This window comes from Choloepus didactylus (assembly GCF_015220235.1).
Source record: "Choloepus didactylus isolate mChoDid1 chromosome 25 unlocalized genomic scaffold, mChoDid1.pri SUPER_25_unloc2, whole genome shotgun sequence".
Lineage (NCBI taxonomy): Eukaryota > Metazoa > Chordata > Mammalia > Pilosa > Megalonychidae > Choloepus > Choloepus didactylus.
In genome coordinates, this window is record NW_023637607.1 from 6,802,819 (window position 1) to 6,874,907 (window position 72,089).

The following is a 72,089-nucleotide window of genomic DNA, read 5'->3' on the forward strand; positions in this document are numbered from 1 at the left end:
ACAGGTGAAAAAGGGACTTCCATTTAACATATATTTCTATTTTATGTGAATTTTGTTTTATGAACATGTGTTACCTTTTTAATGTCTGTCTCCCCTACTGTGCTGCAAATTCAGTCATAACTTTCATTTTGATGCACACTTTATTGTCCCAGGGTCTGGTGCTCAGTACATGGTAGGCACTCCATAAACATTTGTTGAAGAATGAGTGAATGAATGAATGAATTAAGGCCAATTCATTGTCTATTGGGTCTATTGAGACCTGCTCTAAACTCTTTTTTTTATATCATGCTGCAGAGAACAAAGTATTGGCTCCAACTCATTCTGCAGGAAAGGAAAGGGGGGATCTCTATCTAAAAAGTCCAATTTCTCTGCAACCATGAAGACATTCCTTGTACAAGTTGTGCCACTTGCACACATAGCCTGATTGTCTCATCCTGTCCTGCCACCATAGCAGTGATATTTGCAGAGAAAGCACAAAGATCTGAGTTCCTGGTTGGGAACCATGGTGAAGAGTTTCTAAACAGAGCTGGGCTGCCACAAGCTGGAACCCCCAGGGTCAGCCTAGAGGCCTTGGTGCACTGACTGGCCACCTCCCAGCTGCTGGTGGTAAGTCTGCCTTGTCTCTGTGGGATTCAGGGTTAGCTCCTGGTGGGGTCTTATTTGTCTGGGACCACTTGCCCTGCCCCTTGGGAGCCTGGCCACTTGCCTCTTGAACCTGAATGGGAATCCATTTTCTTCCTTCTTCTGACCTGGAGGAAATCCAAATCTCTGCCCTCCTGTCCTTTTGCACATTCCCACCTCACACTGTGGACTCCACCTCCCAGTGAGTTGTAGTTAGTCACTTTCCCGCTGGTTAACTGGATTCTGGTCTACCAAGAATCGATGAGTTGCCCACCTGCCTCTCTCACAGACATTCATCCATCAGACCTGCTCGAATGCCACTTAGTTGCTGCTCACAGCCTTCCTGCTTTTCCTTATGTGTCTGAGTCTCTCTCTTTGAAATATGATCATGTTAATTTTTGTTGAAGCATGCATGATATACCCCAAAATAATACAAGTAAATATTCAAGCCAAAACCTCTCATGAATGGCAAAAAAAGAAGAGATGTAGAAAAAGTTGGATTTTTAGGAACAAACCCATGATGCAAATGTATATGGGAAAAAAAAAAATAAAACAGACAAGCAAACAAAAATACATCAAGAGAAAATGAAGAATTAGCTGCCTCTAACAAATGGAGACAGACCTTTGGGCTCTGCTCTAGGTGTGGTGATAGGCTTAAAACACAGCAAAGCCCTGGTGGCAGAACTCATTGAGTTATTCCACTAAATCAGAAGTGCACTTCAGATTAGTATGAGCAGAATAGTTGTTGCTTCAGGGGCACAGCACATGGAACCAAAGATAAAGATGCTAATCTGAGAGAGAATCTATAGTCTGATTGAAGGGTTTTGCCATGAATAAGTGTAAGAGAAAACCCTCAAGTAGCTAACTGCAGATGAAATCTTCTTTGCTTCATAAATTAAATTCACTTATGCAATGTTATGAAACTTAGTGATATATATTTATATATAGACTTTTAGAGCAATTGCCATAACAAGTCAGGCTAATGTCTTTTATTACAGCAAGAAGTCATTTTTACCAATCCAGGAAAAGTTATGCATTTTATAATTCTAGAGCTTGTTCATGGGCTAAAAATCATTGTAAGGTCATTCCTGAGGGAGCTGACTTACAAAGAATGGCCTCCCTTCAGGATGGGAAGACAGAGAAGTTTAGCTGTGGTTGCTACTTGAATCTGATTTACTGTTTATATGAGTCATTAATATGAGGAGCTAGTCTGGTTGCCACTAAAATGAATATTTTCCAACTTCTGGTCTTCTCTTTTTCCCTCATTTTAATTTTTTAATTACTAAAGTAATGCATGAATGTAAAATAGCCAAGCAGAAAAGATGTCTGCAGAGTAAAAATGAAATTGTCTTTTCAACACATGTGCTGAAGCCAAATCCATTCCCTTCCCTTTCCAGAAATAACCAGCATGAACTGGTATGTATCCCACAGATAACTCTTTTCTTAACATATGTATCAGTATACACACAGAGATTATACATAAAAATACACATAGCAATGTTGGATTCTTTTAAACTTGTAAATAGAGTCGCACTATATAATTTGGTCTTCAACTAGCTCTTTCACTTCAGAATATATGTGTCTTGGAGATCTTTTCCTGCCAATATGTACAGATAGACCTAATTCTTTTAAACTATTACATAATATTCCACTCTATAAATTCCCTTAGTTTTCTCCCATTGCTGGAATTTAGATTGTCTCCATTTCTTATGATAAGAAACGTGTCAAATGTACACACACACATGCACATATGTGTATGTGTGAGTATATATAATCTATCAATATATAAATCTTTATGCATATGTGTGAGCATTTCTATAAGATAAATACCGTAAAGAGGAGCTGAGCTAAACTGTATGTGTAATTTAAACTATGAAAGACACTGTCACATCAACCTCCATAAGTGCTCTGTTTTTGCTGCCACTAACGGTGCCCTTTTCCCCACACCTTCACCACCATTGGATATTATCCATCATTTTCATTTTTGTTAATCTGAGATGCAGAAAATTACATGCCATGGGTGATTTCACTCTCATTTCCCTGGTTGGGCTTGAGGTGGATCCAGCTTTATCTTTAGGTATTTTCCATAATGAATATTCAGTCTAAACCAAATACTGTGAGTGAGAATTGTGCCTAACACAAAATAAAAGAAATTGAGGTCCTGGAAGCACAGGAGCTCTTCACAATGGAAAGGAGCCCCAGGTCAGCTTCTTTAGTGAGGCAGTGTTAATGATGTTTACAGAGAGCAAGACAAACACAGAAAGAGCTCTGTTTAGCTTGTCACATACCCTGTAGAAAACAGATAAATAGCAAAAGAAACAAACAATCCTCCCCCCCCCCCCAAGAAAAACCTCTACCCACAGGCATACTGAAAGGAGAAAGAAAAGAAAACCCCCTTATCTATCGAGGAGGAAGTGGGGGTAAGAATCACGTGGGACATCTTATCAGAAGCCATGCAAACAAGAGAATGGAGTGACATTTTTAAAATGTTGAAAGGAAAAAGAAAGTCCATCAACCTAGAATTCTTTATCCAGGGAAGTTATGCTTTAAAAGAAAGAAAGATACCTTTTCAGAAGAACAAAATTATGGGAAAATTTTCACCAGGACATCACCCTTGCCAGAGCTGCAAAAAGAAGTTCTTCATGTAAAAAGAAAATGGCAGGCGTCAGACACTCAGATGTACATAAAGAAAGGAAGATCTCAGAGAAGGAAGAAAAGGTAAAATAAAATACTTTTTTTTTTTTTTACCTTTTTTAGTTTTTTCTTGATCAAGTAATAACAGTTTGTCTAAATAATGGCAGCAATGTACTGGGATTATACGGTACGGAAAAGTGGAATTAATCCCTGCAAGGTTGAAAGGCACGGGCGGGAGGGAGCCCGGCCGCAGCTGAAGCTGGTCCCGGCGGCGGGGTTGGCCCGGGCGGCGGGCGCTGGGGCCTGGGCGGGCCGGCGGCTGGGAACCGAGGCTGGGGGCGGGCGGCCTCGGCCCCTCGCGGTGGTCGGGGAGGGCTGTGCTCCCGCTCCGGGGCAGTCCCGGGGAGGATGCAGCCGGGGCCCCAGGGCGCGGTGGGCGGCGACAGCTGCAGCGGTAGCCACTCCCCCGGGGCGCCTGGGGCGGGCGGCGGCGGCGGGAGCTCCTCAGCGCCTCCTGCGGGAACCAGGCCCTGCCCGCGGCCGCGTCGCTCCCGCTGCAGCTGCTCGCGGGACTCGCCCGGCCCTGCCCGCGGGGTCCCGGCTACTCACGCCCTGGTCGCCGCCTGCGCCACCCCTGGTGACCATTCTCCGTGCAGCCCCGGAGGCTGCGCACGTGCCCTCCCCCAGGACACGCCCGCGGAGCTCAGGCCCTTTCTACCGGCACGCGGAGACCACGCTGCAAGCCCGGGGCGGCGAGGTCGGAAGATGGCCTGGGTGCTACAGATGGAGGAGGTGATCGAGTCCGAGCTGGTGCACGACCTCGCCGCCAGCCTCTCAGACAGAGTGCAGGATCTGGGCGCCGGCGCCTACAGCATGAGGGATGTGTTGGCATTGCCCATTTTCAAGCAGGAAGATTCCAGCCTCCCACTGGATGGTGAAGCTAAACACGCACCTTTCAGTGGGTGATGTGTGCTGCAACATCACCAGCAATAAAACTGCCTGATGAAACTCGCACTTACTTCAACCAAGGTTAGTCTTATGAAATTTGGATGCTGGATAATCAGAAAATGGTACAGTTCCCGGAAGCCTTTGCTGTCTTTTTACACTGTAAGCGGTGTGGAAATGAATGCAAAGACTTACTATGGGCACTTCCCCTTCTGTGCCAGTTTGGCTTTTATTAACTGAACTTCATGCTGACTTGGGGCAGGGGTTGGGACAGCGCTGCTGCGGAGCCCAATGTGATCTGTCTGTGGAGAGCAGCGCTGTGGTGAGGTAGCGCAGTGGTCAGGTCAGAGAGGCACTGCACCTTCTAGGAGGAACGCATGTCTACAGGTGCACAGCTGATAAGATCACACCAGATCGGGGAAGATCCAAGCCAGAAAGATGGGTGTGGAGGAAACTTGATTATCAGGAGTACCTTGGTTAGAGGGTCAGTGTAAATCCTAATAGGTACAAAGACTTCCGTGTTTTTGCTTTATCACAGATTTACTGAAAAACTTTCAAGGATTGTAGGAATGAAGCTGAGAGTGCTTCTACCTGCTGCCAACTTTGAATCTCTCTGTACTCAGTGACAGAACTGTGGGGAACATGTGCATCACTAGATAACCATGGTGATGGGTCATCATGGAATTTTCAAAGCTGACACATTCTCCATGTTGTAAGACTGAATGGCTGCTATGTAGAAGGTATGTTTTTACATGGACATCTGTGCCATTTGAGTAAAATTTTGTTTCTAAATTGGAATCCCAGATCCCTATACACCATCTTGTCCCCTCTCTGCTTCATGGCTCCTCACTCTCCATCACTTTCAATTTAATGTCCAAATCCAACCTGGTGTACAAGGTTGACCTTCCCTTTGTCCAAGCCACACCTGAATACCCTGGAGGTGTACCCCACTCAGCATCTCTTGTGATAGCATCAGTGGCAGGACTCCAGCTGAAAAACAGCCCATTTGAGTCATTGGGAAAGCTTTATTTAGAACATGTCTTAAAGCATTTGAGCATTTTCATAACCATCCTTGAACATATATACATTTGATTTGTAGTCTAACTTGGATTTCCTTTTTTGCTTTTGGATTCAGGAAGTAAATATGAACAAATCTGACCAATGGAAGTAAGGTTGCTAGTACAAGTGCAATTTAAAGTTTGAAAGTGGAAATGAGCAATACATATTACTACATATATTATAGAAGTTAAATACATAGTTGCTTCTAAACTAATAAATAGTATTTGTAAATATTTGAAATCCCTAAGTGTTTATATAATCAGGAAGTCAACAGATTTTTATTCTTTCACTGGGAAATATATTTTTTTATTACTGCATCATAAATTTGACTTACGAAAACTAAGATTTGGTGTCACCTTGTCTTTGGGCATATATACATACATTGTATGTGTGTGTGTATGTAGGGGTGTGTGTGTGTGTATTAAATTGGAGTATCCTGTACATACTTTTTGGTAATCTCTATTTTTTACTTAGTATATTGCAGATACACAAATATTTTTGTGCTTGTTTGTATTAAAAACTATCAATTCTTGCCTTTTTTTTTTTCATTTTCTGTTTTTCTTGTTATTGTCTTTATAAACTGCATGCTATGAAAAGCCTTAATGCAGTCTCCTGGGCCTAGAGTTCTAGCCATGGCCTAGCTCTGCAGTTGCCTGTCCAAACCATCCCTGGGTCCCGCATGGGCTGCCCCCATCTTCCCACAGGCTGTCACCTTTCCCACTCAGTGTCTCTGTCCTTTCTTTAGGGAACCCTCCCTCACCTTCACCTGCCCTACTCTTTTCTATCTCCTCCAGTTCCTGCTTCACCTCTAGGCTAGGAACTCCAGGGGGGAGGGGACACATCTGTCTTGTTCACCACTGTGTGCCCATTGCTTCCTTCAGAGCCTAACACCTTGTCAGGACTCCTTAAATGATTATTGAATGAATGCATGTGAGTGATGAGGCTGGAGAAAGAAAAACAGCCCCTGACATCAGGAAACAGATCTGACACTAATGTGCAGACCATGATATTCTCCATTTGGACAAAATCTCACAGAACATCAGCAGCTGACAATTCCACTCTGAGACCATGGTAAGGTGAGAAAAATCCTGGTCCTGTGCAGCCCACAACATGTCAAACATTTTTGTCTCTCAGCTGAAATAAGTGGCTGCTACTTCTTACCCAATTACATATAGCTTTACCCTTGCCCTAGTCTGCCCCGCCCCCCAGAATTGTCCCCACTTTTGGACAGCATCCAATCTAGAGCACTGTTAGACCCTCCACCAAATCTGCCAACTAAATCCCAGTCTAATAATTGTTTATTTCTCACACTGTCTTACAGAGAAACCATGCTTTTCCCCATGGTGCATGCTTTCCCACACTGCAATGAGTGATAACCCCAACTGTTCGACTGCAGGTGTGTCCTCGTGGTCTCTGGCTGAACAGTATAGGCCAGCCCCCTTGAGGGACTGCCTGGGCTGTGATCCTCTCTTGTCACATAATGATGATTATGATGACAAGGGTGATAATGATCATGAACTTGTTTATTGGTGTTACTTGGTGCCAGACCTATTCTGAGCTCTCCACCTACAATACCTTATAATTAATCCCCACAATAACTCTGCAAAGTAAGTCTTGGAATCCCTGCTGTTTGACAGCTGAGGGAGTGAGACATGCAGAGGTTTAGCACACTGGCACCCAGCTGGTCAGTTACTGGAGCAGGGTTTGAACCCACGTGTCTGGCTCCTACTCTGATCTGGGTCCTCAACAGTCTTCAAGGCCTGGGTAGGACTTGGGTTCCTGACCTGCCTTCACCTCTCATAGGCCTTAGAGCTCACTGGAGTGTGGTGGGGAGGAGGAGAAGGTGCTGGGGATTCTGCGCATAAGACCTGGGGGCAGGGGTGGCACCTGTCATCTCAGAAGGGCCCATGAGCCCAGGTAGCCATATTTGCTGTTCTAAAATGACCACTACTAGGCCCACTAGAGCCTTTCCCAGGGACTATGACTGACCTTCATGGATCTGGTCTGTCTGTGAGGGACACTTGGACTAAGGGTGTGTGCACTGGGGAGCTGAGAAGGGGCGTCTCTTGTGCTGGGCACTGGGGAGGGCATTTTGCAGAGACAAAATAAAGCATAGAGAGAAGCAGGAATGGCAGAGAGTGGGAGAGCACTGGAGACAGAGAAAGAGAAAGAGATACTGAGAGAAAGAGGGAAATTGGAGGGATGGATAAGAGAGACTGAGGGAAGAAAAGGAAGGAGAGGAAGAAGGAGGGAAATTTACAGACTTTGACAGAGACAGACAAACACAACACTCCTAGGGAGTCTTAGGTCAGCACAGGGCCTATTGTATCAGTGGACAGAGCTTTGAGAGCCTGGCCTAAGGTTTTGAGGGGCACTGGGTGTGGCTTGGAGGCCCCTCCTTTTGTATGTGGCCTCCTATCAGTCAGTTGTCAGGTGGGCGGTGCGTGCACTTGGGCACCCTGTTCCTCCAAGGCCAGCCTGCATTCCTGGGAGCGACCAGAGATGGAGCTAGGGAGCCTGAGCCTTGGGAAAGGATAAGAGCTGCCCCTTCAGGAAGTCCGTGAGGCCTCCCCAGGCACTTTGCTCTGCTGGGGCCTGAGGGTTTGGGGGCGGTGCCTACATGGGGTTGGGCAGAAGCTGCGGGTCTCTCCCTCCGGTGATGCTCAGTTCCTGGCCCAAGGCAATGGAGGTTGGAACCTGGCGGATCATGCAGGCAGGCTTTACTTAGGCAATGGCTTGTGGCTCCTCAGAATTTAGGCCTAGGTGAGCTCTGTGTGCCGGGTGATGTCTGTGGGAGGTGTTAGTGTTAGGGAACAGACCCTTCTGCTGAGTTTCTTACCCTTTAATATGCTGAACCTCCCCGCATTCTCCACTGGAGTCAGTCTTAGTGGATTTGTCTACAGTGGACCCTGAGGGGAACTCCAGATCACCGATTGTAGAAATTATTGTACTTCCATGAACTGCATTAGGATACAACAGATAAAAATGTTTGATTAGCACTGCAATGACTGTATGTTCCCCTTTGTCCAGGGCAGTCCTGGTTTATGTCTGTTTTCCTACCTATAAATGTCTCCCCCTTTCACTCCCAGGAGTATCCTGGTATGGGCTTTCTGTTATATGGTCACACCTATTAGGTCTAATAGAGGAATGTCTCTCAAAAAGTTTAATTTAGTTACTGAATAACAACAATTTAAGTTAAAAACTTAAAAATGCACAAAAAATAGGATATTTTTGTTTGGTCACAAGTTTTCATTTCTAAGTGATTAACCAGCAAGGTTGTGTGGTAAGTGTATATTTAGATTTACAAGAAACTACCAACTACTATCCATAATGACTGTACCATTTGACATTCCCTCAAGCAGTGTTTGAGAGATTCAGTTTCTCTGCATTCTCACTTTTTTTATGTTACTACTTTTAATAGTGTGTAGTTATAACTTACAGTGGCCTAATTTGCCTTTTATTCATGGATGTTTAATGATAGCAAACATCTCTTCATGTACTTATTTCCCATCTATTTATTTGTTTTGGTGAAATGTTTGTTCACATCAGGAAAATGAAGCCAAAACCTTACTGTGACACACTGAGAAAACTCTACAGGAGGAAGTGTCTCTCTAAACTGAACCCCAACCAAGGACACGGTTGTTTTGAATCACCCAAGACCTTCATCATAGTGCCATGGACATCAGGCCATCAACCCAGAGAAACACCACCAAACTTATCCACCAAATATGACATATCTGATCCTTTGTACCCATTTCTCATGATCAGATATGTCATATTTGATGGGATAAGTTTGGTGTTTCTCTGGGTGGATGGCCTGGTGTGCACGGCACTATTGGAGCAAGCAGAAGAATTTCAAAGCAGGCAGGCACTGTGATATGGGCCTAAAAATAATAACATTGTGTGAGCTAACATTGTTGAGCACTTACTATGTGCAGGCACAGTTACAAGACAATAACAGGTAGGTTTATGAGTCACTGAACGTAACTGTTGATACTTAGGATATGATATTGCTTCTGAGACTTAGTTTCATTAAAATTATGATGTAATAGTTGCCTCACATTACATTTCCATTTTTGCCGGTCAATAAAAGTAAAATATCAGATTTGAAGTTTAAATTCCTTTATTTAGGAGCAAGCATTCAGAGTAATAAGCACAAAAATAGTTCATATCACAGTTTGTTTCTCGAAAATCAGACCCTGTGATGGAGTTTGGAATGCAAGATGCTTATTTAGGATTAATAACTATGGAAAGGAGGAGGAGAAAGCAGGATTGGATGGGGAAGAAATCAAACTGCAAAATCAGGCCTGGCAAAGCCTTGGCCTACCCAGCTCAGATTTCTGGAGAGCATATTGTCTGCCAGAGTGTCCCACATCAAGCTGAAATGGCTAGGCATTTATATTCCTGCCTATCTCAGTCCACAATGTGGACTACAGAGGCAGATGTGGGGGAGCTGATAGCTGGAGTCTGTCTTGACTTCATTTCCCTCAGCCAGATAGAAAGTCCATCCTCAATGGGCAACTTGTGTAGCACATCTGCAAATCTACAATGCAGTGCTCTGTAATCATGTTTTCACTTTTTGTTTAGTCTTAATTGTCTATCTATGAGTTCACTAAGGAGGAAAATATATATTTTTCTATGATTTACCTAACACCAAGTATAATATCAATTATATATCATTTTTGAAACTACAATGCATAACCTTACATACATTTATCAAGAAAAAGAAAACTCATTGGGATTTTTGTTAATTTTTATAACATATTGGATTTTTCAAATCATTCTGAAACCATTTATAAAAAAATATGATTTAATTGAAATAGAATTCAAAATGTAAATGTCCTTAGGGGAAGATGAGTTATATTTCTCACTCTTTGGGATGTAACAATAATGATTTCCACCAAAGTCATTTTGTCTTTCATAAATTCAAGGAGATTATTTCCCAATGCCTTGTGAAGATGTAGAGTTCCTAGCAAATATATGTATATATATATATATATATATATATATATATATATATATATATATGAGCTTTTCCATAACTTGACAACAAAAAAATTAATTTATATACCCAACCTAACATTTTAAAGCATCAAGATGATAATCTCTTGTGAAACACCACATAGAGATGCACCATTTGGCCTGTGTTTAGTAAAATGATTCTGGACAGTTGCTGCCACTTGATTAACAAAGGCCTGATTGAGAAAGAAAGAGATTCACTAGTCATATAAAAAAATATAGATAGGTGAAACCTTAGAGAACAACACAATCTGTCTAAAAGAATGTTCTTTTACTAATGTAGGAAATTAATAATCCTTTTCTTATATTCATCTACACTAGATACACTAAAGTGTTCTGGACTAACATGTAATGCTTATTGAAAATCCTCAAACTTCAGTAAAATGGTAACAAAAAGGATGCCTTCATCAGAAGGAAAAAATGAAAATGATCCCTACACATCAGAACAAACTGCTGGATGCCTGCATGATCAAAGTTTAGAGAAAAGCTGTGAGTTTTCTATACAAGAAAAGGTCAAGTAAGACATAGCCCAAATAGATTTGCACCTCATATGTTTGAGGAATTCCCCAATTTCTTCAGTTTGAATATACGCATCCATGAGTAGAACCATGCTCTAGCTCAAGCAAGTAGCCTAGCCAGTGGATTCTGAGTGTGGAGAAGCCTACAGAGCTCCCTCTATTTCATACTTTAGGCAAAAAGAAAAACACCACATAGATTAAAATGTAAATTTTAAAAGGTAACTATAAATGTACTCAAAGTGAACACTTTCATATATTTTCACACCTTTGTACACACACAAGAAACCCTAAATGAAAATACTGATATGTCTAACTATACAAAGATATTAGGGATTATCATTAAAATAACTTAAATATAGTAAAAGATAAAATGATAAATGTGAAAGAATATTTGTTACATTTATGTCAAAGAAACAGTTAATAAGCTTTTTATGAAAAGCTCTGATAAATCAACAAAAACACAATGCTCTTCAAGAAAAAGAAGAAATGGCAAAATGCAATAACAGGTAATTCACACAGAAAAAAAGAAACACCAATGCATCAAAATCACATTTATAGATGCTCAAATTACTATTAATCACAGAAATATAAAGTTAAGTATAACAGTTTTCACCTATAATTATGGCAAAACTTTTCATAGATGTCATGGATTCAAACTTTTAGAAGAGTAATTTAGCAATAAGATTGCATTTGACCTAGCACTTCCAGTTCTAGTAACTTGAGTTTTTCTTGTTATATTTTATTAATATCATGCAATGGGCTCATATTACATTTATCATTATGAAAAACAAAAGCTTAATCAAAAATGAAGTATTAATTAAAATTAATCATATAGTTCAATTCCATTCTAAGACTTACCACAAGTCACTCTATAACCACACATTTTTCTACAGACCAAAATGGAAAGAATTAGTCAACCCAACTAAATTGGTCTTTCTTATAAATAACCAAATTAAATTCAAGGGGTTGATAATGAGAATATGCAAACTTCCTGTAAATCAAACTGTCTCCTAAATGACAAAGACTGTTTTTTTCTGTTTTCAAGTTCAAGATCAAGCAGTGCTAGACATAAAAAAAATATGGCAAAATGATCTCTTTTGAGAGACAGGCCAGTTGCTAATACCCAGCGGCATTTCAGATACATCCCATAAACCCTACTCAGACAAGGTTAGATCCTCTGGGAACTTGCAAAATAGCCCAACAATTGTGTGGCTACTTCTCTCAACCCAAGCAGAATACCTAATGGCAACATGGGATGGCCAGACTTTTTCTTTCTGTGGTTCTGAGGGAAGTATTGTCATGCCTACTGAAACTGGAAGGAGAACATGCAGGTCAAAAAATAAAGTAAAATAGACCCCCTAGGTGGCCATGTGAAATATTTGAAAATAGGAGTTTTGGGAAAAAGAGAAAATTATAGTCATATAGGCAGTTAGGCTCTACCTTTGTTGATGTGACATACACAACTACACCTTCATCACTCTCCTTCAAGACTTTCTCCACACAAGTAGGAAGCATAGGATTTTTCCTGAAGATGTTGTGGCAATAATTGATGCTGATTCATTATTATCCACAACATCAAGGAGCTCTCACTGCAGGTTCAGAGGACAATTTGTGTCAAGAAAGTGAGCATTATATTACCAAAATAGATTAAAATACTTTCAATATGGTTATCTGAACCTCAAATGGAATGATTGGGTGCTACTAACATATAGAGAGATTTATAGGAAAATGAGGACTTGTGTCATTCTCCCAGAGGAGATCATTTCATTCTACTAAATATCTAGAAGGTGAGTTTTCTGCCTAAAACACAGAGAGTGAAAAAAATGGAGAGTGAGACTAAAGAAAATACTATCTTTTTTATTGCAAAGTCATTTTTTCTCATTACTTTTCATTTAGTAAGTGTAGAATGACTGTGAGAAATTAAGTTCTAAGAAGTAGCTAATATATATCTGATGGTAAAAATGACAGGATAGAAAACATAAAGACTCATACTTTTACTATTTATTTCCTATTTTCTATAAAGAAAATGCCAAGTACTTATCTTGGAGGGCATGTGAAAGCTTCATGGGCTCTCATTCCATCAGCCTATGCTTTTATTGCAACAAAAAAATGACTAGTCAAAGAACCAAAAGCCTGTCTGATGGGCAGAATATGGAAAAAGACCCCACCCTATGCTCTGTGTTCAATCTAGGTCCACACCTGGTCATGACTCAGAGCAAAGTGGGCCTCAGAAAAATTACAGTGAGCAGGGCAGTCATGGGGACTACTAGGCTGCCTTGTGCCCTACATTGAATTGAGAAAATGATCCTCCAGCTCTAGAAAGGAGGCATGAATTCTTAAAGATATTCCACCATCATCAACATAAGAAAGATCAAGTCAGACTCTGCATGGGAAATTCAATTAGACTGAATCTATCAAATCACATTTTATGTTCAATTTATCAGCAATTTTATACAGTTCAATATGTATAGGAAGACACTTTTTCAAATTTTTATCAGTCAATACTGATTTTATATACCTTGGTAGAATAGCTACTACAGTGACATGTGATGTGTGAAACATTTAAACAACTGTCCTATTGTTTACACTACTCAAATTTCTCTGCAAACATTTATTATTTGCATATGAATTCCTATTGTCACACCCAAAACCTGGAGGTTGCTCCCTAATGATATGTCTGGATGTCACATCAAAAACATATATGTGGGAGGATCTAAGATGGCAGCATAGAGAGGAGTGGAAGCTAAGTAGTCCCCCAGGAACAACTTGTTAATAATCTGGGATAACTGTGGGGATACAAACATGACCGTCCACTGTCATACACCAACCTGAATTGGGAGGAATGCTCAAAATCACAGCATAAAATCTGTAAGTAAAAACTGCAGAACCAAATCAGGAGACCCCTCCCCCACAGTCCAAGCTACAAAGCCTCATGGTGCCAGAGAGAAGCTTTCTCCCAGCAAGTGAATATAGCTTAGCTGAGCTCCAACTGACGTTTTAATTAGTGAGTGTGAACTGCTCCCTATGAGGAATGGATCCCCAACAAGCAGACAGAGGCTTTGGGTGATGACTGACCTTGGAGAGCCAGAGGGTTGCCTCAGACTACCTCTGAAGGGGACTCTCTGTTCCTTTTTTGACTCAGTGGAGAAAGCTTCAGTCATTTTCAGTTCCCAAGTTCTGTGACGCAGACAAGGGTATAGCACAGGCAGAGAGAGACCATTGAAATGCTAATGACCTCCATGTAGGGGGTCTATCTTCTCTAAGAGGAAAGGGGTGGGGCCCAGCTCTACTATCTGCCTTTCATTCAGAACTTGGGGAAAAAGAGCCACACCTCCTTACACCAGTAAAGAATTATAGGCTAACAGGTGCCACCTGTGGGGCAGAAAACCACAGTGACCGGAGACATCAGAGGGTGTACCAATTTTCTAAGACACACCCTCAGGGAAACCAGATACTGAATATTTCTTCCTTCTGGGACCTCAGCCCATTCTGGTCTGGGGAGGCCTGATGGGGGTAACCAAGGAAACCATGCCTACACAACAGAAAACTACAACCTACACCAAAAAAAATGAGGTTATGGCCCAGTCAGGGGAACAAACTTGTACTTCAGCTGTGATTCAGGAATTGAAACAACTAATAATAACTGAATTCAATAAGTTTAGGGAAGATATGGCAAAAGAGCTGACCCACATAATGAAAACACAGGATGTACATAGGTAGAAATTGAAAGTTCAAAAAACCAACCGGTGGAATCTATGGAAATGAAAGGCAAAACACAAGAGATGAAGGACACAATGGAAACATAAAAGACCAGATCTCCAGAGGTGGAAGAAAACACTCAGAAACTGGAGAACAAGGCATATGAAAGCCTACACACAAAAGAACAGATAGAGAAAAGAATGGAAAAATATGAGCAATGTCTCCAGGAACTTAAAGATAAAATGAAAAGCAAGAATTTACATGTCATTGGTGTCCCAGAAGGAGAAGAGAAGGGAAAAGGGGCAGAAACAATAATAGAGGAAATAATCAATGAAAATTTCCCATCTCTTATGAAAGACACAAAATTATAGATCCAAGAAGTGCAGCATACTCCAAACAGAATAGATCTGAATAGGCCTATGCCAAGACATTTGAAAGAGATTTTAAGTATACTATTTAAATAATCAGATTATCAAACATCAAAGATAAAGAGAGAATCCTGAAAGCAGCAAGAGAGAAGCGATCTACCACATACAAAGGAAGCTTGATAAGACTATGTGTGGATTTCTCAATAGAAACCATGGAGGCAAGAAGGAAGTGGGGTAATATACTGAAGATACTGAAAGAGAAAAACCACCAACCAAGAATCCTATATCCAGCAAAACTGTCCTTCAGATATGAGGGAAAGCTTAAAATAATCTCTGACAAACAGACAATGACAGAGTTTGTGAACAAGATACCTGCTCTACAGGAAACACTAAAGGAAGCACTGCAAACAGAAAGGAAAATACAGGAATGAGAGGTTTGGAAAACAATTTTGGGAGATAGCACAGCACTGTAAGTACACTGAACAAAGATGACTGTGAATATGTTTAAAAGAGGAAGGCTGGGATCATGTGGGACACCAGAACAAAAGATGAACAATAAAGACTGGGACTGTGTAACTCAGGGAAACCCAGGGTGCCCAACGATTGTAATAAAAGGTACAAATATGTTTTTACATGAGGTAGAACAAATGAATGTCAACACTGCAAGGTGTGAAAAATATATACGTGAATCCATCAAGAGATCTCCAACAGAATGGTCTATATATAAAAATTTCAATTTGTTTAAATGGAAAAAGTCTACATTTCACATTCTCAATGATAGAATGATTTTAAATGACAGTGTCATGATGCAATACTAAGAAGTTCATGTGAAATATAATAGGTGGAGACACAATCATGAGAAACTCTTGAGATCACAATTAAAACGAAAACACCAGAATGTTAGTTTCACTTCACATCATTATCTGTCAAGTGTCAGGAATAAAATCCAGGACTCAGGGATCTGGATTTTTTCTCTCAACTCATACAAAATGATGATCCATGAATTGTAGTTGAAACAGAACTGAACCAATGCCAGTTGAATATTTATTCTTTCTCTTCTCCTTTATGTCTTCTCCTACAATCTTTATTATTTATTTTGAAAGAGATTTTAAGTATAAAATTTAAATAATTATATTTTACTGACTACTTCCTATGGGAGAAGCATTTTTAACACATTGTAAACTGTCATTTTTATTGAAGAATTTCTTTGCCACTGAAATCACCTTTACTATGAATAAATTAGCAGACACCAAGATCTTCAAACATGTCATTGTATTTATAGCCTCAACCAAATATGTTTAAAGACTGTTGAATAATCACACTATAGGTTTGAGATATTTTGCTAGAATTAAGGATAGGGTTTATTTTAAGTGTCTCCAGAGATTAACTGGCATTTAATCTGTTTTTCCAGGTAAACATTTATACAAACTTCCTAATTCTTGATTGCATCAAGTTTGGTTAGCTTGATTACTAATAATGACTATGAACAAAATATTTTCAGTTAAAAAAATGGAGCATTGATGACTATTTACAAGACACTAAGTATATGCAAAAATTACTCTAGTATATTAAAATGGAGCTATTTTAAACAGATGTACCTTGTTTGGATAAAGAACTTGTCAATTCATCAAATCCTAAATACTTAAGACATCTGGCTATAAGTTGATGATCTGCTTCTTGCAAAAGTTCTGGATACTTTTCCATTAAGGAGTGGATCCATTTCATCATTTGAAAAGCTATACTTAGATCCTTTGAGGTTTTGCCTTTGTAGAGAGTAAAAAATAAAATTGCTTTATAAAGATGATCAGAACTAACAAATGTTTCATTACCTAAAATTAATCATTCAGTCTATCAATTAATTGATAGACTATTTAAACTCACTATCTTACTTGATATTTATGAAGATTTATTTAGAGGAGAGAGGACTGAACTTAATGACTAATATAACTTTAAAATGCAACTATCCTCACTTCATCACCTCCATGGATAATGGAAAGTAGCAGAGCAAGTATTTAGATAAAAAAGAAAACCTTCATAGTTCATGATAGAAATAAGATCATTAAAGCTCAGGTTTGTATAAGTTTCTAGGATACAATCTTCCCTCCACTATTATTTTCATATTACTTCTCTAGTATGCTCAAATAAAAATATGTATATGACTTTAAATATCAGGTCAAAATCTTAACATTTTTTGAATCCTACTCTTGTCTATAGATAACTATTTGCAGTAATCACTTCAACCTTCCCAGTCAGTCAGTCAATTTGAACCTCCAAATACAGACACTGTTAATCCTCTCCATTACTGTATGTTGAGTTGTGCCATGTGTATCCTCTTCATTCCACTGCCACTGCCATTGCTTTCATACTCAGTAGGTTGGGGCTGTTTTGGTGCCCCATTTCTTATAACAACCCCATGTTTCATTTGGTTAACAAACCTTACTGAACTCCTAATGAATGCCATAAGAGGGTACAAAAGGAACGTATTGCTGAGCTCTTCCACTCCAGTTCCATATAGAGACAATGCATAGCCCTTGACCTCCCCAAATAAAGCATTAGAGGCAATAGAAATTTATGCTAAATGGAATATTTTAGGAAGAATTTATGGAAAGATGTCCTATGTAATGGACTTGGAAGATAGGTAGAATTTAGGAAGATGAAAGACAAGGAGGAGAATATCTGTAGAAAATACTGCTAGCTGTCTACTCAATATATATCACCCAATGTTCCTTACATATCCGTATAGCATCACAATCTGCAATGTTTCCATGTTAAAAAAAACTACATTTTCCAATACATCTTACAGTTAGATGTAGACCTGGACTAGGTTCTGGTTAATAATATCTAAGTAAAAGTTGTTTCATGAAATTTCTAGGAAAGCTCCTTAAAGGGAAACATACAGCTGGAATGAAAAAATTTTGTCTTCTTCCCTGTCTTCTAAAATCTTCTAGAATGGAGCCATCCAGGAATATGAGGCATTTTGAAGAATGGAAGTCAAGTACCAAGGATAATGGAATATAAAGATAGAAGAAACTGGTCACTGATGCCCCCGTGGAGCTGCCATAGCAGCCCAGGAATGGTTGCCTCTGGACTTCTTCTAAATGTGAGTGAAATAAACATAAATATTCTTTTGGCCACTGTCAATTCAGATCTCTCTGCAAATCCTAACATCCTGGATGGGGAAAAATACATAAGCTAAATCTTATTCCTCTCACTGTCATGCTATGCTGAGGGCAGAATTCAGGATACAGTGACAGTTGGGATAAAAAATGAAAACTAAGAGCTTGGTGACCATGTGTAAAATGGATTTGAGTGTGGAGATGCTCCAGACTGAGAGATCAATGAGGTTTACTTAGAAGACTTGCCAGTTTGGGTGTGTTCTGACACCCAATCATTTCAACTGTTATCAATTTACCCATCTCTACCCAGCCTTATTTCCACCTTATCTTTCTCTTGCTGTGTCTTCTTTTCTTTTCTACTCCCTGCTATAGGGATTGATAAAGCACAGCAAATGGAAAGCCACAGCAGCCTTCAGAAGAATTCTATGTGCTAGGCAGGCATGATCCTAGTTTTACACAGGGGGGAAATTTATGGTTTGGATCTCCCAAGGGTGAGTGACAGATTCTACCTGAGTGTCTCACCATCTTTTTTGGTCCCTTTAGCGATGCTTATATTTGTAAATAGTTCTTTTTAAAACACTATCATTGATTTTGTTTTTGAATATGCAAAATATTTTCTGCTAAGACCCTCTCTGAGATTTCATTACTCATTGGTAAAATAGAAACAATAATACTTGTCTTGGAGGTTGTTCAAGTTTGCTAATGCTGCCAGAATGCAAAACACCAGGGATGGATTGGCTGTTATAAAAGGGGGTTTATTTTGTTACACAGTTACAATCTTAAGGCCAGAAAGTGTCCAAGGTAACACAGCAGCAAATCAGGTATCTTCACTGGAGGATGGCCAATGGTGTCCAGAAAACTGTTAGCTGGGAAGGCATGTGGCTGGCATCTGCTCCAAAGTTCTGGTTTCAAATTGGCATTCACTCAGGACATTCCTCTCTAGGCTGCAACTCTTCAAAAATGTCACTGTTCATTGCACTTGGGATATTTGTCCTCTCTCAGCTTCTCCAGAGCAAGAGTCTGCTTTCAATGGCCATCTTCAAACTGTCTCCCAACTGCAGCTCCTGTGCTTTCTTCAAAGTGTCCCTCTTGGCTATAGCAAGCTCACTCCTTCTGTCTGATCTTATACAGTGCTCTAGTAACTCAATTCAGACCCACTCTGAATGGGCAGGCCAACACCTCCATGGAAATTATCCAATTAGAGACATCACCCACAGTTGGGTGGTGTGCATATCCATGGAAAATTCAAAGAATTACAATCTAATTAACACTGATAGGTCTGCCCACACAAGATTTCATCAAAGTATATGACTTTTTGGGGGGACATAATACATTCAAACTGGCACAGAGGTTTTTGTAAAGATAAAATCAGATTATGTATGCAAAGCTCCCATGAAAATTTCCAGTTAATAAATGCCAGCTATCGTCATTATATTTTTATTAATTTTCCAATTCACTGAAGCAAGAAAAATAGAACTGCATACCTTTATCTTGGCAATATTCTTTCCATGCTTTCAAGCACACAGCTAACCCTACCATTTCAACTTGAAATGTCACTGAATTACTTTTACATGGTTTCAAAAAATCTTCCAATTTCCTTATTCCAGAGTTTAAATTCTCTTTCCTTTTCTGTTCAATAGAAAATGAGAGAGCATTCCATTTTTGTTCTTTCTGTTCTTCTTTGCCAAATAACCTCTTCTTATTCTCTCTAGCAATTATTTCAGCTTTGGTCTCCTGCCCAAAATGGAAAGAAACATATCATGAAACATGATGGAAGTATGCCAAATGACATTTCATTAATGAGACAGTATTTTTAATCTTGTATTGATGACTTCTACCATCATCATATTCTTGAATAGGCACAATTTCAGTTTCCATATCTGTTTCTTATAATCAATGCCTCTGTTATTTCAAACCTTAGGAAAATTCAATTTAGTAAGTATTAAGGCTCTGTTAAGATAATGTTCTAGATTTCCAATGCCATAGATGATTTATAAAGGAGTAAATGTTATAAAATCAATGAGACACTAGATGGAGGTTCTTTCACATCTCCATGCACTGGTACCTGTTTGCTTTCTTGGAATCCCCTTTCCTCTTTCATTCCTCCCCAGTCTCCTCTCCCACCTCTCTTCACCTTTGAAGACCTTCTTTCCTAAACCCCTCCTGACTCTCCCTAGCCTGCTTTTCTGTTATAACCCAAGCATCTCTCTATTGAAGTACTCACCAACATGTCCTGTAGTCATGACTTACTTACCATTCTTCCTTTCTACACTGAGATTCTCAAGTTGAGAATGTACCATGTTCATCTGAATGTCCCAATTACAAAGCAGTTCATCCATAATGTTTGATGACTGAATGAGGAAAGGGAGGGGAATGAAGAAAAGGTGCTGATAGAACAATATAAATCCAACTGATTTTTCAGGAAACTAGAAATGCATTAAAGATTGACTTAAAGTGCCCATTGGAACCCCTTTTACTATGTTGAACAAATTGATTTATTAGTCCACCAATTAAAACTGTTCTAATAGCAAAAGAATTTCAAGTCACCATTATACCACTTAGTCATATTATATGTAAATGTTTCCTAGAATGAAGTCAATTACAGTTAACATCACTTAACTAGTTAATTCTGATCAATTTTACTTTACTTTCATTTCTGATGACTTTACTATGCTGACTTGGCAGGGCAGATGTGTAGCCAATGTCTCTGTTCATGATTGGATTAGTTAAGTGGGTGTTCTAAAACCTTTGACCTTAAGGAAAGCTTTTAGTGTAAAGAGTGCAGATGTCTTTACCAATTTTGAGGCAAGCAGAAATATACAGCAGCCTAATGAGAGGTCCATTTTAATTAAAAAGACAGCAAAATCATTACCCTAAAAACAAAATCACAAAATATCATTTTAACATAAAAATTTCTTTACTCATATATTAATACTATCAGGACTATTAGCTGATCATTTTTTACATCACAAGTTATTAGTATCACTATTTCAAGAATACATTTAAGCTTTCCTTATTTACTCCCAGTACAATCCAAAACTAGGAAAGGGGTTGAAGAAGGACATCCTAAGAAGGAAGATCAGATGGTAAGAAATTGGGAGTTCTTACTTTCCACTTATACCAAGGTGGTAGACTGATTAATTATTTAAATATTTGGAGAAGTGTAGACAAACTTTACAATTTAAGCCAAAAAGAGCAGAAAAGTATTTTATATCCATTTTATCCACCGATATATAAAAAGATTTTCTTTGTCACTAATTAGTAAACATCTATATTTTAACCTTATTTCAACATTTCTAAATCCATGTCTTTATTCATTTAATGCTTTCTAATCTTTTTTAAATAAACATATTTTTATTATGCATAGGACCCATACATAACCTTTTATATGCAGGTTTAATTTCTTAACATGTAAGTAAAGTATTAATCAATCATATATAAAAGGAAAAAGCATAGCATTACAAGAAACACTGATGGGTGAACAAACATCAGCTTAAGAAACAGCAAAGCACAGTGAAAACACCTGATAGAATTTGCTAAGCCTATAAAACTACATGTGCCTTTGTGCTCTTGGGTTGACTGAAACCCTTTGGTTCCATAGCCTGAGTTACAGTGAGTTTTGATAAGACTGATTCTAGTGAATTCCCATTAAATCATTGGAAAACATGAAACTTTTGCACAGATTTAAGAATACTAGGACCCTTAGATTTTTCTGAAGAAAAGGAAAGACGTCAGTGTAACATTCCCAAATAATTCCTGGTCTTATTATAATACAGAAGTGACAAAAAAATCTTTCATGGTCCACCTCCAAAAGCAATATAAGGGTGCTACCAAAAAATGACAGATTCTGGACTTTACCTCTGCATGTGCCCTGAAAACTGTATTGAGAAGAAAGTAGAGGCAGAGGTGAGAAGGTATCATACAGGACATTCTGGCTTCTTGCATCCCCATGTAGGAAAATCTCTGCTGGGGAAAATAGCCTTAGAGTCAGGAGGCTGGCACATGAGAAAAGCAAAAACCTCATTCACTATTGTAAAATCCAGTGACAGGAAATCCCAGCAATCCAGGTATGATTAACTCTCATACCAAAAGAAAACTCACTTAAAGGGAAAAAATCTAGTTGATTAAAATTTTCTTTGCCTGAATCTACACGTCAAATCAAGCCACATTACAGGTTGTTAATGGCTAATCCACAGTGTCACCTCACATCTTGCACAGTATTGGTAGCTGGTTATGTTATATTAGCAAGAATGGTAAGTATGCCATAAAAGCATGCTTACTGTGCACACTTTTACACTCATCTGAAATTGTCAGCGCAAAGGGTAGGGTGAATATGGGAGTAGAAAAAGATGGGATGAAAACAAGGAATTAGCCAGAGAGACAAACCCCCTATTTCAATCTCTGGTGACCCACTCTGAGTGGTTCCAAAGACCTCCTGTTGCAGTTTCAACCTCCCTGAGCATGAACACAGGTCAAATGCTTGCACTTGTTACCTGCCATCAATGGTACCGAGTGAAAGCAGCTGAAACTATTTGAAAGTCTATGGTTCTTCAATATGCTTGATTTCAAAGAATACTCAGATTTTTTAAACTACCATCCTTCCTTTAAACAGTTTTGACATTTGAGGAGACAGATGTCATATTTGTGCACTTCCTCCTAAGACACCTGCATACCTAACTATATGTACACATCAGTAAACAAAGTGGGAAAGTTTCATTAACTTCCTTCCTGATAATACAATAAGTTTTTGGTATACAATAAAAAGCAGAAAGTGAAATTGATTTAAATGTATTTAATCAAGAGTCACAAAGCTTACCATCAAACTGACATTTTGTCCTTTCATAATCATCACTGTTTGTGAGAATGCCAGTGTACAAGTTCATCAAATTCCTTTTGTTTAATCAGTGAAGTAACGATGGGATCATCACTGTGAGACAAAAGGAAATACATGCATATTATAAATTGCATGCTTCCAGATACAACACAAAGATTTCAATTTTATAGTATTTTAAAAATTTAAAGCTCACTTTTCTCTTTCTCTGATATTATGTGAATGACAGAGTCCAAAGTTTAGTTGATTAGAGGTTTAAGAGTCCAGAATCCTCTCCATTTCTCTAAGTGTACCATGAACTTCAACAAATATTCATTAAAAACATGTGGCTGGAATGATTTTGCTCTAAGATTAAGACCACATAGATTTTTATCCAGCAATGACTAAAGGACATTGATGAATTTAATATTAAATGTATTTTGTGTTAAACACATATTCCAGTTAATATATTGATTTAATATATTGATTTTAAATATTCTTTGATTAAAGATTAACAAATTCCACAAGTATCTAATGAGGCACACTTCTGGTTCTATACCCCTTTCAAAAAGGCAAACCTTTCAAAATATCTCCCACAAATGTATTAGCCATGCTAGATGACCTTGCAATAAAGCCCAATTAGGCATACTTTCCTTGGAGCTTTCTGTAAGCAAATAAAAAATTAAGACAAAGTCAAATGTAAAACTCTCATATAGAAATATTACACATTATTTTCTAAAATTCACATTAGAAAACATTTTGTATTATTCTTATTTACATAGATCAATTTCAGCCCTTCCCATAAAACTAGTTCTCACATTAAAACATTTTGGCACAAAGTGGAGTATAAAGATATAGATGACATTTAAGCATTCAGGTAGCTGGGTAGAGAGGTAGAAAAGAAGGAAAGGGAGAAACAAAGTTACATAAGTTTTCTATTTAGTGTTTATTCCTTTTGTAATTCCCTATATAAGATAAGATTCTCAAAGATGGAAGTCTCATTCAGAGATCTCCTATGTACACACACACACACACACTTTTATGAAAATGAAATTTAAATAGTAGGGAAAAATGCATATATTAACAAAATTACTTGATTCCATTACAGTATTCTCTTGGGCAATCCTTGATTTCATATATGTATGTGTGTGTGTGTACATAAATGTGTATGTGTATACACTGCATTCCAAATGCATGTCTATGTTAATATTTTTGAATATTACATGTAAAATAAATATATCATATATATATATCCTATTATATAAAGATACATGTATATAAAAATCCAAATACCACAATGGGCTGATGAATAACTTTTTACCTGGTTTCTGTTTTGTATTCTAGTTAAATATAGAAGCTGCTACCTTCCTGCCTGCTATCCCCTTCCTGCTCATGTTCCTGTTTGCCCTGATGCCTACCCACTGTGAGCCCCTGCAGCTCTCAGCTCTCTGTCTTGCACCTTTTCTTCTTACAACACATGTGAAGTCTGCCAGAAGTGCTGAGGATTTAATGTTCCCATGGATAGCCCTCAGCTAAAGACTGGGCAGGTTTCAGAGGACCAATACCACAGCTATCTACTAATCCCAGAGATTCAACCTGAAATTTACCTCAGTTTGCCAACAGTGCTAACCTACTCATTAACACATCCTGCATTCATTTTCTTCCCTTCCTAATCTTACCTCCCCACTCTGTTACTGGGGCTCCTTGGGATCAATAAAGGGCTTGCACTCCAGGGTCTTTGTCTGATGGAACCTATCCTAACAAAGGGGAAAGTGGTGTATGTTCTTCCCCCATATTCTGAAAAATATCCTATGTCAAAGCATCCTAAGTTCCTATGAGCTTTCCTTCTTATATCCTTCCAGGATCATTTCCTGCTACCTGAAATTAATCATATAGAAATATCTTCAGTGATGTGTTGATGGATAAATAAATTTTTGTTTTTTTCTGAAATTGTCCACAATTACTTCTTCACTCTTAAATTATATTTTAAGAATCATATGTAATTCCACTGTATTCTATGTTTTTTGTTGGGAATTTGTTATTAGATTAATTTTTGTTCCTTTGTAGTTAACTCTGGCTCTTTTAAGATTTTTTTTTTTTTTTTTTTTTTTTTTTGGGTATTCTGCAATTTCAATATGTCATGTCTAGCTTGTCTGTTTGTGAGTGTATATTGGCATGTGTTTAATTTATTCCATTTATGGTATAAATCTGCACATCCTGTGGAATATCCATTCCATTTGTAGAATAAATTCCATTTGTGGAATAAATCTGCACATCTGTGGAATAAATTTGCACATCCTGAATGTGCAAATTCTTGTCTCTCATTAATTCAAGAAAGTAATCAGCTATTATCTTTTCAAATATTGCCCAACCCACACAAGTCCTTTCTCTCCTTCTGAACCTCCAAATGGTTAAGATTGAGCTTTCTCTTACTATCCTCCAAGTTTCTTAACATCTCTTTCATATGTTTCATCTCTGCTTTTAACTACTGTAATGGTTAATTTTACATATCAAATTGACCAAGTTATGGTGTCCAGTTATTGGGTCAAACACTGGCCTAGATGAAACTGTGGAGGTGTTCTGTAAATGGGGTTAGCATCTACCATCAGCTGACTTTAAATGAAGGACAATACCCTCAATAATGTGCAACTCATCCAATCAGTAGGAGACCTTAAATGAAAAGAACTGAGAGTTTCAGAAATAAGAAATTCTGTCTGAAGACTACACACTTTACTTCTCTCTGAGTTTCTTCCTCTATGGATTTTAGACCCAAGATTCCAACATCAACTCTTACTAGAATTTCTGGCCTCTGACCAGCCCTATGGAATTTGGACATGCCAATCATACAGTTGCAAGTCAATTCCTTAAAATAAATCTCTTTATATATACATTTTACATATATACACATATATACATATCCTGTTGATTCTGTTTCTCTGGAGAACCCTGAGTGATAAAACTAAATAAATCTTTTGATCTTTCCCCAGTTCATGAATTCTCCAAGCAACTTTGGTTTTTTTTTTGTTTTACATTTTATTTAGAAATAAATTCGAAGTTATAGGAACAGTTACAAAAACAATACAAACCCCATACACAGAACTCCAGCATTCCCTGACCCCCCTCCCCGATACCCTGATCCACTAACTTTAACATGTTACAAGCAACTTTTGAACCCGCGTGTTGGCAATATTTTTCACTTTAAAGTTCTATTTTGTTATTTTAAACTGTGGTTATTTTTTTATGTTTCTTCTTTTCCCATATTTCAAATTCCATATTGTATTTCTTTAAACACTTTTAAACACATGCATAATATACCCTGCTTGTGATAATTCTAAAATTTGAAGTACTTGGATTTCTAGTTCTGTGGCTTACTGTTTCTTTTAGTGGCTGATTTCCTCTAGTGTTTTATAATTTTGTATTTGAGCTCACATTTGGTAGTGTCTTATCTCTGGAAATCGTCTATAGAGAAGTCTGTTCTGCTATAGAGAATTTGCCAGATTCCTTTGATCACTTTATTTTTATTTTCTAGCTAATGGTTGTCTTGTGCCTATCAGTAGTGTAAATTTAATCCCCAGATTCTTGGGGAGGTGGGTCTATGGTTACAAATATTCAGACTGATTTATTTGTTCTACCCAGAGACCAGACCTGGTGAAGGCTTGTGGAACTCCTTTGCTGAAAAGCAGTCTTGGGGCATCTACCCTTTTCAGTATACTCCTGAGATCATGGCTTTGTGCAGGGTCCTCAGTTCTACTGCAAGCCTCTGGATCACTGTGCTCAGCAAATGTTCCCAAGGCCAGCGATGGCTTCAGGGTTGAGTTTCCACAACAGTTTCAAGCACACACACCTCTTTCATTTTTGCTCCCCTAGGATTTTTCTTACATTTTTTAGCTCAACTATAATTATACAAAAATTGTTTGGTATCTTTTATTCAGCATTTCAACTGTTTTGTATAAAGAGATTTTTCAGTTTATCTATACTGCACTCCTGCTGGAAATGGAAGTCACATATATTTGGCTTTTCTTTAACTGACAAAAACATAATTACAAATAAAACATATAAATCTTCAAAATCAGAGTCATCACATACTATCCCCAAGATATGACAGCAAAGATAATTTATTTTTGTTATTAAAATGCAAAGTGCCAGGAAATGGTTTATACTTGTAGAATTGTTAATCGTGTTTTCAAAACATATTCAGGGGAATGATGCTTTAACTCCAAATTAATTTAAGGATTTATTACCTTTACTGGTGATGGACTGTTTGTAAGAAAATGAAGTTCTATTGTTTGGAGAGGAAATGGCTTTCCAACATCAAACTCTGACCAAGTTTGACACGGTTTCCAGAGATGTTTATATTCCTTCATAATGACTTTGCTCAAATTCAAATGTAGGCCTATATAACAATTAAAAACACTAACTATTGAAAATTCTTCATATATTTACAGAAAAATATATTTTAACCAAATCATAGAGCTCCAAGATACTTGTCAGTGAAATTTTCAGTGACTGCCCCATTGCACCTAAATGAAAATAGCCACTAGTATTGACCATGTGATTGCAGATTTTAAAAGTGTATCTTCTCATATTTGATAACTAAGTATTAAAATTATAACTATCTTAATTAACAAGTACAGATGCTGAATATTTAATTATGCTTTAAGGTAACAAAAAATGTTATACCACATATAAGTTTGCTATCAATAAAACTGAATAAAAACCATGGTTTTTGAGAGGCCAGAAAATTTGTAGAATATTGCTAAATATTTGTGTAGCTGTTTAATTCCAATGCTTTCTATTGGAAGGAACCAGTTCTTAGAGGTCAATAAAGCTCAATCAGTAACAGTCCTTTTAGTAGCATGTGTATGTGTGTCACTATTAAGAAACACTAGAAAATATATTCTTAGGAAATAACTGAAAAAAGAAAACCAAATTACATACAACAAATTCTAAAGGAGCTTTATCTCTGGAAAAGAAATTAAATGATTGTAACTAGAGCATACTAGCAGAATGACTACTTTAGACCAAAAGTTATGAAGAAATATTATGCATGCATTTAAATGAAAAATTCAGCTGTTAAAATTATGCATAAATGCCAAAGAACCAAATTTCATATTTTTCCAAAACTTCTTATGGAATAATATTAAATGAAAATAAATTCATGATTTAAAAATTAAGTGATTTCAATTAAATAAAAATTATACACATATATAAACAAATATTGGAAGAAAGGAAATTGAATGGCTTTTTTATTTGCTGGAAGTATGGGGAAATATTTTTGAAGTATTTAATCCTTTTGTCCTTTAGTATGTTTATCTCTGGGTGAAATTTTTATTGTAATATGTATAAAGGTGGTACCTTGAACACTTTCATTTTCATAGTAAAAGGTAATATTCTTCAACAAAGGTTCATCACCTAAGTTGGAAAGATGAACTAAATTCAGATTCCCAAATTCAAAATTGTTTATATAACTTAGGATGAAATAGTCACACGTCTTATTCTGAAAACTGAAAACAAGACAAAGTTATTGTCATTCTTTATATCAGCAATAAACTATAGAAATGCTGCATCCCTTATGGTAATCCAGTTGAATGGCAGAGTGGCGGGGCTATCCCGTTATTTAACAGAAGGCCATTCTGGCTGGGTTATAATGAAGGCTTTTACCTTAAAAGATTAAAGTATAAAATAAAATAAAAACTGGCAAGTGGATTCAGTATAGTCCCTTTTTCTGCATTGGGGAAATCAGTATTCAAATTTTAGTATGATTTATTTTCTCACACTGTAATCTACAGGTATAGTCTCAAGGCCACAGGAAGATTTCTGCTTTCCAATGTGCCTCTGATTTTTATTTAGGCTTTAATGTTTTCCAATTTTGCTTTCATATTAAAAAAAACATTTTTTAAAGGGCATTTTGATTATTAGGAATTTAAAAGATGCTGAATCCTTCAAACTGAAAGAATCCTTTCCACCTACAATGGTGTGCAGCTATCAGTTTTAAGACAATGAGGCTATATTCCCATTAGCAGATGGTCCTCACGAACCCACTTGCTTAGTTCATAGTAGACATAAATGCATAACATTGGTGAGTGAACATCTGGTCAACCTTTTAGTCACAATAGTGTACAAGAGTTAAGCTGTGAGGGGAAGAACTGGGACTTATCTGCTCCATATTCCCTTGATGATGAAAAACAAATGACTTTCCACATGTGAACTATTTATTTATCTGTATTGATATGGAATTTTAATCCTGCACTGTCCAGGGGAAATGTAATAAGGGCAAGCTCCATAAGTTATTTTAAATTTTCCAGATGCCACATTTAAAAAAATAAGAAGAGCTGAAATCAATCTTAATAATTTATTTAACCTACTGTACCCAAAATATTATCAATTGAGCATGTAATCAATATGAAAATATTAACAAGACACTTTATATTCCTTCATATTTATTTTTCAAAGTTTGGTGTTTTTTTCTGTTGCAGCATATTTCAATTCAGATTACCCACATTTCAAGTGCTCATTAGCCACTTTTGGCTGGCTGCTGGCTACTGCATTGGACAGCCTAGCTCTAACCAGGTGTGTCAGGGAGGCCACCTAAAGTTCACAACAAAGTCAAAAATGTCAAAGAAGCAGGAATCTCTGAATTATAGTATAGTTTTATCTACAAAGTAAACAATAAAGAGAGCTGCCCAGAGCCATGTAGCTGTGGTTCTCACATTTCAGCATGCATTAGCCTTACATAGAAAGGGTGTAAAAAGAGATTGGGTGGCCTCACCCCCAGAGTTTCTGGCTGAGTGTGCTTGGGGTGGGGTTGAAGAATTCACATGGCTAATGTGGGTTGAATTGTGTCTACCCAAAAGACAGATTTTAGTCCTCATCCTTGGTATCTGTGAATGTGACGTATTTGGAAATAGGGCCTTTGTAGATGTAATCAAGTTAAAATGAGGTTGTACTAGATTAGGGTGGGGCCTAAATCCAATGACTAGGTCTTTATAAGGAAAGAGATTTGAAGAAAGAGAGAGACACACAGAGGGCAGACAGCCATGTAAAGATGGAAGTGGAAACTTGAGTGATGCACTATAGAAGCTGGGGAATGCCAAGGACTGTGACAACCACCAGGAGCCAGGAAGAGGCAAGAAAGGATCCTCCCTATAGGTTTCAGGTGGAGCATATACCACATATATAATCTAACATTTCCCCTTTAAATCACATTCAGATATATATTTTGGTACCATTAATAATGTTCACAAAATTGTGCTACCATCACCACCATCCATTACCAAAATATTTCAATCATTCTGGAACCTCATACATTTTAAGCTGTAACTTCCCATTCTCTATCCTTACCTGTTCCCTAGTAACCTATATTACAGATTTTGATATTATAAGTTTGCTTATTCTAATTATTTCAAATCAGTGAGATCATATAATATATAACCCCTTGTGTCTGGCTTATTTCACTCAAAATGATGGTTCAAGGTACATCCATGTTGTTGCAGATATCAGGATTTCATTCCTTTCTATGACTGAATAATATTCCATTTTATGTATTGAACACATTTTATCTATCCACTCATTGGATGATGGACACTTTTGGCAATAGTGAATAAAGCTGCTATTAACAGCAATTTGCAAATCTCACTGCAATTCCCTGCTTTCAGTTATTTTCAGTATATACCTTTTAGTGGGATTGCCAGGCCATATGGTAGTTCCATACTGAACTTTTGGAGGATCTGTCTTTCACAGCAGCTGCACCATTTTACATTGCCACAAGCAATGAATGAGTGTTCTTATTTCTCCACATCCTCTCCAACATGTTATTTTTCATTTTTTTTAGCAGCCATTCTAATGTGTGAGATTTGGTATCATATTGTGGTTGTGTTTTGCATTTTCCTGATGGTTAATGAAGTTGAGCATCCTTTAAAGAGCTTTCTGGTCATTTGTACAGCTTTCTTGGGGAGACATCTAGTCACATCTTTTGCCCATTTTTTAAATGGGTTGTTTGTCTTTTTGTGGTTAAGTTGAAGGATTTCTTTACATATTCTGGATAATAAACGTTTACTGGATATATGGTTTCCAAATATTCTCTCCCACTGTGTAGGCTGATGTTTTACTTTCATGATAAAATCCTTAGAAGCATAAAAGTTTTCAACTTAGATGAGGTCTATTTTCTTATTATGTTGCTTGTGCTTTGGGTACAAAGTCTAAGAACCATTGCCTAAAACAATGTCTAGAAGGTGCTCCCCTATATTTTTTTTCTAGGAATTTGATAGTTCTTGCTCTTCTATTTAGGTTTTTGATCCTTTTTTTAATTTTTATTGGGATTGTTCAGATACCATACAATGATCTAATGATCCAAAGTGTATAATCAGTTGCCCCTGGTGCCCTCATACAGCGGTGCATCCATCACCACACTTAATTTTTGTTCAATTTTTAAAAACTTTTCATTACTCCAGACAAGAAGTAAAGTGAAAGATGCAAAAAAAAAAAAAAAAAAAAAAAAGCAGAAAAAGAAAGAAAAAGAAAAGGAAACTCGAATCTTCCCATATCCCTAACCAACCCCCCTCATTTGTTGACTCATAGTGTTGGTATAGTACATTTGTTACTGTTTATGAAAGAATGCTGAACTACTACTAACTGTAGTATATAGTTTGCAATAGGTATATATTTCTTCCCTATATGCCCCTCTATTATTAACTTCTAGTTGTATTGTCATACATTTGTTCTGGTTCATGGAAGAGTTTTCTAATATTTGTACAGTTAATCATGGACATTGCCCACCATAGGATTCAGTTTTATACATTCCCATCTTTTGACCTCCAATTTTCCTTCTATTGACATATATGACTCCGAGCTTCCCATTTCCACCTCATTCACATGCCATTCAGCACTGTTAGTTATTCTCACATCTTGCTACTGACACCTCTGTTCATTTCCAAACATTTAAGTTCATCCTAGTTGAACATTCTGCTCATACAAAGCAACCACTCCCCATTCTTAAGCCTCATCCTATATCTTGGTACCTTATATTTCATGTCTATGAGTTTACATATTTTAATTAGTTCTTATCAGTGAGACCCTGTAATATTTGTCCTCATGTGTCTGGCTTATTTCACTCAGTATATTGCCCTTGAGGTTTTGACATCAACCCATTTTTTTAAAGATGGTTTTGTTCACACACCATACATTCCATCCTAAGTAAACAATTGATGGTTCTCTGTATGGTCATATATTTATGTGTTCACCACCTTCACCACTATCTATATAAGGGCATCTACATTTCTTCCACAAGGCAGGAGGGAGCATCAAAGAAGGTAGAGAGGGAAAAGAAAGCAGAGAAAAATGAGAACTAGGAAGTAGCAAAAGGAAAAGTAACCTTAAATCAAAGTAGGGTAAAGAGTCAGACAACACCACCAATGTCAAGTGTCTAACATGCCTTCCCTATCCCCCCCTCTTATCTTCCTTTACCTTGGTACATCACCTTTGTTACATTAAAGGAAGCATAATACAATGGTTCTGTTAGTTACAGTCTCTAGTTTACATTGATTGCATCCCTCCTCCAATGCATCCCCATTTTTAACACCTTGCAAATTTGACATTTGCTTGTCCTCCCTCGTAAAAGAACATATTTGTACATTTTATCACAATTGTTGAACGCTCTAGATTTTACCAAGTTACACAATCCCAGTCTTTATCTTTCCTCCTTTCTTCTGGTGTCTCACATGCTCCCAACCTTTCTCTCTCAACTGTATTCATAGTTATCTTTGTTCAGCATACTTACATTGCTGTGCTACCATCTCCCAAAATTGTGTTCCAAATCATGCACTCCTGTCTTCTCCTATCACTCTGTAGTGCTCCTTTAGTATCTCCCATAGGGTGGGTGTCTTGTTCACAAAGTCTCTCATCTGTTGGAAAATATTTTGAGGTCTCCCTCATATTTGAAGGACAGCTTTCCTGGATATAGAATTCTTGGTTGGCAGTTTTTCTCTTTCAGTATCTTAAATAAATCACACCACTTACTTCTTGCCTCCATGGTTTCTGCTGAGAGATCCACACATAGTCTTATGATGCTTCCCTTGTATGTGATGGATTGCTTTTCTCTTGCTGCTTTCAGGATTCTCTTTTTATCTTTGACATTTGATAATCTGATTATTAATTGTCTTGGCATAGGCCTATTCAGGTCTATTGTGTTTGGAGTATGCTGTGCTTCTTGGATCTATAATTTTATGTCTTTCATAAGAGATGGGAAATTTTCATTGATTATTTCCTCTATTATTGCCTCTGCCCCTTTTCCCTTCTCTTCTCCTTCTGGGACACCAACGATACACAGATTCTTGTATTTAATTTCATCTTTAACTTCCCAGAGATGTTGCTCATATTTTTTATTCTTTTCTCCATCTGCTCCTTTGCATGTAGGCTTTCAGGTGTTTTGTTCTCCAGTTCTTGACTGTTTTTTTCTGCCTCTTGAGATCTGCTGTTGTATGTTTCCATTGTGTCTTTCATCTCATGTTGTGCCTTTCATTTCCATATATTCTACCAGTTGTATTTTTGAACTTTCAATTTCTGCCTTATATATGCCCAGTGTTTTCTTTACAGCCTGTTTTGTGAAATATTCTCTAAACTTTTTGAATTGATTTAACATTAGTTGTTTAAATTCTTGTATCTCAGTTGAAGTGTACATTTGTTCCTTTGACTGGGTCATAGCTTCATTTTTCTTAGTGTAGGTTGTGGTTTTCTGTTGTCTAGGCATCTGACCTCTCAGGCCACCCCAATCAGGTTTTCCCAGATGAGAAGAGGCTCAGGTCACAGAAGGAGGTAATATTTCATATCTGGTTTCCCTGATGACTTTTCTTAGAGGATTGAGACACCTGTGCTTTTCTGCCTGGCAGATGCACCTGTCAGCCTGTCACTGCCTGTGTAAGAGGGTGTGGCCTGTGGCTCTCCTCCCCCAGGCTTTGGGGTCTGGTTCTGGAAACACTGAAAGAAGGGCAGTAGAGCTGGGCCCCTCTCTTTCCTCTTGGGAAGCTCTGCCCCCTCCAGAGATGTCATTTGAATATCAATAAGGTCTTTGTTTCTGTGACTCTGCTGATCAAAGTGTTTTGATTTTAAAATGGTTGAGGCTGTCTTTACTGCAAAGTGCTGCAGGCAGAGCACAGCTGAGGTTTTCTCCACAGAGAGAGAAAGGGACAGAAAAACTCCCAGGTTCACCCATCAGCCAGAGAGAGCACCCAATTCTCTGGGCTCCCTATCCTGAGACAGATATGTTCCCTGACTTTCTCAAGGTCAGTTGTCACCAAAAGCCTCTGCCTGCTTGTTGAGGATTCACTGTCTGTAATGAGCAGTTAACAATAAAACCCCACTTGGAGCTGGGCTGAGAGAGTGCACCATGCAGCTTCTGTGAGGGAGGGGCTCCCGGCTCTCAGCTCTCAGCTCTCAGCAGGGGTCGGCAGTTTTACTTACAGATTTTATGCTGTAATCTCCGGCATTCCTTCCCAATTCAGGTTGGTGGATGATGAGTGGACAGTCATATTTGTCTCCCCGCTGTTATTCCAGGTTATTTACTAGTTTTTTGGTCATTTATAAATTGTTCTGGGGGGACTAACAGTCTTCCACTCCTCCTTATGCCACCATCTTAGCTCCTCCCTCTAGGTTTTTGATCCATTTTGAGTTGATTTTTGTATATGGTGTGAAGTGTTCTTTTTATGAAAATGGAGACCTAGTTTTTCCAGCACTATTTGTTGAAGAAACTATTCTTTCCCAACTGAACAGTCTCAGTCACCTTTTCAAAAATCAGTTGGCCATAAAAAAAGAGGGCTGAGTTTTGGGCTCTTAATTCTAATTCCATTGGTCTCTAAATCTGTCCTTGTGCCAGTACCATTCATTTTGATTACCATGGCTTTGTAATAAGTCTTAAGATAGGTAAGTGTGGGACCGCCAACTTAATTCTTCTTTTCCAAGATGGCTCATATTATTCAGGACTCCTTACACTTTTATATAAATTTGATGGTTGACTTTCCCATTTCTGCAAAGAAGGTTGTTAGAATTTTGATTGGGATTGCACTGAATTTATAAATTGCTTTGGATAGGATTGATATCTTCCAGTCCATGAACACAATATGCTTCCATTTATTTAGGACTTCCTTAATTTATTATAGCATTGTTTTGTAGTTTTCTGTGTACATTCTTGGTTAGAGTTATTCTTAGATATTTGATTCTTTTACTTGCTATTGGGAATGGAATTTTTTTCTTGATTTCTTCTTCCTATTGATCATTACCTGTGTATAGAAGTATTACTGGTTTTAGGGTATTGATCTTGTATCCCACCACATTGCTGAATTCATTTATTAGCATTAAGATTTTGTTGTGGATTTGTCTGAATTTTCTGTATATAGGATCATGCCATCTGCAAATAAGGAAAGATTTACTTCTTCCTTTTAATTTGGATGCTTTTCATTCTTGCCTAATTGCTCTGACTAGAACTTCCAGTAAAATGCTGAATAACAGTGGTGAAAGTGGGCATCCTTGTCTCATGCTGATCTTGGAGGGAAAGTTTCAGTCTTTCAACATTAAATATGACATTAGCTGTGTGTTTTCATATACTCCCTTTAACATGTTGAGGAAGTTTCCTTCTATTCCTAGTGTTCTAAGTGTTTTTATCAAGCAGGGGTGCTGGATTTTGTCAAATGCCTTTTATGCATCAACTGAGATGATCATGTGATTTTGTTCCATCGTTCTATTAATGTGGTGATTATATTAATTGATATTCTTATCTTGAACCAACCTTTCATAGCAGAGATAAATTCTTCTGGGTCAAGGTGTATAATTAAAATGTTGTTGGATTTGTTTTTTTTGTTGTGAAAAGCAGTAAAATGAAACTTTTAGAAGATAATATCTGAAGAGAATATCTTCATGATTTTGAAGTAGATAAAGACTTCGTAAGACATAAAAAGCACAACCTGGGAAGAATAGATTAACAAATTTAACTATTTTAAAATTAAGAACTTGCAGTCATCAAAAGATAATATTAAGCAAAGAAAAAGACAAGCCACTTAGTGGTAAGTATTTGAAACTTTATAATGGATAAAGAGCATCCATATAAAAATATGAAGGTTTACTTTAAATTGACAAGAAAAATCCACTCACAAAGTGAATATCCAAATGCCCAATATACCCCTGAAAATTAAAATTACAATGAAACCCACTCAACTAGATCAGCAAAAATAAGAATCTAACAATAAAAAGTGTTGCAGAGGAGATAGTGCAACAGGTGGGCTCATACTCCGCTGGTGGGTACTGCTTTGGAAATTGTTTGGACAAAATATAACAAAAATGACAATATTTCATGAACAAGGAATTCTACTCCTGATGATACATCCTAGGGCTAGAAAAATAATCTGTAAGGTTTTAGAAATAAGACTGAATTTTCAGAACTCTTACATACATGGATCACAAGATGTGTGTACAAATATTCATAGCAGAAATATTAATGGAAGCACCAAATTAAAAACAACTCAAATGTCCACAAAAGTAGATATTATAACCAAAATATGTAATTTCACACAATATAATACAGAGAGCAATAGAAATGAATGCTACAGAGATTAATCTTAAAACCATAACGTGCAAAGTTAGCTAGGCATGTAAGAACACATGCTATGTTTTTCCATTTATAACATTAGAAGATTGGAAAAACCAACTTATATTGCTTATGAATGAGCATACTGACCCACACACATATAATGAAAAACATGCTAAGCAAATCTTAATAAAAATAGCAACACAGTAACCTCCAGTGGAAGGGACTGTTATAATCTGCACTGCTACCTGGATTTCTGAAGTGATGGCAACATTATTTATCTTAATTTAGAGGGAAAGTTACACAGATGTTTGCTTTATCATGCTTTGTTAATCTGAATATTTGTTTTATATAACATGGACTGATACATTTACCAATAAAATAAAGGTAGAAAAAGAATGCAAAGTTTGATTTAGATATAAATAATTATATTACACATATTGCTATACAGAGAGTGATAATAGCTAACATCATTTTAAAGTTTATTATGGACATTTGTACAATTTCCAACTCTAACATTATGTACTTTTCAGAGAAACCCTATGAAGTAACTAAGACATTATTATTATGGCTACTAAATTGAAGCAGAGAGAGATTAACTTTCTCAAGTTCACACTTTTAAGTGGCAGAGCAAGACTAGAATGAAGGCAGCCTGCTTCCATTTTCTGTACTTTTAATGGTTAAGTCACATTCTAGCACAGAGTTATCTCCATGTGCAAAATGACAAGATTTAATGTTCTCAAACATAACACTGAATTTAAACGTTGTGAAATGTCTATGTCAAATTATTTTGATGCTTATCTTTTGAGTCTGGTTAAAATACTAGTAAGGCCCAGAAATGACTATGGTCTGTTAATTTCTGATGGATGTAGTAGGAACAAGTTCGCTGAAATGTTGCTATATTATGTAACTTTCTTGGGGTAAAGTAGGAACATGTTGGAAGTTAAGCAGTTATCTTAGGTTAGTTGTCTTTTTCTTACTCCCTTGTTATGGTCTCTTTGAAATGTTCTTTTATTGTATGTTTGTTTTCTTTTTAACTTTTTTTTTCATACAGTTGATTTAAAAAAGAAGGGAAAGTTGAAAAAAAAAAAAAAAGAAAAAAGACAAACAAGGAAAAAAAAAAAAAGATGTAGTGCCCCCTTGAGGAGCCTGTGGAGAATGCAGGGGTATTCGCCTACCCCACCTCCATGGTTGCTAACATGACCACAGACATAGGGGACTGGTGGTTTGATGGGTTGAGCCCTCTACCATAAGTTTTACCCTTGGGAAGACGGTTGCTGCAAAGGAGAGGCTAGGCCTCCCTATATTTGTGCCTAAGAGTCTCCTCCTGAATGCCTCTTTGTTGCTCAGATGTGGCCCTCTCTCTCTGGCTAAGCCAACTTGAAAGGTGAAATCACTGCCCTCCCCCCTACGTGGGATCAGACACCCAGGGAAGTGAATCTCCCTGGCAACGTGGAATATGACTCCCGGGGAGGAATGTAGACCCGGCATCGTGGGATGGAGAACATCTTCTTGACCAAAAGGGGGATGTGAAAGGAAATGAAATAAGCTTCAGTGGCAGAGAGATTCCAAAACGAGCCGAGAGATCACTCTGGTGGGCACTCTTACGCACACTTTAGACAACCTTTTTTAGGTTCTAAAGAATTGGGGTAGCTGGTGGTGGATACCTGAAACTATTAAACTACAACCCAGAACCCATGAATCTCGAAGACAGTTGTATAAAAATGTAGCTTATGAGGGGTGACAGTGGGATTGGGAATGCCATAAGGACCAAACTCCACTTTGTCTAGTTTATGGATGGATGTGTAGAAAAGTAGGGGAAGCAAACAAACAGACAAAGGTACCCAGTGTTCTTTTTTACTTCAATAGCTCTTTTTCACTCTAATTATTATTCTTGTTATTTTTGTGTGTGTGCTAATGAAGGTGTCAGGGATTGATTTAGGTGATGAATGTACAACTATGTAATGGTACTGTAAACAATCGAAAGTACAATTTGTTTTGTATGACTGCGTGGTATGTGAATATATCTCAATAAAATGATGATAAAAAAAAAAAAATACTAGTAAGAGTGATTCTCATCAAGTTCTCATGTCATCATTAAAAATTCCATGCCCATCTCTGATTTATTGACTATTCTTTGACAGGTCAAACACACACTCATAAATGTTGCAGTTTATTAAAATGACTGTTACCAACATGTTTCTGGTGTCTATATCTGTTTTTCTTTTTTTTCCTATTTTGACTAAAAGCTCTTTGACATCTTCTGTTACCTCTCCACAGTGCCTGTTTCAAATCTGTAAAGGATAAATACTTTAGTAAAATCAGAAATGAAGCATAAACATAGGCCTTTTGAAACAGGTTTTTTAAAATTCTTTTTCTTGTTCTATTAAAATTAGTGTGTAATATACAGAAGGATCTAATTTTAGGAAATATAGGCTTATTAGTTGAGAATTTTACAGAAATTATTCATAATCAAGTCTAATGAAGTTGTTCTTGCTTTTATGTATTAATAATTACACATATTTTGCCAAACTAATAATTGTACTAATCACTGCACTCATCTTGCCTCCAGTAACAGTCAGGGAACTCAGACTTTTGCTTGATTTCTCACTACTGTAGAATAGGTGCTTTTATAAAACCTGTAGACCAAAGACTGAAAAAGTTGTTTCAAATTAGTTTATTTCATCAAAAATTTTTAACTGTATTTCAGTGATGAGTTTAGAGACACATGAATAAATATTTTATTTTTACAGAGATTTTTCTTCACCTTACTATCTTTTTATGGCAATCTCTATAATTTAACCAATATTTAATTCATAAATAAGACTTATAAAACCTTTTCTTTCATTCACCTTTGTTTTTTATGAGTTTTTACTGACATGGCAATAAAATATATATAGTTCAGCTATCATACGCAAGATGGATCAAGACTTCTCTTGATATATTATTGGTAAAAGTCTCAAATCCACTTTAATTCTGTTTAAAAGATTGTTAGAATCATTGACCAACTTTGTCAGTGGGAGAATGAACAACACTGAATGGTGGAGAAGGGACTAATAGATTTTGGTGGCATAATCTATTAAAATTTTGGAAAAATTGTAACTAATTTTTACTTCAGACTATTTTTTTACATTGAAAGGTGTACTGTCTTGGGGCAGAATTGGAGCAGAAGTTTGGGATTACCTTCTTCTTCAGATCCAATGTCCCTCTTTGGCACTATCTACTATCAGTAATCCTGAAGCTCTCACTAAGAATGAATTTTGAATTCATTATTGTTGCTATTAATGGATAAGTAATTTTATCTCATTTTTGATTCAGTTAATTTCTAAAACAAAATGAAATAAAACCTCAAGTTAAGATTTATTTTCTTTGAGTTTGGTTATATTTAACTGGAAAGCATCTCCTCTCACCACTTGACATAATATAATTATACATCCTTACATGACACCTCATGAATTTTGTGTTAGAGTGATTTAATTTTTCCATTTATTGTTTGATATTTAGATTCTCAGAGAGAAGTGAGAGACAGTTTGGAATGATCCTTCTTTTGTACTATGCACATCCCCAACTTCCCCATACAAAAAAGCTAGAAATGTTTCCAAAATTGGTCAAAACTTCATAACTGAAATGGATATAATTACTATATTTGGTCAGTGAAATTCAAAGTTTCAGCCTTTGGTGATTGTTTAAAATTAACCACAGATTATTTTATTACACATACATTTTTAATATATTCAGGATTTAGAGAATATTTTTATTCTCTTAAAATGTCTTTTTAGCTTTTTATTTTCTTCAAAAACAAGCCACATGAGTTTGTTTATTGTGACAATACTTTTCTTTCTTTCTAGATGGTTGGTGTTAATTTAAAGATACTGGCAACAGTTTGAGAGCAAAATGGAAAATTCTGGTCTATCACAAAATACCTTGAAATGTTCAAAAAAACAACAAAACAAAAAGACAGAAAAACCATCATACAGAATTACATTGGGTATGGGTATCTTAATATAGGAGAATGGGAGCTCAAAATTATTATAACACTCTGTGCTTGCATCGTATTTTGGCATCTTCTATATGCAAAACAATTTATCCTTAATAAAACCTTGAAAGGTACTTGATTTCACTTTTATTTACAGACTATACAACTAGTCTCTAGGGGGTTAAATGACCTGCTTATTCCACACAGCTAAATGATGGTGGATCTATCAACCTCTAAGATCAGGCTCTCCCATGTTTATCTATTTCAGTCTATGTGAATTCCCTATGTAATTTTAGTGTGATTAAGGAACGAATAATAGCAATGATAATTTTTCACTCCACATTTTTGTAAGAAAAAAGTAAAAACATATCCACAGGCAATTTTAGTCCATTGTGAAATGATTGCCTCAAAATATTCTATTTACATGGTTCAGTTCCATATTATCATTCTTGTTTCATACCTCAGAAGTCTTCCCTTTCATGAATTTTCTTGATATTTGCATTATTCATTGTTACCCAATGCTTGACTGACTTTGCTTTAATTCTTTTTGGTGAAATGACTAACATTTAATTTTTATCTTACCTTTACACTTGATGAAGCAAAGCCCTATCCATTATCTAAAAAATACTCTGTTGAGGCATAGCTCAACTACTATCTTGATTCCTCAGTTTCAAGTCCTATATTATTTCCTATATTATGAGATTTTTTACAGTCTATTTTAGTTATTTTTGTGTACGCCTTAATTTCCTTTGAAAACACTAGACATTCACATAGAGACCATACCTTTTGATATTTTTATCCATATTTTAACATCTTATACTTTATATGCACTCAGTATGTTATTATTGAATTAATCAATGTTGCTATAGTTTATTTATGACTATTTTCATAATTTTCTGTGGTAATATAAAAACATATTTTTCTGGCTACATTCAACCAAAATCTGCAGGTCCCCTTATGTGACATTCATACTTTCACTGAACAAATATTAAAGTGCCTAGTATGTACTTTGTCCCATTCTAGTTCCTAGAAGTACAAGAGAAAACAGAAGTCTTTGTTTCATAGAGCTTACATTAAATTTTAATGTGAATAAAGGAAATAAACAAGATACTTAAGTAAAACAAACAGCAGTTAGATGATAACCCTATGAAAAAATAAAGCCAAGTATAATATTAATAGACATAATGGAATATCAAATATTTAGATTTGAAAAAAATGGACAAGGAACAAAAGCTCATAACATCTTGTGACTTGTTATTCTCAATGATAGAGACATAATACAATAACAATAATAAATAATAATTAAAGCTACAAACTAAATAATCATATAACTATATAACTAGTTATTCATCCCATGCTCCTTTACACAAAGGCATACTTCACAATATATACAAAAATAAAGTAGAAAAATCATAATTAAAAACCAAGACCTGAAAGGCAATTATAGATTATAACAGAAGATAAAGACAGGAGGAAAAGTAAAGCACAGTTATGTTTTATAGTTAAACTGACTCCTGTTCAAGGTTCTTCTCACTATTCAGCACTATTTCTAGAGCTGTATTGAGAATGAGCTCACGTACAGCTCTCCCTAGACTTGCTTGTATTCATAAAATCAAAGTTACATGATAGCTTTGAAAACACAAAGAGAATGCAGTTACCATTTCAATCCTGTAATTACAGTATGGTACAAAGAGCGGTACAATGATCTAGTAAAGTACGTGTGCTCTCTGAAGGACAATGACTTTGTTATTGAACACTATCACCACTTGCTGCACTTACAGTCAATCATGCAAGTATAAACCACTTTGGAAAGCGAGTAACTCTCCAGATTGTTATACATCTGCATAAAGGATGTGAAATCAGTATTTTTGCATTTTATGGCTTTTAGATAAAGACATATGGAATCTCTTTGGATCTTGGATTTTCTCCTCAGGAAAGCCTACTGCTTTATGATGCTATGGTTCACATTTGCCCAGAATGGTCAGGAAGGCAGGTGTGCGTGTGTATATGCTGTGGCTGGCATCTAAGGTCCCTTGGCTACAGCAGCACATCAATAATAAGCAGATTGTCCAAAAGCATTTATTCTGGTAATAGGTCAAGGCAGCCTAGCTCATTGTTAAGAGCATAAACTCTGGAGACATTTTTCTCCAGAACTGGGAAATTAAAATCTCTATATAGCATTTTGCCAAAAGGAAAGAATAATACCTACAATACGTATTTTTTAAATAAGCACTACACAGTTTTCCTTTTTTTAAATATTTCTAAAGTTAACCATAATATCTTTTAAAAATGACATATTATATGTCTTGGTAGTTAGTAATGAGAAAAAAAAGCAACAATAATCTAGAGAACAGAACTGTCATCATATATGCAATTGAGGCTGTAACTGAACATTGGGGATGGGAGAATTAAGCAGTTTGATAAGTTTACCTGATAGTGGTGTATGTGGAAAATTTGGAAAGCATGATGACTACAATTTCCTTGGTATCTATGGTTTTCCATTTTCTAGGAGTTAGAACCTGAAGAACTCATTTGCTTCAAAAATAAAGTAGTCATCAAGAGGACAGATGCAAAGAAATATGAAGAGGAACTGAAAAAGAAAATGATTCGGTGGACTCAACTGGACCCAGGCAAGGTAGTTAAATCTTTTTAGGATTTACATAAATAGAAGATTACTGTGAAATGAATCTGTGTTCTTCACTGACGTTCAAGAGAATCACCCATAAAGCTATTCAAGATTTGATGGTGGATATCTGTTGCCATACTGTGATATTCTACCTTCAGTTTAACTCAATAGCTGTAGGAAAATGTGAAGGGTCATTGCTTGAGTTCCAACTTGAAAAACCTCCACAAAGCTTGTATGTATCCTTCTTTTGAATCTTCATTTTAAACAATAAAACTCAAGTTCAGCTATTGCTTCTCATAGAGGGTAGGTCTTCTCTGATTTCTAATGTGACTGTCACTACTCTCTCTTCTTCAATATTTCCCCAAGTAGAAACTTCTATTTATTTATTTGAATCAGTGAATTCCCAGTTTCTCCTTGGCCTCAACAGACTCCACAGATGGGATAAAATTTTTTTAATTTACTGTACTTTAAGTTATATTTTTTGAAATTTCTCTTTTCTAATGATCAGAAATCCCAAAGAGGCCTTATTTCCTGAAAATGAGTACAATATCTCAGTGGCATGAGCAGCATAAAGATTATTTCTTCATAAAGTCTATTTCACACTGTTGAGGGGAACTTTCATGGTGAGTCTCATGATTCAAAATTTCTCCTTCTCTTTGTTCTTTGCATTTGTTCTTACTCTTCAAGTTTACTTTCTTATCCATGTTCTCTTCTCTTTCTGCCCTCTTTACACTGAATCTATTCATTTTCCCCCAGGGCTTATTTTTCTAGGATTATTGTTCTGCTTCCAAATTCTTATCAGCTAATTTCATCATTTTGGAAATCTTCATATTGGTCTCTGTTGCTTTTTCCTCCTTGAGAACAGGTCATATCTCCCTCATTCCTCATGTGTTGATTAATCTTGGATTTTATTCTGTGTATTATGATGTTATGTTGTGGGGATTCAAGATTCCCTTATAGTATTTTGAAGAGTGTTTTATTTTATTTTAGGAGGCAATTAACTTTTAAATTCAAATTGCAAACTCTGCTTTCTGAGTGACAGATAAAATCTTTATTTATGTATCCACAGTTGGGTTTGGGTTGCATAAATTTTGCCCTGCTCAAGTGTTGTTCAGTAGTTAGTTACACTTGGGAATGGCTTAAATACAGACTAAAGAGATCTCCTTTTAAGTTCTCTCCTTTCTGGGATCCCACTCTCCCTTTCTAGTAAATACAGTTTCTCTGATGCAGTCTTCCGTTTCTTCATCCAAAAGCACTGTAGACATGTTGTTTGTGTAAGGGGAGGTTATAAGAATTTTAGCCTCTACATGTCTCCAAGCTAAAAGCCAAGAAACTAGATACTTCACTCATGCTGTCCTTTTTTTCTTGAAAACTTTACTCAAGATTCTCTCTGATTTTGTTCAGTCTTCTATGACTTCAGGTCACAGTGTTTTTTATCTTCCCTGAGGTCACAGTTGTTAACAACAGGAGGGTCGAATCCCATAAGACCTCCTTCAGCCATTAGAGAAGCAAAACTCCTGGTCCTCACTTATTGCTCTCAGATAACTCCTCTCACATTCCTGAGGACACAGACACACATTTAAAAGAATTACCATAGTTTTCAGGAAATTTTTATTGCCATTTTTCTTACATAATAACTTATCTTTCTTTAGCATTTTGTCTATAGACTATCAACTTATGAAAGTACCTAATTTTTCTCAAAATACTGGATAAAATTACCATAAAAACCAACCCTCCTTATCTAATGGTGGAGTTTCCTTAACCTCATTATTGTTCTTTAGCATCCTGCCTTTCTACTGAAGCTAGAAATAATGAGGCCTGATGGCATGCCTCTCCTCACAGTTCCCAGGCCCCATCCAGGCCAGATTGAATCACCAAACTCTGGTGGATGGATTGACATCTACCTCCTAAGACTCACATGGGGCTCTGAGAGATGCTTCTTTAGCCTGAGTCTGGGAGTGGAGTGGAGGGCCTGAGCTGATGGGACAGAGCTTGTCTGAATATTGTATAAAGTGTTTATTAATGATGTATAACTTGAGTTATTAAACATAAACCAAAGGGTAAGGAAACATGGTAGTGTAATACCAGAACAGTTCCCATAATGTCTTATTCCTCCTTGGTCTCAGGTTGAAAGGCAAACTGCTCTAATCCACACATTTTTAGATGATCACAATTGATGTTTAGCTGATTGTAGTTCTCAGTGATGGGTTTCTAGCCCCTTAGGAACTTAGATGAATTCAAGTTTTCTGAGATTCTAGTTTTATTTCAAAACATTTAGTGTGTCATTTAGGTTAAATCCCCAACTTCCTCCATAAATTATGTACTATATATCCATAGGTTATAAATGCACTATTAATCCATGTCAATTTGATTTTCAGTCTTATCAGCTGACTTTATTACCTTTCCTTCACCATCACAAAGATGTTATGTTCCACATTTTATTTATGATAATTTCATTCAGGTGAACCAGTTACTGAATTATCTAAAGCCCCTGAGACTCCCTGGACTGGTCACCCCAAGAGTTTCCCCTGAAAGCAGCAGCAGGTCAAATGGGAGCTCTGCCTCCAGGCTGGACTCCAGGACCCTGACCTAGTCTTTGACTCAAACAGCACATATATGATTTGGTTATTGAGAGGAACTGAAGGTGACTGAGTGTTGACCCAACACATCTACATGTTGGAGCACAGCAAAGCTCCACCTCCTAGAACATTCCAGGATCTAATTATTCAAGGAGAGCAATTTTCCACCTGAAAAAGAGGTGGGGGAGTCTTGGGAATAAGAAGCATAAAATTTAACAGTATGGGGTGTATATAATATCAACCATTCCATATCTTCTTAAAACACACTCAACATTAACTACCTCTTCCATAGGGAGCCACACATGGCAATGAAAATGGGCTGTAAACCCCTGCATCAGTGAATCTGATGGTGTGTTCAACAGATGTGTCCTGTGTGGTCACACACTGACTGTGGGGACTACAATCACCCCCAGAGCTCTAAGTCTCCCATGATTGAAAACACATGTATACACACAGACTCAATACATTCAGAGGCCAAAACATACATGCACAAACATGCGCATTCCAGTACACCCTCACACTCATGCACATACACACCATCATACTCACCCACTCTGAAACTCATACATGAACACACCTTCACAAATACACACACTGCATTCACACCCTTACACTCACAAGCATGAGCAGCCTTAATCACATGTGTGTGTGCACATGTGTTCCTATTCTCTCACTCACAAATGCATGCATACTCATACTCACATTTGGGTACACACTTCTACACATACATGAGCACACCTTCACATGTGCACTCCCATGTGTGTACACTCTCATACTCCATGTGTGCACACCCTCACGTTCATGTACACTAGTGTACATACCCTCACATGCATGCAAACCCCCATATACTTGAACACACCCTCATGTGTCCTTCTGGATACTTGCATACAGGCATGCTCACACCTACATGTGACCACACCCTCATAAACACACACACTTACACACTCACATGCTCACACATTTAAACACATGCACAGCTGGCCTTTGTAGATATCTCCAGGCAACCCAGACTTGCTGAGTGGAATCTTCTGGACTTTATGTCCAGATCAGAGCAGATCATCTGACCCCACAGAATACATAGTTTTCCAGGGATGGCTTCTGAGGTCAGCACCATTCTGAAAGCCTGAGAGCTCCAGAAGGCTGGGCTAGGGACAGCCAGAATTTCACTGTGTATTCAAAGCCACGGTCACCAAGTGGTATGGGGGTATGTGTGTGCACACATGTGCATGTGTGTTGATGCCTCCCAGATGGAAGGAGACTGTTCACTGGAGGGCAAGAAGAGCAGAAAACAAGAGTGTATTATATCCTACTAATATCTAATATATACCTTCACTACATAATGTGTATATAGTTTCTAAATTATATGTATAGCTATATGTTTAAAATATTTTTACTGATAGGAAATTATCAAAAAGTTAAGAGATGATTAAAACCATTTAAGCTAAAATGATTTACATATATATGCTGGCAAACAGAAGCTATATTATTAAATCAAATTTAAAAATGCTTAAGTCATGAAGAACTCAATTAAAAACACCAATTGCATCTATATTTTTCTCAATTTTCTAGATGGTTCATATCCCAATACCTTTTATAAAAAGCTGTCTCCACCATGTTTTCACATACAAAATATTTTATGAAAATTGGCTTTCTGTAAAAAAGACTAATGAAATTCCTCTCTTACTCAACATACATGCAATCAACTTTTAATCCAAAGATTTAATGACATGTAAGCCTATAACTTCACATATATTTATATATATATATATAAAATGATAAAATATCCAAAAATAATCACATAACCATGAAAAAAAATTAATTTCACAATAAGGAAATAACTGAAACTATGGTGACTCATAACTTTGGAAATTTCCTATATAATTACTTGTTGGATCCTGCTTTCAAAGATACTAGCTTTTTGTATATATGTTGTGTTTCACATTAAGGAAATAGCTGAAAATGTGGAACTGTAACCTACAATATTCTTTGAAATTTGTTCTCTAACTACTTGGTAAATTGCAGTTGAAAAGCTGTCACATGTATGTATATATGTTTTATTCTACAATAAAGAAATAAAAAAGAAAACAAATAAGTCAATTTCATTTTTAAAATCATTTACACTCAGCTTTGCTTCTACTGTGTTCTCTTCAAGTAAAATTCTTTTTAAATATTTTAAGAAAAAGTATTTCAAAGAAACTAAGTAGTTGTTCCTACTGCTGTTATGCAAAAGACCTGACATGAATTAACTTTTCTAAAGGGGATTTATTAAATTACAAATTTACAGTTCTAAGGCCATAAAAGTGCCCAAACAAAGGCATCAAGAAGAAGGTATTTCCACTGAAGAATGGCTAATGGAGTCCAACAACCTCTGTCAGCTGGGAAGGCACATGGCTGGCATCTGCTTGTCCTGCATCATGTTTCAACCCCTGCATTTCAAAATGGTGTCCTTCAAAATGTCTCTGGGTTTATCTCTCTTGGCTTCTCCAGAACAAACTCTGGCAAGCATCTCAGTGTCAGCTCCCAAGCATCTCTCCAAAAGTCTCTCTCATCTGCAGCACTGAGTTCTATCTGTCTGTGAGCTCTTATTGGACTCCAGTGATTTAATTAAGACCCACACTGAATGGTAGGGTAACACCTCCCTGGAAATAATCTAATCAAAGGTATTACCCACAGTTGGGTGAGTCACATCTCCATGGAAACACTCAATCAAATTTCCACCCAACAATATTGGGTTAAAAGATTATGGCTCTTTTTGGGGAACATAATATATCCAAACCAGCAGAGTAGTCAAACCCAAATATGGAAAAATTTACATCTAATTAAAGGTGATTTTAAGTCCTCAGGGCAACTTCAGTGGTGCAAATTATATCTCCATGTAAATAGCACTTTGGCTGCAGTTTCTTGCCCACATTTTATGGGATGTATAACTAAGAAGAAATGTTTTTAAAGACAAAAAATACAAATGAATGGGTAAATAAGATGACAGAGGGAATAGCACACTTAACTCTGAGAGCTGTGAATTCCACAAGCACCTCTTTTCATAACTCCTGGCTTCCCAACATGTACAGGAACAAATGAACAGCAGAACATCAATAGTCTACACAAATTCCCAAGTGTGTAGCACATAAACTATGTTCTGACAAACAATTATGAAATAAGCAAAAAAGCTAAGTGTTAAAGAGCAAAACCTCTGAAGCTCTATAAATGTTGAAAGAGAGACTGTGAAGAGGAAGAAAGGAGAGAAACTACTAACAGACACTGGATTTCAAAACGCCAACATGAATTCAAAATAGCCAAATTTCCCCTTCGATAATGCAACTTTTTTTTTCATTCACTTCAGTCTGTAAAGGGGCAGACTGCCTCTCTATTTTGGTGGAAAAACACTGAAAATTGCAGCATATCCCTTCAAAGAGACTAACTTTTAAAACTGTAGGAGATATAGGGAGGGAGAAAGTCATGCTAACATTTTTTGCTTTGGGGGAAAGAGAATTTATAGCATCTTAAAGCAAATAAATGCCAAACCCATTTAAACAGAAACTACTGATAACTAAAATTCAATTAACTGTTTTCAGTTGCTATAGACAACTAGAATAAGTGTTTCACTCCAAAAGAATTTTTCAGTGATAAAGTGCAGTGTCAGTTTTTGACACTTGCATCTGTTAATTAACATTTAATTATGGAACTAAAACTTCTAATTATTCCATATGAATTGACTTAACTAAGATCAGTTTTCAAAATATAATCAAGAAATAAAATATATCTGCTACTAACTTATTTATTTCATATAATTTGTGCTGGATTTCCAGTTCTTGATCCAAAATCTCCTATATCACCACTGCCTTATACTGACACTTGCTGGGAGTACTGGAATTGTCTATTCCTCATTTCATTATATGGGCAGTTGTTAATTTTGCATATGTGGAAGAGAACATTTCAATTGCAATCATGCAAATGCAAACTTTCTAAAAGAGAAAAAATAACATTTATTCTAAACATTTAAACATTTATTTTGAAAGATTCACTAGGAAATTATAAAACCTCGAGATGTCTGCCCTAAGATTACTTCAGACAACAGTTAACTTAACCAGTGAGTTCAGTAACTTAATTTCTGCTTATTTTGGGGTATAATTAAGGAACCAGTTAAGCAACTTCCTCTACACTGGGCTTTTACTCTTCACCTCAGACTAACTTAATACCTGGGCAGCTTGACTTGAGATAAAAATCTGGCTTTATGGAAAAAAAAAGATGCTTTATATATTCTTAGTTGTAGTGAAAAACAATTTTTTTAAAAAGATTCCTTAAAGTTTTCTTCTATATTAACAAAACTGCCTTTTCGTGGACAAAAATGTTTTACCAGCACATTGAAATAATAATTCAGCTTATGAATTGTTACAAACAGATCAATTATTAAATTAGATTAAGTTTTAATTAACATCTTGCACAGGTGAAAACACTTCTAAGCATTCCTGCAAAGAATGTCTCACTACCTTAATCTAACTTCTAATACTTCTCAAAATAAAAAGTTTCCAGATATAAATACATGTAATTGCCCAATCAGTGAGAAATAACAATATGATATCATCAAGTTAATAGAATGATCCTCCCCAAATCTGCTGCCATGAAAGCATATTTTAGGTGCTTGGTCATGTCACATTTTATATCATCAGAAAAATAATATTGCCTGGCAGAGTCAGTCCCATTATAAATGAGTCTGGGCAGCTAACAAGGCACCAGGGTACCTTCATGGGCATATGAAGATAATGGCTCTAAGAATATGAAATAAAAGAAGAACTGGCACTGGGGAGCTGTATAAATTGCTTTAATATTCCTCTTATAATCCCTTTCTCCCTTTTATATCAAATCCCTTCCTTGTTTTGCAACAAGTAATGACATAGTACAATCATATTTAAATAAAACAAAATTATGAACTAAACTATAATTGCTACCTTTTTTTAAAATTGCAGAGGTTGATTCAATGATTCCTGTTTTGGATGATATATTATTTGAAATTTGCACCTGTTAAACAACTTGCCTTCTGGAAGTGTACTGGATTGACCTGTTCAGTAAAACAAGTTCAAAGAATTTCTTGAAGAACACATATTAAGTTCTTTAAGTTTATATCATGGAGATTCATGAATACAGAGGATGTTTTATGATAATGAGAGTAAGAATGCTAGTTTCAAAAAGATGCTTCAATATCTTTAAAGAAAAACAATGACCTTACAAAAACATGGGTAGCTTTTAAGTAATCTACTGAAAGATTAAACTCCTCTTTTAAATTTATTGAAATTTGCATAGGATTATTTTGGCATTTTCTATGGAGAAGCTGGAAAGAACCCAGAGGTTAATAGGTCCCAATGGAGAGCTGCTCACATATTTTTCTCCCAACAGTTCACTAGCTCATCTCCAAAGGCAAGGTTTTGTCCATTGCAAAATAAAATATGCACTAAAGCAATACTTACTGCAGATTCTTAAATCAAATTGCACCAAGCAATTCCGTGTAACAGCTTTTACAGTTACTGAGAAAGGTGGTATATCTCTACAAACTAGGTAAGATTAACTTTGAGACTGAAAAACAGATTTGCCAGACCACCAAGATCCCGGCTCCAACCACAGTTACCTTACAGAGCTTCTGATATCAAGGAGAGGAGACTCCATCCTCTTCAAACAATGCAACAAAACAACTTTCTGCAGAGATGTCCACACCACAGTCATCACCTTAAACTTACCACACTTCTGGGGACACCACAGGATTTGCATTATAAAGAAGAGTCAGGATCATTTCCTCAGGGTTGTTGGACCACAGTCTGCCCATTACCAGGGATGCATTTGAAAGATACAGGGTTTAGGTTCTAGGGTAAAGGAGGCTGGTATTCCTCCAACTTCTTCCCAGTCAAAAACAAACAAACAAACAAAAAAGCAAGACACAAACACAGCACGGAAAGGCCCCAGCAGATGTTGCTAGCCAGCCCTTGCTCAGCCAGGCAGGGAGGGAATTTGAAGCAAGCTGTTCAGCAATGGAATGCTGTTTGCCTGCCTCTGGGGAGCAGTGTGCTCCACAGCAAAAAAGGGCAGGAAGTGAAACATTACAGCTGCAGCTTCAAAGCAGGCATCTCCCAGGAACCCAGACCCAGCATGTCTGCACAGTGCCAGCCTTGCAGGAGTTTATATGAAGGAATGGAGGGGCTAGTGGCTTGCTACCCTGGCAAGGAGGGTGTGCTCACCCCTGGCTAGCTGCAGCTCAGGCAGGGCTGGGTGGATGCATGGAGAACAGACACTGCCTGTGATCAGTCTCCAGAGGAGCAGGAGGGGACCTGCTCCCAACAATATCAGACCAGACATTAGGGGCCAATAAATCACAGCCAGGCAGCTCTGAGAGCAAGATGGTCTGAAACAACACAGTGTAATGCAACACAACACAACACACCTGTGGGGTATGTGGCTTTACCAAAAGAAGGGTCAGAGCTAACCCAGGGTTCTTGTGCCTACCTAGCAGGAAAGCTGTTAGGACTGGAGTGGTGAGCACACCTCAATGAAAAGCAAACTTAATAATAACAGTAATAATAATGTCTGTAAGCAATGAACAAGCAGCCCAAAATGCCACAAAACCCTCTGGACAGCATCTCCCTGATCTCCTTTTATTTGCATAAAGCTACTTTAATTTTATGGTAAGAGGCAGAAGACTGTGATGATATGTAAGGATGAACACATATTGGGATGCTTTGGGTTTTGGGGAAATGATGCAGCATTGTCTTGGATGGCAGCCATGCCAAGCACTGTGAGGGCTTCAATCCCCATTTCAAAGCTGAACAAAACAACTCAGAATGATTAAGTTGCTAGGTCAAAGGGCACAACCAGTAATAGAGGCTGGAATCCCCTCTCTAGTGTCTGTCCTGCTGGAGCTCTGGCTGGGGCTGCAGTCCCCCATTCCCCCTATACCATGGCTGGACTTCATCACAAGACATTGCCCAGAATGCATCTTATTCCATGAGTTGTAATTTAGGTGCATTGGCAAGATGTTCAAGACCCCAAATCCACCTAACTGCACATCAGAGGGTTTTTAAATTGTTTGCTTCTCTTCTTTTACTTCACTTTTCCCCTTAGTCCTCCATTTCATCAGGATTTAAGTGCTATTTTGGGTCTTGGAATTGTGTTCATCAAGCAGCACACTCTGAGCTTCTGTTTATCTTTTCCATGCAGGTCTCTACTGAGAATCCACAGTGCCTCCTTCTGGTCAGACTAACAAAATCAAAATAACTATGTAAGCCAAAATCAGGCGAGGCAGTCAACTGGTGAAGTCATTAAAACAGGAAGTAACCAGGCAAATATATAGGGAAGAGGGAAGATTAGTGACTGTGTGGGGCTTGGAGGGCTGGGGGATACCAGGTTTACTTTGGGGTGATGAAAACCTTCTAAAATTGGTGGTGGTGATAGTTGCACTGCTCTTGTGAATATATAAAAACCACTGTATTTTTCCATTCTAAATGTGTGAGTTGTTTGCTATGTGAATTACATTTTCATAAACTGTTATGAAATGTGAAGCTCTAATTCTAATTCATCTCCCTGAACCAGCAGGTAAGGCTCCCATGACAAGGTGCTTATCACCAAAACAGGGTACTCACGGAGCTGGGTAGGGCCAGCAAAAACAATCCACAGCTTCTAGGGGATGAAAAATGGCCAGAAAGGGAAGGAAGGAGATGAAAATATAAGAATCCCCAACTGCAAATTGTTAGAGAATAAAAACAGCCACCTGTTGTCATATCAGCCCAGAATAGCAGCAGGGCAGCTGCAGAGTTTGACTCAGGAAAGAATCTTACTTAAGCAGTGTCACTGAAATGTAAAGCTAAAGCTAAGAAATGTAACTAAAATAACAGAATCCTAGAATGTGGCCATGACCCTCAAGAATAGCATTTGTATTAGGAGAGAAACTTATTGGGAAGTCAATCTTAGGTTTTCATTGAAACAAAAAAAGGGCAAAAAAGTTCTGTGCCTGTGGCCTAGTTCTTTCCTCTGAACAGATGCCCCTGCTAGCATGGGTGGGATGGAGGGGACCACCCATCACACTGCACAGATGCCCCCTGCACTCACAGTCTCCTCCATATTCTCCCCCAGCTGTGGTTCTAAGGCTGCTGGGGGTCCCCTCACCTCCTGCCCTCCCCTCTCTGGCTCCCTGTACTGTCAACTCACCAGGTCCAGCCCTCCTGCCACTGCCTCGCTTCTGGCCATCACCTCACCTGGCCTGCATGGTCACCAGTGCATCCCAACAGTGGCTCAGCAGGCAGTCTCACGCAGCTCCCCTCCAGTGTCTATAATGCCACCAGAGAAGAAATCTCACAGCACCCCTCTCCTGCTCCATGTGCCTTACTGAGCTCTCCCCATGGTCACCAGACATATGGCAGCAAGAGCTGCCACAATCTGAGGGCTCCACTCCCCAGGAGCTTCTCTCCCCTGCAGGTCACCAAAGGATCAGGTTTCCTTTCATCATGGGGCTTTTGCTGGGGATAAAGTCCCCACACTTTGCAGCAGGACAATGGAAGGTAAAGGCTCATGCCCAGGAGATGACCCTTGCAGGATGAAATGCAGGGTCCTCTTCCATGGTGCTTCCAGTAGAGGCTTCAACATGCTCATCTCCATGAAGTCCTCCTGTGCCCGTGACCAGGCTGTCACAGCCAGGAGGCCACACACCCACAATGGGTGGGTGAAGCAGCCCCACCCTGTCCCTGTGAAGGGGTCTTCCTTCCACGCTGGGAGACCCCACACATGGCCCCATATCTCCCACCTCACCACTGTGAGAACAGACTGTGTGATTTCAGGGCCCTGTTCACATTCATTTTACTCCAACAGTTAACTTTCCAAGGTTTCCATTTTAAGTATTTGTTTACCTGCAGAACAGGAGAGCCATCCACACAAAAGTCCACAGGAAAACAAATTCTCGTGCCTCAGGTATTCTCAGCTAAAGAAACTGCATCCCTCACAGTCACCAACTTCAAAGGCACTCACAGGAAATCATGGAGTTGCTTTCTAATAAAATGGACATTTTAAAATAAAAAGCACTTAGCAAAAGAGGAGGAGGATGGGCAGCATTGAAATTATTCTAACTTACTGAATAATATCCTAAATGGAAAAAATGAGTGTGTTTATCCTTAGATAGACAAGGAGATTTTAATGAGCTCTTAATTCCCTGTTTATCTCTTCCTATGAGGCAAAACAGACTAGTTTAGCCACACTAAATTATTTTTGAGAAGCAATTATTTTTGTATTTTCATCATTAACATTTTTGCTTAGATGCCATTTTCCATAAGACAAATCATCTTGTGCTTAATTTTTTTATTTGGAAATATTCTAAATGTTTTTGTTTACATATATTTCTTCCCAAGTTTGCATATTCATTAAATAGTGAGAAGAGTTTTGGCTATGGTAAGTACATAACCAAGATATGATGTGTGCATGGGAGCCCTGAAAGTCTAGGAGAGGCCGGGGTCTTGCTGTTCTTTGTCCATAAGCACCCCCCACTTAAGTGCATAGCCTGGAGGCCTGGGAATTTAATACAATTGCATAAATCAAGCAGAACGACCACTGATATGTCAGCCTTATAGTTGCTGAAGTCACAAAGAACAAGATGTTCCAGGGCACACACACATGTAGAGCCCTCTAGAACCCCAAAAGCCAGGTACTCCCCAAGGCTGTCCATGGTTATTATTCAGGGTGGCCCCCTTTCCAGTTTGCTAATGCTGATGGGATGCAAAACACCAGAAATGGATTTGCCTTTATAAAAGGGGGTTTATTTGGTTACACAGTTACAGTCTTAAGGCCATAAAGTGTCCAAGGTAACACATCAGCAATCAGCTACCTTCACTGGAGGATGGCCAATGGTGTCCAGAAAACCTCTCTTAGCTGGGAAGGCATGTGGCTGGCATCTGCTCCAAAGTTCTGGTTTCAGAATGGCTTTCTCCCAGGATGTTCCTCTCTAGGCTGCAGTTCCTCAAAAATGTCACTCTTAGTTGCACTTGGGATATTTGTCCTATCTCAGCTTCTCCACAACAAGAGTCTGCTTTCAGTGGCCATCTTCAAAATGTCTCTCATCTGCACCTCCTGTGCTTTCTTCAAAGTGTCCCTCTTGGCTGTAGCTCCTCTTCAAAACATCACTCACAGCTGCACTGAGTTCCTTCTGTTATGTCAGTTCATTTACATGGCTCCACTGATCAACTTAGACTCACCCTGAATGGGGAGAGCAACAGCTCCATAGAAATTATCCAATCAGAATCATCACCCACAGCTGGGTGGGACACAGTCCAAAGAAACACTCAAAGAAACACAATCTAACCAACACTGTTAACGTCTGCCCACACAAGATTACATCAAAGATAATGGCATTTGGGGGACATACTACATTCAAACTGGCACACCCCCTGTGGTTCCAGTGCAGGGAGGTGAAAGAGCAGATTTCACCCAATACTTGCCGGGTCACCCTCATCACCATGTCATGAAGTGGTTGTGCAAAGAGTAGGAAGTCAGAAGCCTCCCTGCCATCAATAACAGAAACACATGTGGGCAAGGGCTTTCATCTAATTAAGCTTGAGAATACAACAGAAAAATTCCATAATCATCCTTATGTGGGGAACAACTTAGAAATAAGTTTATACAAAATAGTTCTCTTTTTGTCCCCGTTTTGTATGATTTTAACGAAAACAATCTTACAGAAAATTTGTAAGAATAAGAACTGTTCAAAGAAAGTCTCTCTACCCTTGATCCAGATCTGCATATTGGGAACATTTTATGAAAAATTACTAAGAAAGGGTTCAGAGAGGGTCTTCAGACCACATTCCATGGTGGTATCACTAGGGTGGCTGGTGGTGTGTTTTCAGGACTGCACCCAGGGCACTGTGCAGGCAGCACCCGAAGTCAGATCTGGCCACCTTCAGAGAAGTGCATGATCTGTGGCAGTGGAGGGAACACCCACTCCCAGCCTGCAGAAAGGGTCACTGACAAACCACATGAGACTGATGTGGCCTAAGGAGCAAGCAGCAGTACAGCCACAGCAGAGAGAAGGGCCTTGAGCCAAGTTCCAAGCAAGAGGGTCTACATGACTGCAAGTATGGCTCATTCTGCCTAGAAAAGGGGCTTTGAGGGCACTCGGGGGCAGTGGGAAGCTTCCTGCATGCTTTATAACGGTCCATAAAAATTCTTTAAAAGATTTTGTATTACCACATATCATGTGGAAGAAAGATTTGAACCTCATACTACCCATATAATCAATTATCAAGCAAAAGATATAAAACAAGTACCTTTGAACTTACATCCTTAGATAGAAACCAAGCTACAGAATGTTTTGTGGTTTTTAAATTAAGTATTTCTGATAAAAGGGGAAGAAACAACTTCATATTAAGGGAAAATACCATTATAATTTAGGATACAATAGGCTGATTTGGAATAGGGCTGAAAATGATGGACAACAGAATAACTATGAGCCCATAAGTCTAAATCAACAAGTATCACTTCCATAAAGCAAGGTATTCTGCCTCTAATACTAAATAAAATAATTTATAAATCTTGTTACTAGAAACATATCAGTCCCCAGAGAACATGGATTTCACAACAGAGCAAGGTGTCAACCACAGCTTCTAGTTTAACAGCCACTAGTCTGCAGGTGGATGGGTCTGGGTGTGCCCCAGGTGAAGGTATTGCTTGTGCTCCCTCCACTCACCTGCACCTGCTGCCTGAGCAACCTGACCAGGGTGCTGTCCTGGAGGGCATCCTCTCACTGAGAGTCACCTGCCAGCATGTTTAGCATGGTTACTGCCTCCTGGATCCACTTGAGGAAGTTCTCCAGGTCCTGGTGAGAGGCCTGTGCCACCCTCATATATGCCTCCAAGGCCCTCTGCCTTTCTGCAATACTGAAAGAACAACTGACAGGAGGTCTCGTTAGCTCCAGGCCTGGACTGCATGCACACCTTCACCAAGGGAGATGGCTGCAAGGACCACTGTTGATGACTGTCACCCTGGCAAGTGGGAGGTTCATTGACACTGGGTCTCAACCAAGCCTTCATGAAGGAGCCATATGTATTGTTAGATGAGGGAGAGAGACAGGCAATCATGATCAAAATCATAGCCATCCATATTAAAAACCATCATGACTACATCTCACAAATCAAAACTGTAGCTGAAGTCACTCCCCTGAATGTTTTAGTCCAGTTCCTTAGTGGATAGAATGCTTGATGTGCAAAAGGCTATATCAATAAATACTTACGATGGGCAACTAAGTGAATTATAGAAACAAGGAAAATCTGAAGAAATATTTAAGATAAAATAAAATCTTGAAGTGGGACAACTTAGATTTTACAGTTCAGAGCAATGCAAGTTGGTTTTTTAGGCTGATTTAGTAATGTTACATTTGGAGAACATTAGACAATCAAGCTTTTATAAACCCTTCATTAAACCTACATCAAAATTGGGTACTTTGAAGAGAGAACTACCTTGGAGATAAAGAATTTTAAAGATACACCTACCTGTTAATCCAACATTTAAAACTGCATATACCTCAGAATTCTGTAAGGAAAAAAACAATGTTAACAATGGGCACAAGCAATGCCACCCTGGGGTATTTAAACCCAAGAGAATTGAAAAATCCATCCACACAAAACATGCACACAATGTTCTTAGCAGCATTACTTATAATAGCCAAAAAGTGGAAGCGACCCAAATACCCATCAACTAATGAACGGATAAACAAAATGTGGTGTATCCGTACAATGGAATATTTTCCAGGTATAAAAAGGAATGAAGTTCTAGTAGGTGATATAACATGGATGAACCTTGAAAACATGATGCTGAGTTAAAGAATCTAGACCCAAAAGACCACATGTTATACGATTCCCCTCATATGAAATGTCCAGAAAAGACAAATCCATAGAGACCTAAGTCAATTAGTGGTTGTCAGGGGCCAAAAAGGTGAGGAGTGGTATGGGTTTGTAACACAGGGGGAAGTTAGATGGCTCTTAAGTGCAGGGGGAAAGGTGATCTCAGAGAAGAGGCAAGGAATCAAATCAGAGCATATCTGCTGGTCCCACCATGCCAGCCTGTGCCTTTTTGTTTTAAGTCAAAAAAACAAACAAACAAACAAAAACTACTGAAGGATGCACTCAGACACAATGAGGAAATAAACCCAAACTACAACACAACAAAGCAAAACAACAATAAAAATAAACCCAAACCATCATACGCAGGAAATCAGGAATCCAATTCACAATCCACAGAACACCCAGGATGGTGGCTATGCAAAAGGTCTAGAAAGCACGTCCACAACAAAAAAATATGAGCAGTGATGGATGGCTTACTATGCCTTCCTTGACTGAAAACTGTACTTTTGGGCCACTGAAAAGGTAAGAAAAATTTGCAATACGTACAAAGAAACAAAACCATATAAAAATAATCCATTGTTATTTTCAGGTCAAACAAAGAAAGAGGAAGCAAAATTTTAGTGAACCTCAAGCTTGGTGGTTAATGATGTTTGGACAAGAATAATTATGTCAACATTGAACATCTATTTATCTAAAAATGTAATGCTGAGGAAGGAGAAGAGGGGAGGGTGGCACATGAAAGCTCTATCCTCATTTATCAAAACAAAGCTTCAACAGACAGTTCTGAACATTGAAGAACTTTGTTCCCTTTATTTAGAATATGGAAATGTAAAATTGACATAGGAGACCCCAGCTGCTCTGAGGAAGGGGAATTGTGGCCAGTGGAAAGCAACAATAATTTTTCCCCATTATACACGCTTTCATTTGAGAAAAGTTTTTATTAATTACTTTTTGTACAATGATAGCATTGTGCTTGATTTGGTAATGTTAGTAGGTTTGAGGCATGGGGAACAAAATTAGTCATATTTAAAAAGTTTTTATACTTAATTTCAAATATAGTACACTTTCTCCTTACATGATAACATGGGACAATTTACAAAAAAAATTTTTATAAACTAGAGGGAAACACACAGGGCATCAAGATTCTCCTTCAACCTTATTTTATAAATAAGAAAATCCAAGCCACAAGTGAGACTGCCCTGGGTCATACAGTTAATTAATGCCATTAATTCATTCATTCAATTTATTTAATCATCACATAGTCAAGTGACTACTTTAGGATGTGGAGTACCTAAAGGTGAAAAAGACCTTGCCCAGCTCTATAAGGATTTACATAGCAGAAGTGAAGAACTGACGTCCGCCCATAACTATAATACCAAGTGTCATCATGTAAGAGGCACTAGAAAGCATACGGTATCATAAAGGATCTTAAGAGTTATAAAATCAAAGACGGGAGCTAAAATTTCGGAAAGGACAAATTTAAAATTGAGTAGTAGAGGCTGGGAAGGCTGGGAGAGAGTAAGAAATGCTTGTGAGCAGGAGGTAGATCTCGCTTCATTTGCTGCATCAACAAGGTAAACAACAGAGCTGGAGAGCCAGGCTGGGGTCACACTGGGGAAAATCTAGGGCACCCTACAAAGAAAGCTTGACTTCATTAGATTAAAAAAAAAATGAGTATCCACAGCGTCCTTACCGTCCATCCATTAGTGGTGCGAAGCTCCCGGCAGTAAAACGGCTCCTCAGCGCTCCCCAGGCGAAGCCCTCAACAATGAGGCCTCCTCAGGCCCTGGCGCCGCCGACGCCCCCGCACACACCCGCTGCAACTGCTGATTGGCTGCTGGTCCCGGCGCGTGGGCGGGCACTGGTCAGGCGCATGCGTGCGCACGCGGGCGTCGCTGGCATTATCTGGTGCCGCAGATGTGAGGCTGGACGGCGAAGAGGCGCCTCTGTGGAGAACCTGCTCCGGCCCTGCAATGTCCTTCTCCCAGCTCAGCGTCCCCTCCAACCTCCGGTCTCCAGACCCTCCTCAGCATTCTGAGTTTTCTGGCGTCGTGAGACTCTGAAGAAGAGATTTGTTGGTGAGGTAAGAAACAAAATGAACAACGAACATTCTGGAGAGAAGGGAATCCGGGGGAGAGAAGCCGCCACTTCCGGGTGGGCAAAAGTCGGGTAAAGAGCAGCGGGCGTCCCCTGTGGAGGAGGGAGCGGGGCACCGGGGTCGAGCCTTGCCTGCTGTTTGCTGTTGAGCTCAGCACACCCCTACAGACCAGGCCTTGCACCCCGAATCTGAAGGAGTAAAGTGGGCACCAGAAGGTTGCGGAAGTGGGCCCTGGTCTCCTCTTCCATCCCACAGCCCGGCAATTTGGTGGGTGTGGTCATGGGGGTAACAGCCCACCACCCAACCCCAAGCCCCACACCTTCTAAACCCTCAGGCCTCTTCCAGTCCCCTCCCCCACCACACCCCTGTTCCTCCCCCACCCCAGGACCACCCCAGCTCCTCCCCCACCCCAGGATCAGCCAATCCTCTCCCCCCACCCCAGTTCCCCGCACCGGAGGCCTGGCCCTATACCCTCCCCCCACCCCAAGCCCAGCTCCTCCTCCACCTCAAAAGCAGCCTAGTCCCCTCTCCCCACCAGAAGCCCAGCTCCTCCCCCACCTCAGGAACATGCCAGCTCCTCCTCCTACCAGAAGCCCAGTTCCTCCACACCTTGTGGCCAGCCCAGTCCCCTGCCCCATCCCAGGCCCAGTTCTTCCTTCCGGTCATGACCAGCCCAGTCCCCTGCCCCACCCCAGTTCCCCACACCTGAGGCCTGGCCCTGTACCCTCCCCCCACCAAGCCCAGTTCCTCTCCCACCCCAGGACCAGCCCCTTTACAGGGCCCAGGCCAGGGCCCAATCCTGCACTACCATCTTCACCCCTTCTTATCAACCCTCCCTCACCCCAAATGCTCCCCCACACCACTTCCACCCATTAATTCCCTGGTCCCCCAGCCCATGAAAACAATCCCCTTTTGGGTTCACTGTTCAGGTCCATTAGAGATCTTCAAGATCTCATGAGATTTTACCCTGTAAAGAACTAGAAACCAGGTTTGGTCAGACAAGGCCAACACTGGTAAGTGTTTCTCTCCTGCTGAAGGATAATTTGCTGAGTCTGCACACTCCTTCTGTCCTCTAGCTGCTGGAAAACTGAACGCTGTGGTGAGAGGTACATGATTTGGATGAAAATCAGGTCTAAGTTCAAGCCCTGATTCCTCCGTTTTCATGCAGAGAGACTTTGGGCTACACACTAGTTATCCTGTGGGGTCTCTGCTTCCCTTTGGTAGAATGGGGATACCACAATGAAGGCAAAATGAAGTCACGTGCTCCTCTCAGGTCAGCCCAGGACTTCTGCTTGGTAAAATTATGACAAGTAGAGAGCAATTTGGCAGAAATGTGGGTGGAAGCACAGTAGTCAATTTGTTGGAGCATAAGGTGTGTCACTAAAATTGTACCCTGATTCAGCCAATAAGGAACTGAAGCTCAAATTGGAAGATAAAAAGTAAAGACACACTGAAAAGGCAGGACTAGCTTTCTAGTTTTCAGTTTCCTTACCCCATTGGTAGAAGTTTTCCAGAGAGATGTTTGCTTTATAAATGGATGGGTTAAAAACATAGTCTCTTTGTTTGTAGAGCATATTGGAAACTACACTCTGACTTGGGTGGAATCAGGCCCCTGAGACCATAGGAGACCCAAGAAACAAAGTCTTGGAAGATTCAAGGCAGGTCTGAGCTGGACCAGAGTGGGCAAAAGATGTCTTCAGGTAAGATGGCCCCATGAATCTTCATTCTCTATACTGTGTCTACCTGCTGAGGCCCCTGGGTGGGGAGAGGAGAAGCAGATGCACTTTTTCTGCTACCTCTGTGTCAGATACAACCACAGTGTATAATGCTGCCTTTTCCAAAGCTACTGTCATGTTCAGAACTACTGCTTAGGATGAAGGAGCAGAGCAGGAGTCAGACAACATGACTCAGACTTCTGTTTGGGTTTCAAGCAGGGGATGATGTGTGAGCTCCATCATCAGAGTACAGGGTCCTGCCCATTCCATCTCAGGCTTTCATTCCCCATGTTCCAGAGATGCACAAAGGAGGAAAGTGGGTGTGAAGAAAAGGATGAAGGTATCCCAGAGGAAGTGATGCTAGAAAAAACATCATGTTAAAAGAACCCTAAGACATTATGCAATGTCAAATGGGAAATGAAGCTGATCCAAACTTATAAAGGAGTGAGACACACTTTCTAATCTAACAGGTATGGTCAGCTTTTTTAAACAGAATAAGTACATGGAACCCAGAATAGGGAATGATTGTTATTTTGTACAGGTCAGTGTAATTCCCTGATACATCCCAAAGTATTTTGGGCAGAAAATAATAATGTATTTTCAAAGTCCCCTTGAGGAACTGGGAGAAAGTATAGAAATACTAAACTTCTTCACCTGGGGAATTCCTGATATTCACACAAATATTGGGAACTCCTCATTTAATAAGTCAAGCCCTCAATCTTGGAGCTTGCGCATATGAAACTTATTCTTGCAAAGGAAAAGCTAAGCCTATTTATAATTATGCTAAGGGCCACCCCCAGAGAGAATCTTTTGTTACTCATATGTGGCCTCTCTCAACCAACTCTGCAATTAAACACACTACCTTCCTCCCTATGTGGGACATGACACCCAGGGTGAGTCTAGTCTAGCATCGTGGGATTGACAGTGATGCATTTTTGACCAAAAGGGGGAAAAGAAATGAAACAACTTAATGTATCAGTGGCTAAAAGATTTCAAATAGAGGTGAGAGGTCATTCAGGAGTTTATTCTCATGCATTATGTTGATTTTTCTTTTTAGTTTCTAGTATAGTAGAATAGGTAGAAAAAATACCTGAATTTGCTGAACTATCATCCAGTACACTTGATCCTTGATGATAAGTGTAGAATTATATAACTTTTATCATGTGACCATGTGATTTTGAAAACCTTGTGACCGACACTCACTTTACCCAGTGTATAGGCAAAAGAGTAATAATGTATGTGTGTGTGTGTGTATATATATATATATATATATATATATGTATATATATATATATATAAAATAGGGGAATGAAGAGAGTAATTATATATATATTTATATATTTGTAAAATATGGGAATGAAGGGTGTGGGATGGTTTTGGTGTTTTTCATTTTTATTTTTTTTCATTATTTTGGAGTAATGAAAATGTTCTAAAATTGATTGTGGTGATAAACACACAACTCTGTGTTGATACTGTGAACCCCTGATAGTATACTTTGGATGGATTATATGGTGTGTGAATATATCTTAATAAAATTTCATTTAAAAAATCAGTTGACCAAAGATCTGAGGTTCTAGTTCTGAGCTCTCAACTCGATTCCATTGATCAATGTCCATCTTTGTGCCAGTACCATACTGTTTTGACCACTGTGGCTTGACAATATGCTTTAAATCCAGGAAGGGTGATACCTCCCACTTCTTTGTTCTTTTTCAAGATGGTTTTAGCTATTTGATGCCCTTTACCCTTCCTAGATCATTTGCTTCTCCATGTCTGCAAAGCAGTCTGTGGGAAATTTGATTGGTATGGTATTGAATCTGTATATCAGTTTGGGTAGAATTTAGTGGCATTAAGCCTGCTGATCCCTGAACATGGAATGTTTTTCAATTTGTTCAGGTCTTCTTTGATTTATTTTAGCAAGTTTTTTTTCTGATAAATGTAACTTTTTTTGATGCCTACAGGTTATCAATAGTTGCCTCTTTTTTTGAAAGTTATGGAACATAATTATATAGAATTCATAACTTTCCAAGTGAAATTTAACTAGTAGTGAGCAAATTTCAAAGAATGTCATGGATTGCAGATTCACATTTTCAGTTATTTCTTTATTGTGAACTGTAACATATATGCCAAAGGTGACAACTTTCAAAGTAGGAATTAACAATTAGTTATATAGGAAATTTCCAAGAATGTTGTGGGTTATAGTTCCATACATACAGTTATTTTCTTTTTGGGAAATATAGCATATATTCAAAAAGGTGATAGCTTTCAAATTACAATAGAAGTAGGTATATGGTAAATTTCAAAGAATGTTATGGAAATCAGTTCTACCATTTCAATTTTCTCCTGCTAGTTATTATAATACCCTAGCAACTAAGAAAAATAAACTTCTATAGAGATTCAGTATTCTTAATCCTTTTTTAAATTCTGTCTTATCTATTGCTACCCCTTCCTCTAACATAATCACTTTCCCAATCTTCAGGGATGTCTGGGCAGTATCATTCTAACTTGTTCATGTTGAAAAGGTGTGTCAACATTTTAGGAAAAAGGGATGCAACTGGTGGATTTCCTTGAAGAGGCGGTTGCCTCTGTGTTTTGGGACTTAGTTGGCATAGGAGCTTACTGGAGGATTTAAGTTTCTGAAGAATGAACTTAGTGAGTGAAACTATTACAGAGTCTCAGATAGGGACCTGGGAATTTTTTAGGGTTTTTGGGAAGATGGTTTACTGTGGCCATTTGAGATATGTAGCTGAAGTTTGCATAAGAGTGATCTCCAGTACATCCTGTCAACTCTATTTGAAATCTCTTAGCCACTGAAACCTTAATGTGTTACCTTTCTTTTCCCCCTTTTTGTCAAAAAGGAATTCCCAGTCCTTGATGCCAGGTTCACGCTCATTTCTGGAATCCATGTCCCATGTTGCCAGGGAGACACTCACTTAGGGGTCCTGTCCCATGTTGTGGGGAGGATGATGAATGTATTTGCAGAGTTGGGCTTAGAGAGAGAAAGTCCACATTTGAGCAACAAAAGAGGTTCTCTGGAGGTGACTGCTAGCCATAATTATAGGTGGGCTTAGCCTCCCCTGTATAATCATAAATTTCACAAGAGCAAGCCTCAGGATCAAGGACTTGAGTTATAAAGTAGGGGGTTCCCAAGTTCACATGGCATATGTTTTGTCTACAGTAATCGATATTTCACATTATCACTTAGTTGTACAACCCTTACCACTCTCCATTTTAAGCATTTCTCAGAACAGAAAGCACTCTATAGCTCTTTTCAGCCCTTAATTACTTAAAGCTAGTATTTGTGTGGTACTAGTAAGGTATTCCTTTTAATTATGGTCCCTAGAAAGCAATAGGTAGATTTTTCCCATATACAGTTGTCAACTGTCTGTAACAATGTCATTGTTTAGAAGTATATCATGCAAACACCTATCTATATTTGTAGTGCTGATCTGTGGGATACACGCCTCTAAACAACCCCTTTCAATTCTGTTCACCTTCAATGCAGTTCTGATGCTTATGATCCCATTAACAATCATCATCCTATCCATTCCCATACTTTTAAATTCACCCTGGGCAATATGTTAGAACATGTTAGGTTATCATTCCCCCGTCACTAACTTCTGTCTCTAGATACCTAGTATTCTACAGTATAAGACATTGATATTACATTGTTCAGGGAGTTTATAGTAGTGCTAACATACAATATCTATCCTATTGTGTCTGACTTATTTCACTCAACATTATATCTACAGGGTTCACCCATGTTTCCATATGTTTCAGGACCTTGTTCCTTCTTGCTGTGGCATAGTATTCCATCATGTGTATATACCACATTTTGTTTATCCACTTGTCTGTTGAAGGATACTTGGATTTTTCCATCTTTTGGCAATTGTGAACAATGCCACTGTTAACATCAGTTACAAGTGTATGCTTGTGTCACTGCTGTCAGATCTTCTGGGTATATACCAAAAAGCAGAATTGCCAGATCATTGGGTAATTTGATGTCTAGTTTCCTGAGAACTGCCAAACTCTTTCACAGTAGTAGTACCATTATACATTCCCACCAGCAGTTTCTCCAGTTTCTCCACATCGTCTCCAGCATTTGTTAATCCCTGTTTAATGACAAACATTCTTATTGGTTTGAGATGGTATTTCATTGTGGTTTTGATTTTCATTTCCGTAACAGCCAGTGAAGATGAAGATGTTTTCATGTGTTTTTTAGCCATTTGTATTTCCTCTTTGGAAAAATGGCTTTTCATATCTTTTGCCCATTTTATAATTGAGCTGTTTGTAATATTGTTGAATTGTAATTTCATCATATATGCAGGAAATAAGTCTCTTACCAGATAAATGATTTACAGATGTTTTCTCCCATTGAGTTCGTTGCCTTTTCACCTTTTTGACAAGGTCTTTTAAGGCACAGAAGCTTTTGATTTTGAGGAGTTCCCATTTATGTATTTTTACTTTTTGCTTGTTCTTTGGGTATAAGGTCTAAGAAGCTACCTTCTATTTCTAGGTCTTGAAGATGTTTCCCTATGTTATCTTCTATGGGTTTTATTGTGCTAGCTCTTACATTGCGTTCTTCATTTGACTTTGAGTTAGTTTTTCTATAGGCTGTGAGGTAGAGTCCCTCTTTCATTTTTTTTTGGATATGGATATCTAGTTCTCCCAGCCCCATTTGTTGAAGAGACTGTTCTATCTTCAGTTCAGTGGATTTCATGGCTTTATAAAAAATTAGTCAACCTTAGATCTGGAGGTCTGTTTGTGAACTCTCAGTTTGATTCTCTTGTTCAATATGTCTACCTTTGTGTCAATACCATGCTGTTTTGACTGCTGTGGCTTTATCATGGGCTTCAAAGTCTGGAAATTTACGTCCTCCTACTTTGTTCTTATTTTTCAGGAAGTTTTTGGCAATTTGAGGCCTGTTTCCCTTCCAAATAAATTTCATAACTAGCTTTTCCAAGTCTGCAAAGTAGGTCATTGGAATTGCATTGAATCTGTACTTCAGTTTGGGTAAAATTGACATCTGTGCCAGTTTGGATGTATTATGTCCCCCCAAATGCCATTATCTTTGATGCAGTCCTGTGGGGTCAGTTGTATTGGTGTTGATTAGGTTGGAAACTTGTGATTGAGTGTTTCCATGGAGATGTGACCCACCCAACTGTGAGTGACACCTTTGATTAGTGTGTGACCTCTTGATTGAATGCTTCTATGGAGGTGTGTCTCCACCCATTCAGCATGGATCATTACTGAATCACTGGAGTACTTTAAAAACATCTACCCAGGCCCAGGCTGCTGCAGCCTAGAGAGAAATGTCCTGGGAGAAACCCATTTTGAAACCAGAACTCTGGAACAGATGCCAGACACGTGCCTTCCCAGCTAACAGAGATTTTCCTGACACCATTGGCCATCCTCCAGTGAAGGTACCCAATGGTTGATACATTACCTTGGACACTTTATGGCCTAAAGACTGTAACTGAGTAATCACAACCTGGGAGCAGGCAGACACCAGTAACATGCCTTCCTATCTAACACAGGTTTTCTGGACACCAATGGCCATTCTCCAGTGGAGGTACTCCATTGTTGATGTCTTACCTTGGACACTTTAAGGCCTTAAGATTGTAATTTTGTAACCAAATAAACCCCCTTTATGAAAGCCTATCCATTTCTGGTGTTTTGTGAAAAAGCAGCATTAGCAAACTGGAACAGGATGGTCATGATTGAGGACAATGACACCAGGTTCTCAAAGTTTTATTGCTTTTCTATCTAGGTCTTTTTTACATAATGCAGAGGATCTTCTCTAGTCAACAGGACCCCAGAATGGCTGTTTTTGTAATTTTCTGCCTGTAGATCTTTTATAGTAGAGTGAGTTATGAGTATTATATTCTGTTCCAGTTTACTAAAGCTGCCAGAAATGTGAAATGCCAGAAATGGATTGGCTTTTACAATGGGGGTTTATTAGTTCACAAATTTACAGTTCTAGTGCCATGAAGATATCCAAATTGAGGCATCAAGGGGTAGATACCTTTTTGAGGGAAAGGTCAGTGGTGTCTGGAACACCTCTTGTCAGCTACCCCAGGTTTTTTCAGGTTCATAGAAGCAATCTGTAGATCTGAGGTTGGGCACTTAGCATCCCTGGTTGTCAGTGTGACCAGGGCCCATGATGGGGCTCAAGCATGCCAATTCCAAGAAACCCCTTGACATCAAGGAAGCTATGGGTATCTTTGATGAGTTGACCCTTTCAGAAAGTTCTACATGATAGGGGGTTTGTATCCCCTGTTCTGTTATGGTCTTGAGTTGTTGCTTTATTTTGTGCCTGCCAGTCATCTGTGTAATAGCATAAATTCTGAGATACTTTCAAGGCAGTCCATTGATGCAGCTACAAAATGGTGATCTTTGTTGTGTTAGCTTTCAGTGTGTTGGAGGCTGAATTTGGGAGACAAGACATTACATTCAGCAGGCAGGAATGATGGAGTCAAATGAACATTGTTTGAACTTTGGTCCAACAATTCCCATAGCCCTAATGGATTCCCCACTTGGGTGGCAAGACTCCCTCATTCCTGACACTTCATGGGTTCCCCTGGAAACTGTGAAAATCCACCCTTTATCCCCCTTTAACATGGTGCTGACCTTGGGAGACAGAATATCCCAATTGAGTGCAATGTATGTTCATCCTCAAAATGAAATTTAGTAGCAATGGAAGTTCAAGGAAGACTTCCCTCACCTGTCTGATCCCACTGTGCTCATGGCAAGGAGAGTAGCTTCAGGTGGCACTGATCCTGCCCATTCCTCCCAAATCCTCTGAAGGCAAGTTCTTGTAAGTTCCCCTTGCTCTGACATTCTCCCTTCAAGATGAGGGCAACCACTGTCTGTGAAATGGATTGATTTTATTTTTTTTTACACCATATTAACATTTGCTTTATTTTCTGTTGTTAGGAAATCTTTTTTTCTCACCCATTGCAAGTAATGCATAAACAAAATGTGTGAATCTTTCTCTATGCTTATAGCATTTCATTTAAGACCAACCACATTCTCTTACATATTCACAGAAATATTCCCACATTACAGAATTAATTTGGTGTACCACTAGTATATCATTTTAGGCCTAATCCAACCCAAACTGATAACACAATTAAAGCCCTTTGTAACAAACATATTCCTAAATATCAAAGATGATGATAGAAATGAGGGAAGAAAGAAATAACACCTACAACCACTCTAGATTCACATCATATATTGTATTTTCTGGTCAGGTATCTGTTCATCTTATTCTGAATAACTGTATTTAAATACATATGTATATTTTACTGAAGCTCATCATATTTGAAGATGGGTATAACCATTTGATAGAATGTTCCTCAATTTGCATTTATTCACTGTTTCCTCTTGGTAATTTAGAGTTTTTTTGGATGTTTGGATGGACATCACAAAAGTAATAATCAGGTAGACAGAGGCTTTGGGTGACGACTGACCTTGGAGAGCTGGAGGGTCACCTCAGACTAGCTCTGTTCCCTTTTCGACTCAGTGGAGAAAGCCTCAGCAATTTTTAGTTCCCAGCTCTGTGACCCATACAAGGGTGTGGCACAGGCAGAGAGAGACCATTGAAATGCTAATGACCCCCCCCTAGGGCATCTATCTACTCTAGGAGGAAAGGGGTGGGGCCCAGCTCTGCTACCTGCCTTCCATTCAGAACTTACAGGAGGCAAGAATTATAGGCTAATCTTTGCATCAGGCTGGGAGTGCCCCTGCATGCCCTGGCAGCCCGGGGCTTCCCTTGAGGTACAACACACACTAGTGAGGTAGTACAGCCTTCCCTCAGCAGAGGTCCTGGAAGATCACAGCTGAGAAGGGGGGCCCACTCAGAAAACCCGGGGACGCTACATCAATGCCAGTGGTTTGTGGGTCAGCAACAGAGAAAAGCTGGGGCAAAACTGAAATGAAGGCTTAGACTCTTGCAACAGCCTTGAATCTCCGGGAAAACCTGGGAGGTTTGAATATTAAAGCGGCCCTGCCTCTCTAGCCACCAGGACACATGCCCCACATTCAGGGCAGTCAACTCCAACAACAAACCCAAACTGAGTTCAGCAGCTGAACCCCACAAAAATCATTTCCCCACACACCACAGAGAGACAGAGTTGGGAAGAACTGACTTGAGGGGTATAGGTGACTCAGAGTCACCATCTGTTGGTTAGTTAAAGAAAGTGTACACCACCAAACTGTGTTTCTGAAAAATTAGATAGGTATTTTTTTTCACAACTTGAAAGAACCCTGTTGAGCAGAGCAAATGCCAAGAGGCCAAAAATAACAGAAAATCTCAATGCATATGATAAAACCAGACGATATGGAGAATCCAACTCCAAACACACAAATCAGGTTATCAGAAGAGACAAATTACCTCGCACAATTAATCAAAGAACTACAATCGAGGAACAAAAACATGGGAAAGGATTTAAAGGACGTGAAGAAGACCATGGCCCAGGATATAAGCAACATAAAGAAGACCCTGGAAGAGCATAAAGAAGACACTGCAAGAGTAAATAAAGAAACAGAAGATCTTATGGAAATAAAAGAAACTGTTGGCCAAATTAAAAAGACTCTGGATATTCACAATATAAGACTAGAGGAAGCTGAACAATGTCTCAGTGTCCTAGAAGTCCACAGAACAGATAATGAAAGAGCAAAAGAAAGAATGGAGAAAAAAATTGAAAAAATCGAAATGGATCTCAGGGAAACAAAAGATAAAATAAAAAGGCCAAATTTAAGACTCACTGGTGTCCCAGAAGGGGAAGAGAAGGGTAAAAGTCTACAAAGAGTATTCAAAGAAATTGTTGGGGAAGACTGCCCCAACTTTCTACACAAGATAAATATACAAAGCATAAATCCCAGTGAACTCCAAATAGAATAAATCCAAATAAACCCAGTTCAAGACATACTCTGATTAGACTCTCAAATACTGAACAGAAGGAGCAAGTTCTGAAAGCAGCAAGAGAACAGCAATTCACCACATAAAAGGAAACAACCTAAGGCTAAGATGTGACTACTCAGCAGCCACCATGGAGGTGAGAAGGGAGTGGGATGACATAAATAAAATCCTGAGAGACAAAAATTTCCAACTAAGAACACTATCTCCAGCAAAACTCTCCTTGAAATTTGAGGGAGAGCATAAATTTTTCACACACGAACAAATGTTGAGAGACTTTGCCAATAAAAGAACTACCCTACTTCAGATTCTACAGGGAGCCCTACCAACAGAAAAAACAAGGGAGAAAGTGATACAGAGAATTTTAGCACACATATATAGCACCTTACATCTCAAAGCACCAGGACACTCATTTTTCCCTGACCTGTCTTATCCCACTGTGCTCATGCCAAAGAGAGTAGCTTCAGGTGGCACTTCTCCTGCCCGCTCTTCCCACATCCTCTTAAGTCAGGTCAGGTAAGTGCACCCTGCTCTGACATTCTCCCTTCAAGATGAGGGGAACCACTGCCTGTGAAATGGATTGATTTTATTTTTTTACACCATATTCACATTTGCTTTATTTTCTGTTGTTAGGAAATCTTTTTTTCTCCCCCATTGAAATTAATGCTTAAATAAAATGCATCAATCTTTCTGTAGGCTTGTAGCATTGATTTAAGATCAAACACATTCTCTTACATATGCACAGAAATACTGCCACATTAGGGAATTAACTTTGGTGTATGGCTAGTATAACATTTTAGGCTTCATCCATCACAAACCGATAGCACAATGAAAGCCCTTTGTAACAAACAATTCCTAATTATCAAAGATGAAGATAGAAATGAGGGAAGAAAGGAAAAATGCCTAAAACCAGTCTGGGTTCACATCAGAAATTGTCTGTTCTGGTCAGGTATCTATTCATC

The 72,089-nt window shown here is 38.4% G+C and overlaps 1 protein-coding gene across 1 annotated transcript; it reads left to right on the forward strand.

Annotated features, from left to right (window-relative positions):
- Window positions 1–1,911: 1,911 nt before the first annotated feature.
- On the forward strand, window positions 1,912–47,586 carry LOC119525563 (translation initiation factor IF-2-like). The gene is made up of 4 exons (XM_037824333.1): window positions 1,912–2,037; window positions 3,481–4,284; window positions 17,812–17,963; window positions 42,845–47,586. Exons 1-2 carry the CDS (start codon window positions 1,912–1,914, stop codon window positions 4,219–4,221), a joined length of 867 nt encoding a protein of 288 aa, XP_037680261.1. The 3' UTR covers window positions 4,222–4,284; window positions 17,812–17,963; window positions 42,845–47,586.
- Window positions 47,587–72,089: the final 24,503 nt, after the last annotated feature.

Coding starts and splice junctions, on each gene's coding strand:
- LOC119525563 (XM_037824333.1), top strand. CDS start 1,912: ATGCATGAATGTAAAATAGCCAAGCAGAAAAGATGTCTGCAGAGTAAA. Junction 2,038..3,480: donor GAAATAACCAGCATGAACTG/GTATGTATCCCA, acceptor CAAGGTTGAAAG/GCACGGGCGGGAGGGAGCCC.